This window comes from Epinephelus fuscoguttatus, linkage group LG15, assembly GCF_011397635.1.
Source record: "Epinephelus fuscoguttatus linkage group LG15, E.fuscoguttatus.final_Chr_v1".
NCBI classification, from domain to species: domain Eukaryota; kingdom Metazoa; phylum Chordata; class Actinopteri; order Perciformes; family Serranidae; genus Epinephelus; species Epinephelus fuscoguttatus.
The window spans coordinates 37,198,330-37,258,605 of record NC_064766.1 but is presented as its reverse complement, the minus strand read 5'-3'; the positions used below and the strand labels follow the sequence as shown (position 1 = coordinate 37,258,605).

The following is a 60,276-nucleotide window of genomic DNA, read 5'->3' as shown; positions in this document are numbered from 1 at the left end:
CCATAAAAATCTGTAATTTTATTCAAGGTAATGTGTTTCATTTGGTCGTCTGTCAAAGGCGTGATGTCCCTGTAACCCTCTCTAGTTGCTTTAACTTCTGAAGAAACAAGTTGAACACCATATGATAAGTTTGAGAGTCAGCATTAGCTACCGTTAGCTTGACTGTTTGATTAGAATGAAATGCCACAACATGAATAAATTCAGTTCAATTCAATTTTATGTATAAAGCCCAATATCATGAATCACAATTTGCCTCAGAGGGCTTTTCAGCATATGAGATCCCTCTGTCGTTGGATCCCTACAGCAGATAAGGAAAAACTCCCCAAAAAACCCCTTTAACAGGGAAAAAAACAGTAGAAACCTCAGGAAGAGCAACTGAGGAGGGATCCCTCTTCCAGGACAGACAGACGTGCAATAGATGTCGTGTGTGCAGGACAAATCAACATAATAAATTTACAGTAATCCATAGAACATAATGATACATAAAGAGAGGGTGAATGTGAGTAAGTGTAAAGTAAAAAAAAAAAACGGTAACACTTTACTTGAAGGTATCTACATAAGGGTGACATGACACTGTCATGAACTTGTCATAAACATTATGTACATGTCATAAACGTTTATGACTGCTGTCATTAAGTGTCATTTTTTGTAATGACAAGTTGACATTGTTTGGGTTGTCTTGATTATGACAACTTGACATTAATCAAAGTGACATTACCAGAAGTTGTCTTTGTCATGACAAGTTGACATTAACATAAAGACATCTTCTGGTAATGTCATCCTGGTTAATGTCATGTTGTCATAATAAGGACATCCCAAACAAATTTAATGTCAACTTGTCATGACAAAGACAACTTCTGGTAATGTCACTTTGATTAATGTCAAGTTGTCATAATCAAGACAACCCAAACAATGTCAACTTGTCATTACAAAAACCGATTGACACGTAATGATAGCAGTCATAAACATTTATGACATGTACATAATGTTCATGACAGGTTCATGACCGTGTCATGTCATAGTTATGACAGTGTCATGTCACTCTTATGTAGATACCTTCAAGTAAAGTGTTACCAAAAACGAATACATTTCCACATCAGTAAACATGATTTCTGCCAGTCATGTCACATAGATTTTCATCGGCAGCAGTGGTTGTTTATCTCACACTACTTCACAACGTCATCAAAGTCCATCTTTTGTTATTTTTTTGATTGATAAAACGATAGAAAGAAGGTGTTTAAGCCCTACACATCAACAGATCAATCTTCATCACTTGTTTGGCACTGATCTCGATCCGTCTGATCTCTTTACACCTAAAGATCCTCAAGAGGCAGCAGAAAGTTCTTAAGTTTTAACAAATTGCTTAGTAATGCTATTCATTAAGTTTTTTTTGTCAGTCATTGATTACAAATATTTCTCTGAATCTCTGTTATGGAGATATTGGACCTCCCTCTGTTACACCACCCTTCATAGTTTAAGCTGATAAGACTTTTGTTTTGCAAAAAAAAATATTACATAATTAATCTGTACTTACTGTAATTTGAAATAACATTTGAGCCCACATAATTATGTTTCATGTTGTTTTTTTTATTTGCCAGGTACAATAAATGGCGAAAAGATCAGACATGGAACAATACAAAAAATCAAATGGATTAATAAAAATCCAAAAAACAATTGTAACTCCCACGGCTGCAGGCTGATCTGCATTATTATTATTATTCAAACTTAGCAAATCATTTGTGCTTTGGTGTAAATTCTCTGTTGTGACCAAAATGGCTGTTAACCTTGTTCAAACTCTTCTCTCATCTCTTCTGTAGACTAATTTCAACACTGTTCTAACCCGAGAGAAGCTGAAGAAGGAGCAGATCATCAATGAGCTCACAGAGAAGCTGCGGAAAGTTACTCAACAGCAGGAGAAGGACAAAGGTTGGTGCTGCATATACTGATGAGGGTTATCAATTTATGTCTAATGAAAGAAGTCATTGCTGCAAACTGTCTTTAAAACATGCTGCTCATGTTATGTTAATGTTAAAGCTAATCATTGGACTCTACTTCTTACTGCCATATTTCAAGAAAGAAAATTCTTTAGGGTTTTATGTGAAAATAAGCATGTTCTGCCTGTCAGTGGCCCTTATTTATATGAACTTACTGCAGCTCTGATAGAGACACTTTCTGAGGACCGAGCCAGTGTCATGCAGGAGAAGAAGCACTTGGAAGAAGAGCTTAACCGCCTGCGCAGCACCGCACTGGTTTCCTCTGCCTTCTTCACTCCTAACCCCTCAGCTCAGGAGATCACAGAAGCTGGAGCAGCAGCGAGAGCTCTGCCTGTTGCTGGGGCTTTTTCCTCTGAGCCCATGGCTGACACCGACAGACTGGCCTCTGTGGCAGCCATTCGAGAAGACGAACAGGTTGATTCAGCAGTGGAAGCCAGCATGGTGACCGTCCAGTAAGCATCTCCTCGCAAATAAACATTGTTTTGTTGATACTTTCAGATATATTGTAGTGATTGTGATATAGTTTACTGTTACATGTTTGCACACAAGAAACCAGGTCACTGGGAAGAAATCAGGTTAGGGCAACGCCTTTATCTGTTTTAAGGCCTGTGCTGACACGCACTTGTCCCGTCTCCACACCTAATTAACCAAGATTGGCACATTATAAGTAAACTAAATTATATATAAGAGACCTGTTTAGTAGTGTAGTGTGTGACGCTAAAACCAAAAAAAGGATTTTCTTTTTAGGTCAGAGCATTTCTACAGTTCACAGAGAGGACAGTCTGTTTATAGAGAAGCACACAGGTTTTCCTTACTATGTGTGTGTGTGTCTGAATTTTATAGATAGCTCACTGTTCAGCTGTAGAAATTGAGTTATTTAGATTTAAGTTTTGGTTTATGTTAGTGTTCTAGCGTTCCCATTCGCGTTCTAGACAGTGCAGCTGTCTCAAAGACAACCAAATTGCTCTGCAACTACCAGTTTCCACAGTTACTTTAGTTGTTCCACCATCCGTCATTTCAGCACGTGGGGATTGTAGTTACAAAGATCTTACATTGACACTCTTTGGTAACTGGGGATAGCTACAGGGGAAAGCGCTATCCTCTTCCTGTTTGGGTTGCACTTGCTTTGTGCTGTAAATCAAGCTTTCACTTTCCTGGGAGATTGCCCTTGCGTTCCAATACCCATACTACCATAGTAAATAGTATGCCAGAAAAAGATTTAGTTCTCCCAATACACAGTATGTCAAATGCAGTATGCCAGAACTACGGGATGTTCTACTGCATCCAGTCACATTTTGCAGTACGCAAGCCAGCATGCTTCTCTGGCCATTCTGACCCACAATCCTCTGCGCAGCAGAAGATACATGGCATCGACCACAGATAGATTATAGCTCAGCTGACAGAGGCCGCGATGGCGGATGACGGCGCATTCAAGTGATGACCAGTGGAATAGATTGTAATAATAAGAAGAGGAGTTGTTTAAGTGAACAAAATAATCACAAAGATAACCAACAGCAAAACGACATCACTATGACAGAGGAATGCAAGTAAAGTTTATCTTTAATGAATAGAACATGTTAGAATCTATAATGTATGCAGATATCCCTGAAAGTTAAAACTACTGGCGAATTCGATGAATGGCGTTAACGTTAAGATCTTGTGCATTCCAGATCGTAAGCTTTTTCTTTCTGCTTCGAATTTCACACTTCGGACTGCAACAGATACATGAGTAAGAGGGTCAAAGTGCAGCGTTATGACGAAGTAGTATGTCCCGTTTGTACACACATTCCACACAACAGTATGTACTTTGTCAGGGCAGCTGCAGTACATACTGACGGTAAAATTAAAATGTATGTAACTAGGAACACAGGGTGTACATGGTGACAGACAGAACTGCATAGTGAAAGTGAGTCTTACAGGGACAGGTTTAAACGCTGATGGTGTCATTAATTTAAAGCTGCTATTTTGTGCAATTAACATTTACTTTATAATGATAACTTGAAACACACTTTTTTGTTTTCACCTAAAATATTTTGATGCAAATACACACCATTTTTGATCTCTCCACTGCTCTCACTGCAAAACTTTTAAGTTTCTTGTGTTCGTCATGTACATGCACATCTCTGTAGAAAACTGTCACATCTGTCAATCTTTATACCTAGTCAAGATATCAGGTCTTCAGCAGAAATGTAGCTCTGCTGAACCAGGTTTCTTTTCCTCCTTACATGACAGAGGATATTGTGTTGTTTACATGATGTTAAAGAGATTTGATAACTGCAGAAAGCTGACAGTCATCAGGTAGCCATAATGACTGATAACTTACTGTATGTGTACAATCAAAGGTGAATGCCACTGAATTACAGCAATCAGTCTTCAGTGCAGGGGAGTTCTCTTGTAATAATATGCTGCCATTATCTAATGTGTCATTTTGCTTGATCTACCAACAGTTAAAACAAATTTGAAAATTGTACTATAGGCGTACTTCGTTCTTTCAGAGGTTAAGAATATGTTGGGTTTTTTTTGCATCCCAACACTTTTGCTTTTACAAGAAACTAATACATATCATTGTGTCACTTTAACGTGCCCAGCTATTATCTGGAACTGTAATAATTGGAATATGAGCTTATTTAGATTGCTGTACTTTAAGAAAAATGTGATATAGTATTCTTTGCACATTTGTTATTTGCAGTATACCATTAACAAACTTACAGCAGACCTAACAGTGGCTGCGTTTATACACAGTATCAGTTATGACGACATGATACTGGTTGCCAGTCGCTGACAGAAAGCTGCCTTTACATTTTTGAAGAAGGAATTAACAGACCATTGTTTAAATTATCCAAAAAATGGATGGAGAGAAAGGACATTTGACAGTGGAAGGAAGGCAGGCTAGGATCAGACAGTGTAAGTTTTCCATTTATAACTAATTAAGATTGAGAACTATTAAGCTGTTTCAACAGTATAACATTTCTACATAATGGCATGTCTTGAAGGTCATTAATCAATAATCTGATGTTCTCTCTTGTAGTGACAACATCTTGATGTCAGAGGAGAAACAGCGGATACTCCTGCTTGAGAGGGTAAATACACAAACGCTATCTATCACATTGAATTTGAGAGCATAAGACGCTGTGTTTCTGGATGTCTGTCCTCTTTTTAATCGATGTGATGTATGTTTCAGACTTTACACATGAAGGAAGAAGAAAACAAGCGCCTCAGTCAAAGACTGGTCAGTTATTATCTCTGTGGGCTATGTAGCACCTGCTCCACTAGGTGGCAGTAGCATCAAAGAGTAAAATCCTGACCCAGGAGGCCAAAGAGCTCAGAGAAGAGAAATGAATTTTCAGGAACAGTGTCATTAGAATGTGCAGAGGGATGAATTTTAGTGAAATGCGCAAAACAAAAACATGTATACAAATATACATATTAAAAAAGTACTTTTGTGTTTTAATATTTTATTCTAATCAGCCCTGACTTTACATAATTCACAAAGGATAGAGTATAATGTCAGGGTAAAAGTGCTCATACTAATTACTACACCTATTTCTAGCAGATGCCCAAAATGTTAGAAGTCTGTAGCCAGTGTTGTTAACCATTCAGTGTAACACGTGTAACGTTGCCCTAATCCCTCTCTTTGTAGATGTCTCAAAGCATGTCGTCTGTGTCGTCACGGCATTCAGACAAAATCGCCATCAGAGAGTAAGTGAATAAAAAACAAAGCGTTGTACTGTTGTGATTTTTGTGTTTTAGCTGTTTTTGTTTTTATCTAAAACTCTGACCATCATTACATGCGGTGTAATTATACACATTATTGTATAATTACTTAATGTGTTGTCTTTTGTGATTATCATTTTGCGGAAGTCGGTGTCATCATCCCTTTGTGTCTTTGTGTGTCTCTTTTTCAGTTTCCAGGTAGGCGATTTGGTTCTAATCATCCTGGATGAAAGGCATGACAACTACGTGCTGTTCACAGTTGGTCCCACCCTCTACTTCCTCCACTCAGAGTCTCTCACTGCACTGGACCTCAAACCAGGTCAGCTATTGCCCAAATGTTTTGTGACCATGATGAGAACTGTAATTAAATAAATACGTAACAGTGGTAATTGGTTATTAGATTTCATAAATCAGGCATGAGTGGATCTATAACAAAGATACTTTATGTACAGGTGTTCTCAAAAAACTGGTTTATGGTTTATTTTGACTGCAGCTTTCATTTTGGGTTTTATGTTACGCACAAGCATTCATGTGTGGTGAACTGAGTGTTGGGTGAGTTTTTGTTTTTAATGAGTCGAATTGTTTTTATTGTTCAGCATCAGGGACCTCAAGACGGCCGTGGGTACTTGGAAAGGTGATGGAGAAGGAATATTGCCAAGCAAAAAAGGTACAGCATTTGCCAAAAGTTTTAATCTGTTTTTTGTTTTTTTGTGCCTTTAATTAATATTCAAGAACCAGTGTACAGTGGACATAAATTAAATATGGTGCTGTGATTATTATTTTTTAGTTAAAATTTCCACACTGGGTTTAGATGTATTTATTTGTGATGTGTTAAACTGATCCATGTCAGTGATGCTGTAATGTTCATGTATGCACAGTGTGAACCTTCTGTCTGTCTAACGAAGCTTTATTTTCTTGTCTCTTTTCTTCCTCCAGGCCCAGAACAGGTTCAAGGTTCCTTTAGGAACCAAGTTCTACAGAGTGAAAGCTGTTCCATGGAACAGAAAAGTATAATAGCCAAGTAATGAGCTAAAATGTATATTTATATTGCTTAATTTTTGAACAGAAACTTCACATCATAATTCATAACTTGAAAATTGAAAGACCTTAAAAACAGAGAGAATTAAGATAGTCATCATGCTATTTTCAGTTTGAGTTCAATATCCCACCTGCTACCACATTTTTTTGTTTTCTTTTAAACCCAGATTTGTTATTGTGGACCAAATGCTATTAACTTTATTAGGGCATCGCCCTATACACTGTGGCATTATGCCATTTGACCTGTGTGTAAAATTGAACAAAATTTGGATGTTAAATATTAGTTCTCATTATCAGCATTTGTCCTTTTGTGGAAAATACTGTGTCATTATCAACATAATTAAATAAAAAATATACATTTATTATAAATGTTTATGGAGGAATGTTCATGGCATGCATATTGATATATTTTCTTTGATTTACTTATCCAGATAAATGTTGTAGTTGGAAATGTAGTTAATGCTGTTTGTTACTCACAAAGCAGTGTGGCCCTCTGTCAATACTGAAATGTACATTATGGCTGACTGATGGAAACAGTCGTCTTTGCAATCCTTGAAATGCACTTTCAAAAACAATGCTTTTGTTGATTTGAAAAGGGAAGTTAATTGAGCTGTCAGAACTAAGTAAATATATCAGCACAAACTTCTCACTATCATAGAATATTGATATGTAGAAAGGAATACTTTGTGACTGTGTTTCATTATCGGACGACATTGTACATTATCCATCAGATCACACATGTAACAATAAATGACTGTATTGTAAAAGATAGAGTTTTGAAACAATAAAGGATTGATCCCAAACATATTCTGCTGTTTTTATCATGCCCAGTTATTGTTGTCTGTATTTTGGAATTATGTGTGATGCTAAGAAATGTACATGATGCTTCCGAGCTCACCGTTACAATCATTAGGGGGTGAAAAGTTTTCCTGGTTCACGGATAAAAACTAATTTACTACACCAGCAGATATTTGGTATTTTTCACCAAGACACTCTCGTCTGCTGAGATTTCTGTATTAACTAACGAGAAACCATTTTATTACAGCTTGTTACTATTAAATAAAATACAAATAATAGTGACTTTTAGTGCATATATGATAAATAGCTTTTTAATGATGCTTTTAATATTTTCTGGGGGATTCAGGAGTCAACGTGGAATAGCACAGTATAGTGTATTCATTTGATTTAGCATTTTTGCTTTTGTGGAAACATTAATGTTGGCACGCTGCTGCAGGAAACAGACTTCAAAAAGGCTTCAAATCGGGGCCCAAGAACGATGCGGCCCTCATGGAGAAGGAAGCCCACCAACATCACTTTCCCAGTTCACAGCGGGGAGCATAGCAGCTCTCCGCCGAGCACTCTCTACCATGTGGGTCTAGGGGTGTTTTAACAATGTTTAGCTCTATTTTCTCCATTTAGCATAAGCCTGTTGTCACATTTGGATGGCTCCTTCATAAATTGATGGTGTGATTCCTACAATTTCGGGACAGGCCTGAATGACAAAATATGCAACACAACATTCGATACCGAGGTGGCTGGCAAGCACCAACCATGTGCACTGGACAGGCTCTTAGTGTAAATGTTTACAACCCCCCACTGAGCTCAGTGCTGCTGGGAGTCACTCTCATCAGGCTGAATGGGATTTAACATTGCCATGTGTAGTCTCTAGCTAGTTCCACCATTAAAACTGCCTTTGACTTGCTGTCAAACTTCTTTCTATAACACTTGACTACTTATCTTTAGTATTGTATCATATAATTGGCTGTTGTTAGGCAGTATGCATGGCAACTTACAACGTGGTGTGCATCTCCGTTTTTGTTCTGTGGTATTTATTTCAACAGGAATTTCACATTTAATTTAACAGGAAAAGTAGCAATAGTGTTATTTAAAAAAACAGTATGTTACAGTCCTCTGTTGAGTGTCTTATAATAAATAATAATTAAGTTAATTTCATGTAGAAGATCAAACATAGAGATTATAAAGTGCCCAATAAGGAAATTAAACAAAATTATATGGCAAAAAAAAATCAGATGATCAAAAACAGAAACCTATACATACATATAGTAACGTGTGGATACACAGACACTGAAACATATCGCGCAAATTAAATTTTAAAAAAAGCCTTTAAAAGAAAATACAAATTTTGCAAGTATGTTTACCATAGAAATACTTTTAATGGACAAAACAATAAATTATACACTATTAAACAGACCATCATGCAGACTATTTTCTTTAATTTGTTTTTGTTGTTGTAAATATTAAAAATAATGTTACTGTGTGTTGAATCCTTGGAATGATCTAATTCATGAGGAAAAGCCTCACTAAAATTTTAAATTTAACTTTATACTGATTACTAGCAACATATCTTCATACACGAGTTAATTCAAATTAATCTCTTCTATCAGTATCGTGCAAAAAAAGTTAAAAGGCAACCTGAAGTTTCTTATGTACGCAAGCATAAATGCATCACACACATACTCCAGTAATTGTATAAGGACAGGTATATTAATGCAGCTTTCAAATGCCATCAGCTGAAATCCAAAGACACATCATAATGGCTTTTCTTTGCATGTCAACATATGCTGGAGGCACTAAATTAAGGTTTAGACGAGTAAACGTGAAATATCAAAACGATGTCAGAGACAACTCGCAAAGAATGCCATGCAGTCTCAGATCTCGCCCTTTGTCACTGATATCCCCTGTATTTGAAGATAATACACAAGTTGTATTTGATTTCCCAATATCTCTGACACTATACTAGATAGACGGAGCTGCAAATAAACAAGCATTATTCGCAGAGTAAATATATGCATGAACTTCAAATGATGGATAAATGAAAATAAATAGGGAAGCCTTAACATAACATTTATATTTTCGAAATCTAAATGGAACGAGTGTGTTGAAGAAGAGCCAAGAGGCATTAAGGCTGAAACTGCAAACCAAGGAGTAAATCGACTTAATGCCATCACATTTCCACCCTATTCATGCCTAAGAAAAGGGTTAGGGAAAGAGATTAGGTTATATATCTGCTGTCAGGGACTGAAGAGACCAAGAAGAGAACTTCACCTAAACAGAATGATGATCAAACAGACATGCTTTAACAGACATGCTTCATAATCTCATCCGTTATTGTCCCCTCTCTGCCTTGACTACAGGTTCAGTAGAAAATCTTAGACAGGGGCAGATTAAATGTGTGATGAAATGTCTGAGAAATATGTGAGAATGCGCAATATAAGGATGGTTGATTTTCTACCCACATGACGAACATAATCACTATTAGTAACACATATCCACATAAATATGATAATTCAAATTTTAAACACATTTATTGGGTTCATATTGGAAATCATCACCATCTGATGGCATAGTTTTATGGATAATTACCGCCAAAGAGATAATGCAGCATATGAAAGGAAAGCTTTGAGGCTTCTCCACTCACTGGGAGGAGAGTGCGTAGGTTTAGTTGTGCATCTGAGCTGTACCCAAAAGGCAAATATGTGGAAAGTTTGGTGACAAGCATCCAGGCGTGTGGTTAACAAGATTGCATCTGGTGAGCAGGAAGTGTAGGATATAACTAAACTACATATTTAAAGGGCAAATTATTTTCACATTAAGTTCAATGCCATCAGTAATCCTTCCAAATATAGACAGAACTATTTCATTTTCAGTAGGAAAATAATTATTCAAATACCCTATAGTGCAAATCCCGTTAATTTAGTGCATGACACAGTTTTTGATTTCCTACCACAGAACAAAACGGAAAAAGAATCCAGTAAACATTAAAATCTGTTGTCTTATTTTGGTAATCTGGCTGCTTACTGACAAGTAAATAATCAATACAAATAGTTCTGAAGTGTCTGAAAATAGACAGGCGATTTAAACTGTAACTAACAGCCATGCATTTTCCAGCTGCAGTGCAGTGTTGAGGAAATGACACCAGCTTTGATGGGTTGTATAGCTTTTGAGATGAGCCTCTTTATGCCGCTTGCAGTTCCATTATGGCTTTGTTCGAAAGCTTGTTTACCTGCTGATAACATACACTGGTGGATTCAGGAGCACCGATCCAAAATCTGCTGCCAAAGTCACTCAAGTCTCATTGTACTGCAGGAGGGGAAGAATGAAATGTTTATGCGGAGGGGAATGCAAATGCTAAATGTGAAATCAAACTATGGGACCAATAAGGGATCAGAATAACTTTGCCAGGTTTTATTTTTAGCCCAGTTGCAATGCTAGCTTTGTGGAACACTCTTCAGTTTAGCCTCTGTGCATCTGTGTGCTTAGGTTTTACTCTGTGGAGAAATGCTGTTCCAATTTTACCAAAATGTTCAAACTGCAGATTATTATTTTTTCAAATAGGTCGAGTCGAACATCATCTAATTCAATCAAGCCGCTTATTACTTTAATTAAACCGGAATAACCTACCTGGTTGAGGAAAATGCCTGATTGTGCCACTGTTTGCCTCTGATAATATTCAATATCAAATAACCAGCAGATCAAAAACTGCTCATCAAATCTCATCGTTGTACATCACTTGAATATTTTTGGATTTCACTGTTAGAAAAGCTATGGTCTCAGGTCAAAGGAATAGCCCCTTGGTTTGCATATTAAAGAGGATTTGCTAGACCTCTGTTAGCCATGCATCCCCATGCAGGCAGGTCTCCAGGGGGCCAGCAGGGCCCCACAGACGGGCAACTAGGGGGCCAGGTGACCCTGTCTCTGAGGTTAGCAGGAAACACTAAAGAGGGATGGGCAGGGAGCTGAGGAGCCACTGAGTGCGAGTGTGCAAGGCTGGTGATGGCAGCTGTCAATGGTTTGGAAGGAGAAGCAGACAGATTGTGCGTTCTGTTGGTGCAGCCAGTTCGCCACCTGGCAGGCTTTTCCTTGTTAGAACTTCTTGCTGTTTCTGTTCTCATCAGAGAAATGTTTTTCCTCTTATCCTCTGTGTTCAGGGGAAGTTAAATTTGTCAAAATGTTTAAAGATGTTTAGTGAAATGCAATTGTTTAAAGTACGCTCTGTGTATTCTACAGAGCTGCCGCTGCTTTTGTTTTTTAACCAACACGGTAAAGAAGATATATTTATGAATGTAAACGTTGCTTTAAATTACGCACTACTTAATTAAAAAAAAAAGTAGCCACATATAAAATTAAAAAAATACAGAGGGTACGCCTTGTGAGTGTTGACCCCGTGCTACATTATTTAACTGTGCTTGTAAGAAAAGGGTATGTTTTAAGGGGTAGGATTTACTTATAATAAATAATCTGGAACTTTCAAATCCCATCATAGCCGTAAATACTGCTCCATGTTGTTCACTTGTTAAGAAGAAATGCAAACGTAAACCATGAAAAGCTTAAAAGTACATTTAAAAATCAAATTTGGCAGTCAGTCCTTGTTCCAACAGGATTAAAAAAAGTCTTTCATTTGATATAAATATATGCAAAGAGAGTGGTGTGGTGATCTGGGTGCCAGAGGTGGCGCTTTACTCTGGATATTCTGGCTTGGGCCTGTAAGGGACATAAATTAACATGAATTAACACATGCATGCAATAAGAAAATAATTAATTCAAGTTATCAGTCACCTCTTCCATTCCAGGAATCTGATTGACAAGATAAAGTAATGTGCAAACTGCTTTTCAAAGCTAACAGCCTGGAGCACCCCTCCTATTAGTTAGTCATTCCCTCAGTATCACACCCGGAATCTGTCATTTCACAATTTTCTCCTATAATGCATATGTGCCGCTCTCACCACTCCACTACAGCAACTGCCATCTAACAAGTTGACACAGAGAATGATACAATTCACGTCCAGTATTCAGTTCCATATACAGCAAGCATCTGAGGCAGACGGGTCAAGAATATGGTACATTCTGTTCTCTCTCAAAATCGCTTTTCCAGGACTCTAGAGAAGCTAGATGAAGCTCCCATGATATCCTTCAGACACCTTCGGCAGTTTTTAGGATTTAAAACACTCAACCAGGTGTAAAAATAGTCTGTGTTCATGAAATTATGCAACATCTCACACCTGTCTACTTTACAGAAATCTTACTGTGATTCCTGGTCGTCATGCTAGTTTTTTTTTTATTTTTTTTATTACCATTATTAAACAAACAAATGCGTTGTCTATTTTACAGGCCAAAACTAGCTGTCACATAACACTCACAACAAATGCAAATTCATATATAGCATATACGTAGCATCCACAGTAAGACAGGTCCTCAAAGACAACGAGAAAGCTTGACCGTTTAAAACAATTAAATTCCTCATGAAACGTGTTTTGAATGTGACCTTTGAGCGCTCGATGCAGAGGTTGTGTTTGCCTATAAAACGTAGCCTATTTTGCAAATTATTACAAACCCAAACTGGGTCGTACGAACATTCAGTTTTGTGGAGTTGCTATGCTACGGCAAATAGCTAACGTTAGGCTAGGCTACATTATTGTCTCCGTGCTTTTGAATCAATATAATGACATTTTTTTATAGCTTTAGCATGTTGTGTGCTGCGTTAGCTAATTTAGCCTGCTAGCATTAAAAAAGAAGCTGGGGATGTTTTTCTTTTTTTTCTTTTTTTATTTTAACATAATGGCATTTTCTTATCAATTGTATAAAAATGTTGTAGGGGAGACTGGGTTTGGTTGGCACACAGCGATTTTCTGGTACTTAAAAGGTCACAGAAACAGAAATGTAACATTAAAATGTTTGCTTTGAGGGTAACATTTATTTTTCATAGTATCAAAAGTAAAAAAGTGGTCTGTAAACCAAAGTTATTACAAAACGGCGTTAGACAGAGATATTAGAAATGTGTTGCTTCTAGTTAATAGACGAAGGAATCAGCTATATTTTGAAATAGTATTTCAAAGTCTGTGGTGAGTGATGGTTAACATGGCTAACATAATTTCATCAAAAAAATTGGGTCAAATTTTAGCGGGGTTTGGGGGTTGGCTGGCAAATGTGCCAAACAATTGTAAAATTAAGAGTTGTAACTATAGCCTAACAGAATTTTTGAGAGGTTAAAGTAATTTTAAAAGAATAAAAATATTGCTTATATGGTTAGCTAATTACTATTGTTTTGAATGGTCATTAGCAAAAGTAACCAGACATTTCTACCAATAGGCTACATTGCTTAAAAATGTTTGCATTTAAAAATGAACAGCTACTGTATTAAATATTCATGTTTTCTGGTTGTGTTTGAACTAAATGTTCAAATTCTTTCTACTGTCTGCTTCATTTTTGTGACTATAGCATTTTAACATTGTGCCAGCCAACCCCAAAACGTGTTGCAACCAACTCTGGGATGGGGCTGGTTCGCACAAATGCACAATATGACTTTAATTACAAATTTGCAGCTAAGACTGTACCCTTTAATCTGCTGCTTGTTAGAATATTATAAAATAAATTATACCAGAGAAATATGTAAAAGAGTTAACAAGAGTTAGCAAAGCATTTCAATTATTTCTAACATTGTCTGCTATGCTAGCTAATTTAGCCTGGTGCTTGAGTCGACCCTCGCTAATTGTTCTATTTCTAATACCTGCATTTTTTTAAGAAGTTGGATACGTTAAAACAGCCTTTTTCTGACTTGTTAGGCTTTATTTAACCGATCTGGTTACAACGATTCTTGAGTTGACTAGTTTAGTTCAAGTTAAATTAAGCTAGTTAGCAGCATAGCGTTGTTAAGCTAGCTGGAACGTCATTTAGCTAATTTTTAAGCCTGTGTAAGCTAGTTAGCATCAGAATTTCTGTCAGTGAGCACAGTAGCAAATTAAAAAAGCTATACATTTTGCCAGAGTTATAATTGTGCTTAATTTGTATTGTCTGGGTGTTTGCTTGTGTGCATATGTTTTGTTAGCTATGTGCAATGTTTTATCATTATGATAATTATAATGCCATTTAAAGAGTATAATGTAGCTATGAAATTAGTTTGCAAAAAGGATTAGTTTGTCAATATGTTTATGAAGTAAGAGCAAAGTGGCTGAGGTAAAGCAAGCTGCAAACCAAACAGCACACTTGTCCAATTTGGGTAGAGAGGAAAAAAAAAAACTCCAGAGGATGATAGTGTGCACAAAAGTTGTTCTGTTGCCCGTGAGTGTGGTGTCAGCCAGTCCCAGTCCCTGCGGCCCTCACCGTGCACTGTGCAGGCCTGACGGGAAACTGACTGCAGCTCAGGACATGGCCTCGTTTGTTCACGGTCCCCCCTCTCTGAAAAGAGTTATGCTGTCTGTTTTGAATGGACAGCGTTTTTCTTTGTGTGCTCGATCAAAACAGAGGGCAAAGTTAGTCAGCAAGTTGCATAGCTTCTGCATTCTGATTCTTCAAGCCTCTTTTGTATGAAGTTTAGCACAATGTTTTACACTGTGTTTGACCTGAATGGCATGCTGGAGGTAGGAACCTTTTTCCACACTACAAAATAGAAAAGGGTAGAATGTAATTTTGCTATCAGATATTACTCATTCATGCTTTTTTGCTGTAGAACTAAAGTAAAAATGATCACATGGGTTAAAAAACTCAGCTATGATACAGAAAATGACAGAGTGCAGTGTTGCTGAAATATTTATATGCTTTTATCTGATCTATTTCCTAACCACAAGGTATTTGCCTGCGAATCCCTGGCACTTTTGATATTACCTGAAGGCAAATGGTATATAGATTTATACAAGTTATTTACAACAACAGCCAAGCCATTCCTCTGGAAACTAGGCTGCAGATCAAAGGATTGTTTTGATCTCTACTTAGCATATTTGTTTAACCTAGCCAGTGATTCTGAAAAGTGCACAAGCTTTTCGGTGATATGCAGAGCACCCTTTATCCGTCTTTTTCTTCTGTTAGCTCTGGATTTAAGTACTTTCTGTATTTAGGAGACAACTGGATTTGCCAGCTTTTGAAATTTAGTTGCCCACTGCTAGCAGTCTTGGCACTCAGAAATAGATAACTAGGTATGTTCCACTGCTAATCCTGATCGGCCTTGTAATAGTATTTGCGGACTGTACAGCACTCAATTAGGGCATAATGTGCTATTTTTATTTCCTTTAAGTTGGATTAAATGTGAAAACATGTTTGTTTTTTTCTCAGTTTCCATCCACTGTTTACCGTGTGGGTACTTTGCAAAGTATTGTTTTATACTGTTTCAATCAGTACCACTCTCTCCACACAGGATTGCAAAATGTCAGGAGGAAAACAATGTCCAAACGCTCTCTAAAAAAGGTGCCAGGGCAATCAGGAAAATTTCTGGAATGCTTAAGAGAATGCATATGCACACAATGCCCTAATTCTCTCTTACTTTGGGTTTGGGAAAGATGAGCCCAGGTTTATTGAGAGCCAAAAAAGGGGGCAGATGGCTCACAAGAGGGATAAACCTGGGAAGTCATGCTGTAAATGTGTTTTACAGAAAACAATGAAAGGAGCGGACAAAGCGATTGTGGCAAAGTCCTTTGGAAAATGGAAAAGCAGCTCTCTAAGGTCCAGGACCATGGAGAAGCCGGATGAGCCGTCCGAGGAGAGTAAGGAGGAGAGCCTTTCCAACTGCACCTGTGAAGCCCCCCAACTCGGCAAGAAACCAGTTGGTAAAAGTACCTTATTTTCTTATTTCAAATCCATTCACACTGCTGTGTCTCTCAGCTTATTTTTTTCTTGTGGCAATTTTAATTATTACTGTGGTGACTTTTTTTTTTCATTTGACTCTCTGGCCTGCCATATCCGGTGAACAAACAAACCACATTGTTGGGCAGGAGAATTCCTTTTGAGGCAAAGTGTGTCTCCGATGATACAGTGTTGCCAGAAAAAGACAAAGCAAAAAATAGCAAACACAAAAACAGTCACAGGTGCATGGGAAAAAGAGAGAACCGAGTGAATGGTCACTGCGGTCCCCAGGAGGTCTTTCAGTGTTAGCCAGTGCGGTGGGTGGACTTCTGACAAGGACGTTGGTTAGCAGCCAGGTGGAGTGTGTAACTGAGAATGCCTCTGTTTATTCTTTTCACATGCTAATGTGGCTCCTATGTGACTTTAATGCGGCAAAACTTTTTCTTGGAGTTAACATTTTTGTTGTTTCAATACCTGCTCTTGTATCACAGTGGTGGGCTGATTCAAAGGCTCCACGCTCTTTCATATAGGCTTGGGACAGTGCCAGGGATAGAGATATATTAACTGTGCTGTATGTAAAGAAAGATTTCACACCGGTGGAATATTTTCAGTACAAACGGGTACAAATTTGGCTTTTAGAAACATGAACGGGACATTGTCATTTGGGTTAAAATCATGATTATGGGACATTTTTTTTTAAAGCATTAGCATCACTATGGATTCCTGGAGGAGGCAGTTCTGGTGGTTCAGCGTTTATGTGGTGATAGGTATATAACAAAGCAATATGGTCGGACAAAAATGGCTTTCATCTGCTCTTTATGATAAATATTAAACCACGCAAGATTTGGCTCTTATCTTATTTGCAGCCTATTATGCTCCATATAGTATAAAATGTGTACTACAGTATCTTACAGACTCGCATCTGTCCAAATAAGAGAAATGAGGCTTCTGACACTGCAATGAAAGACTACATGAGGGCCCAAGTCCTGAGCAAATGCACCCCTATGTGGACAAAGTAAGAACAGGGGGGTATTTAGATGAAACACACCATGCAGTCCTTATAGTGCAATTGTATCTCTTTCCTACATTGCTATCTAACTTGTTAGTATAATGGGCTATCAATATTGCAGTAAACATGCTCTAAAATATATCTTTCATTAGTTCGTGAGCCAGCCTAATGTCTAATCCAGGAGCACAAAAGAGCAATATGGCCTCACACTATGGGTCTTTCCATACCTTGTAGTGTACGATCTGTAAATAGCTTAAAAGGCATTGCATCTGCCATCTGCACTTCTAGGAACTCTTCTGCATAACCATTAAAACAAGCTGTCTCAGAGGACATCATTCGTATTTCAGCCTCAACCCTGAATTACTGTGTGTTCATTATAATTATAAGGGAGGAGTGTTGCCAGGCTAGCCTGCAGAATGCCAGGTGCACACTTCCATAATCTACCATTTTAAACAACTCAGAGCATTAACAACAGTATCTACATGCTATTCAGCCATTAGTTCACTTTGGCTTTCATGCTCAAACTCACATCAGTCATCCGAGCATTTTGTTTGCCGCAACAGACATACAGGAAGAAAGTGCAATACTTTGTAGTGTTCCATTTTCCTAAGCCTGCTTAGGTTATGTGACTGAGCCATGCCGCTGTGTGAAATTTTATCCCGATACTGGCACTGTATCCTTGTGAGGGAGTCTTGTAAAATAGGTTTACTTAGCGCCTTTGCTGGCATTTTCCGAAGATAGCAAATGCACAAACACTGTCCATGATCGGATTAACTGTTCAACAAAATGATGTAACTCTTTGTCTTTCTTGTGTGGCATAGGTTTCTCTGCTTAAGTTTAGTGGTCATCCGGAAGAGAATGGAAACATTTGAAATCCAGTCACATCATTATAATCCATATATTATAAATGTAATAGATGACAACCCTGGTTAGTCATCCTTTGTCACATAAATGTGCCATGTGACTATACCCCAGAGTGAATCACTCATCCACTAAATTCACTAGATTTTCCAGATACTGTCTCAAACTGCACAACAACGATCCTTAATTAACACAAGTCCTAATTTGTAAGCCATTTAATTCTGAACTTAGCCTGATGTTCCTCTCCAGTGTTGAGGCACAGGATTTAAATTGCATGTGATAAGTGTGAAAGATTTTTTTAAGCATCCATATACAGTATAAAGTACGCTATGCCAAGTACACAGAGAACAGGAATTTGCACCTGAGGACATATAGCTATACATCCAGAGTCACAAGGTGTGTCAAGACAAAATGTTAATTACACAATTTATGACAGAAATCAGTTGAAATATCTCCACGGATCTCGCTTATTTACATTTTAATTACTACTATTACTTATTCTTATTTTTTGGATGTGACCATAGCAAGCCCAATTCCTCCCCTACACTAGAAAGGAGCAAAATGACTGTTTTCCACTGGAGGTTTAGATGCTTGTTTATCACTTTTAAATACCATCATCTTTGCTGAAATCCCCTCTCAAAAGAACCTTTCACTTGCTGGAATAAATTCAAATTAAAATTTAAATCCCTCTTTGCATTTCTTCAGCCTTTTTTAAAATAGCTGCCTCCTTTTAGAAAGCTGTTTATGTAGTGATCTGTTCATAATCCAGTTTGTTTCTCAACAGCGAAAAACACAGAAATCGTATTATCACTATCTTGGAGAGATGATGCGAGAAATCAGGAAGTATAAATGTCTGGATCTGTGGAAGTTTTCAAAGTTGTAAAGCTGAAGAATGTGGCAAAAGCCTTTTCAATAAAGTAGTCTGTAACACTGCGATTTGACTTGCAAATATGCAGAAATATAAAGTACATTGTGCCGATAACTCAAAAAACATTTCACCAACCTTTAGCAGAGCTAGTGTACAGATAGACAATGTGTGCTCATTCAACAAATCCACAGTATTTTGGCATGTTTCAGACAATGTAGACAGTATTCCTCACATGCTGCAGATAGATGGCTCATCAGAAATGTTGATGTGTATGGCATACAGCTATTTGACTGAGAACTGAGAGATTAACCCTTGGCACTGAGGCTGACAGGTCACGCAGATCTCTGTAAAGAGCTCTTTTTAACCTCTTCTTATTCTTAGGAGGTGCTCACCTTCAAATACACAGAGAAAAACAATATCTAATCAGAAATGTAACAAATATAAACAAAATAAGCAGACATTTACATGCAATGCCTTTTGATAACAATCCGTTTCAGATGTAAAATGACGCAGAAGAGGCCATAGGGAAATTTAATTTGCTCAAGCTAGATTGGATTTATTGTTTGGAAACAAATTATAATTGTGTCTCCAGAAAGTTAACCAAGATCTAAACAAAAGGAAATCAATGACCCACCCCCATTAATCACTCAAAGCCAGCTACTTGTGCTGAAGAAACTAACTTCATAATCAATTTCTTTGTTTTGCTCAAAGGACATTTGCATTTTAGTTCATGTCAGCAAGCTTCCTGTGTCTGGTGCAATCAAAAATTGCAAGCCATCCACATTAATGGAGTTTTTTTCTATTTATTCAAGTGCATATCTCTGAATACTCAAGATGATTTTAGCTTATTATGCAAACTACTCTACAAATATTTTAAAGACGGAGGAAAAAAATATCCCTTTGAGTGGCAGACTTAACTTTTCTGATGCTTCTCATGCTGCCAGTGTCACGGTAAAACATGCTTTCTGTATGCTACATCCTCTGACATGTTTTCTTTTGGTTTTAATGACTAACCAACCAATATCTGCGCCTTAGGATCTTGCAATTGAGCACCCACGGGACTTCTGAGACCAGACAGAAATGCCTCCTGTTAGTTGTGTCTAGACATACTATTACGGCCACCAAGGTCATTATCAAAGCACGCATTATACACACCTGTTACCATTGTTTAGATGCTCGTTTTTGGCTGAACATCCAAGCTCTTATCTGGCCATTTGTAGGCGTGTCTGCTTCATTGTCTGCCCGCCGGAATAGAAAAGATGGGCAGGGACCCCTAGAGACGCCCAGATTTGGACCTAACCTCTCAATGACACAACACAATAAGTCCACGGCCTATGAACTACAAAAGCCAGACATCGACTGACCGGTCATGCATTGATTCCTGAGATGTAAGCAATCAGATGCTCTCATGTGAGGGCAGTAAATGTAAGGAGCCAGCAGTGACCACTAATGACTGATGCTTTTAGTTGTTACTGGATCATTTGAACATGCAGTAATATGTATAATTATGACATTTAACCATGTTGATTAACATTTTTCTGGATCAGCGTGGTTTAGGGAATTAACAGTGAACGCTTATCTTCCATGCACCGTCACATACAACTTTTCATGTGATTTTTACACCACAAACATTGAAGCTTCGTAGCTTGTCACTGATCTGTGGCCAGTTAGTCTCAATCAGATGCTCTCATTTCAGGGCTGTTAATGTAAACAAGTAGCGACCACAGATAAGTTATGCTTTTAGTTGTTACTGGATCATTTAAACATGCAGTAGTATAGATTATTATTAGTTTTAGGGATTACCAGTGGAAGTTTGAGGGCGGTAAATGTAGAGAAATAGTGCTGACCACTAATGACTGATGCTTTTTATTGGTACTGATAAATAATTGAGATAATTACGAACAACCACCATTTTACTCAACTGTTTTTCTGAAACCATGCAGATTTAGCAACTGCAAGTAGACGTTTATTACCATGAACAAAACAAACAGTCTTAATTGTAATTTTTACATAACTAAAGTTGAAGTTTGGTCATTTGTCACTGATCTTTGGCCAGTTAGTTGCATCAGATGCTCTCGTTTATGATAGTAAATGTAAAGAAGAAGTAATAACCACTTGTGATTTATACTCTTCATTGGTATGATAAATAATTTATACCTGCAATTATACAGATACTTGTGAAAGATGACCATTTAAATTAGCCATTTTTCACACAATGTACAACTTTAATTGTGATTTTTACACCAAAAAAGTAAAAGTTTGGTCATTTGACCACTAATAATTTAGGCTTTTACTTCTTACTTGATCATTCAAACATGCAGTAGTGTAGCTATAGAGTGCTGTAGACATAGTAGTATAGATTATTGTGAAATTTAACCATGTTCATCATCGTTTTCCTGTATCTGCATGGTTGTAGGAATTACCAGTGAACGTTATTTACCATGCACACAATGTACGGCTTTAGTTGTGATTCTTACACCACGAAATTTTGCCATTTGTGACTGATCCTTGGCCAGTTAGTCACAATCAAATGCTCTCATGTGAGGGCAGTAAATGTAAGGAACCAGCTGTGACCACTAATGATTAATGCTTTAAGTTGTTACTGCAGTAGTATAGATTATTATGAATTTCAACCATGTTTATCGACTATTTTTCTGGATTCGTTTGGTTGTAGGAATTACCAGTGAGCATTTACTGCAGCTTTTAATGTGATTTTTAGTCCACTGAAGTTGAAGTTTGGTCGTTTGTCACTGATCTTTGGCCAGTTAGTTGCAATGAGATGCTCTTATGTAAAGGCAGTAAATGTAGAGAACAAATAGTGACCACTACTAATTTATGCGTTTTAGTTGTTGGTGGATCATTTAAAAATGCAGTAGTATAGATTATAGATTATAGATTATTGTGAAATTTAACCATGTTCATCAACATTTTCCAGGATCTACATGGTTATAGGATTTACCAGTGAATGTGTATTACCATGCACACAATGTACGGCTTTAGTTGTGATTCTTACCCACTAACTTCTTCACCACTAATGTTGAAGTTTGGTTGTTTGTCAGTGATATTTGGCCAGTTAGTTGCAATCAAATGCCCTTATGTGAATACAGTAAATGTAAACTACACGTACTGACCCTCAGTGACTGGCGGTTTCCATTGGTACTGATGAGGTAAATAATTTAGACCTGTGATTATTAAAGATAATCAGTGATTGTTCTAGCACCACAAGGATTTACCAACTTCAACTAGACTTTCATTACCATGCAAGCAACAAACAGCCTTAACTGTGTTTTTTTTTTTTTTTTTAACACCACAAACGTGCGTGTTTGGTCACTTTTCACTTCTAGTGAAACTGTGTCCTTGGCTACCTATTTATTATATCGGTTTTTGAGGACTACCCAAGTATGTTATACCCCATGAGATGACGATTTCATGAGTTTGGACAACAAACTCCAACATAACAGAGACCTAGTTCCAAAAGGCATCAGTTGAAGGCAGAGATAGAAGACATCCTATATTTGTCCATAAAACATTTGAAATGTTATTGAAGTGTCTTCAAAGGACACCGAATAAACATATTGTAAGGTTGCCCACGGTCACACACACAAATCGCCCCAAAGGGGATTGCTGGGAAGTAATCTAATCATTTCTTTTAACTGAGACACAGTGACATGCAGTGTAGATAATGATCCCCATGAAAAATGTACTGTATTTTCAAAAGAATATTCCCTGTCTGCTGACATTAACATAAAGATAGTTCTACATCCTGGAGCCATATCAACACCATGTACTTATGTTTGGTTCCTCGTATTTGCATATGCAAATAATTTTTTAAAATTTTAATTCAGTCCTTTTATGTGACTTTGTGTGATGAACAAGCGGCATCAAGTGGTTGCACAATGAGGGTTCAGCACCACCAAGAAGAAGCATTTGTGTCATTTTAGACCAAGCTTATAGCATTATAGCTGAAATTAACCACAGTTTAATATAGATTTTTACACATCTATCATATTCAATGGCACAGTGTGAATATGCATTGTTGTTTGGGTGTATGGGCTGCCATGCGAAATTAGTCGCTTTGCTTTGTTGGAATAACGGGGCGGGGTGTTGAGTGAGGGGGTTTGTTGAAGTTATACCGCTGACATTTTGATCCCTGCAGTGCATTAGAAGAATTCAGTTAAACATATTTGTGTAGGTTTCACGGGAGGAAGGTATAGTGCTCGAAACAACAGGGTGCTGTGACCCTTCACTTTGCTTACATAATTTGCAGCAGAATGCAAAAAGCTTTTAGACACAGATGTGACCCATTGTAATACCTTTCTAAATGCAATCAAACACTTTCTACAAATATGAGCAGGACTTTTTAAATGTGAACCCTTGTTTGACATGTAATTTTGTCCAACCCACTCCTCTTTCATTTCTCCATCAGCTCTCTCCAGTTATGCCCACATTTTCAGTTGATGAAATAGCTTGACAAAACACTAGTTTGTGTTCTATGCCTGCTTTGAATGAGGTCTTTTTTTTTAGAGATTTAAACAGATGTTGGGGCCAAAAGAAAATGTAACATTTTGTAATGGCGGTGCAGTGTGGTTCTCAATATGTTCCTCTCTCACAATTTATCAAGATTGCTTTACATGAGTTTTTTTTGTGTGTGTGTTTTCTTCCTGATTTCTAGTTCAGGACATAAAATAATCATCCCCAGAACAAGCTGTTTGTAACCTCGCATGGAGATTGTCTGCATCAGCAAACAAAGAACATGTTATTTGATAAGATGCTTAGATAGATGATTCTTTACTTTCATATGTCTGCACGATTACAAGGCACAAATGGTGAAAAGAGGGGGAAACCGAGCAGGTCGACTCTCTTTGTATGTCTCTTTCACAGTGTACCATGAATTGCCTCTTGAAGACAGTTAGAAATTAGACTTTCAAATGAGGCATTAAACAAGGTGATGATCAACTGCCAAACCTTAAGTAATGATATTCTCCGTCCTCAAGTCCCCAGCCTTGCATAACCAAATGCACAAATCACAGAAAAAAGAACTGAAAATACATTATTATTACATATTGTGTTCACACGTCAGTCCCCGGGGACCGGGGGGGACATCACCGACAGATAAGCATGTTTGGGTGGCCCCTACCATCAGCTGGGGAAGGGCTGCGCTTGGATCTTGAGGGGGGCCCCCTCATGGGTATCACTTATTTTAAATCCTGAGCCACACCATCTCACCCCCCCTCTCTTTTGCCCCCCTCGCCCCAGGCTCCACCCAGAAGTGTGGTTGCCTTTGTCATTGTAATCTGGCCCTGTTTGCTAAACGCTTCCACTGTTTACTCTCTGCTATGGGGGCTTGTATGAACAGGAGTCAGCAGGACGCAGGGTGACATCACTTTGGCTGGGGGGGTGTTTGAAAAGCTGCATTTGTGATTTCTCGGGGCCCCTTTCTTCTTTTATTCTTCCCTGTCTCTATCCAGGCCTGTCGAACGCATGAGCTAACTCAGGAGGCTAACATGGCCTACAGGGAGGAATTACACCTAATTACTTGAATAACTGCTAGGCAGCAGCCTTCCGTAGTCACCGAAAATCATTTCCAGGTCCCTGCCTTTTACTGATAGCCAGACTTCTTGTCACAGAAAAGCCCGGACAAAGCTTTTACATTCAAATGGTCCAGGAGAAATGAAACAGACTGACAGGTACAAACATTAAAAAGGGGGGAAATCAAATTAACAGACAAGGATTTCATATCATCTATTTTTGTTGTTGCCGTAGCGATAAAGTCGCAGACATTGAAACTGGTCTGTTGAGCCATTGTTATCATCCCTGGCCATCTGCTGCTGAGGAGTGACATTCCCTCTCATTTGCATGATGAGTGATGTATGAGGAGCTTGGGAGGGCATATGCCCTGGTCTTATGACAAAGCAAGAGAAAGTTTTTTTTAAACACATAGAATAAGGATTGATATATATGAATAAGGCTGGAAGAAGGAGCAGCTAAAAAAAGGGAATAAATCACCTGTGAGTGTATGTGTGTGTGCACACGTGTGTGTTTGCCTGCATTTATGTTGCATCTTCGCTAAGCGCACACAAATCTGTGGTGTCTGTGCATGTGTCTGTGCGAGTGTACGCGCGCATGAGTAGAGGCTAGTGCGCGCATCTGCCTTCTTGTGTGCCTGTTTGTGTGTTTTGCGGATGTGGGAGTAGAGCGAGGAGGGGGGTTGGTGGCTGTTGATGTGCAAATGTGCATCATGTTGAAGGGCTGTGAATGGGGAGGTGTGACGTAAAAAGGGACCCGAACGCAGGTGCTTATCTCGAGGCTGTCAAAGGCACAGTATGTCATATTCCTGGGGACTACCTTTCAAAGCCACAGCACCAGCTCAGCTATCAAGAGACTGGGAGAAAATCAAACTTTTTGGATCACAGCACTAGGTTGGTGTCAAAGTTCTTTTTATTTAATATACTGTCAGTTTGGTCAGCATTTATCATCACTGATACTCTGTGTCGCATACGTGAAGCCTTTTAGCTCATGCTGTTAGATGCTGTCATGTGAAAACAGGAGTGTTAGAAACTTAGATTTGCACTGAGATTTACTCAGCTGCTAAACTTGTGTTCTGCGGATTTCACGAGCTTATGTGAAATAGCATTGTGCTGGCAATTGTTTTCAACTGTGTCAGGCAGTATTTAGAAAATATTGCACTGCTGATGAACATTGTTTGCTTGATACAAATCAGTGTTCTTAAAATCTTTGCTGGAAAGCGAGCGCAGCTTCAGTGCAGGTTTCAGACAGTTTGAGAAGAGATTAAATGGCTCAAACTGTTTTTTGAGAGGCATGACCTATTTTTGATCATCCAGATAGCATGAGATACTGTCTATCTAGATTAAATTCACAGCATTTGTGTGGAGTATAAGCTTGTCTTAGAAGAGCACATGTTCGTATTGTGTGCAGAGACAAAGCATTGTCAGGTTGCCTGTGGCTTTGACAGTGACAGCTGTACATACAAGACCACTGAGCCTAATGCACTTAAACATTGACTCTGTGTTCCAGTAACATATTTGAACAGTCAGTGAAGTATTTTATTGCGTCCTGTTCTGGCTTTGTGTAATTTGCATTGTAAGTCCGGTAAAGTTAGAAAACTACATGCTAATGTTGACTGTAGTGTGGCAGTAATATTGTCTACAAATCAGATCTTGTGTTAGAATTTGCCTTAGATTTGTCTTAACTCATCAAAGCATTACATCCTGATCTGAATATCTGTAATTATCTGCACTGTGACTGTGGTAAAGTTTAAAAAAAGATATGCTAATGCTACATGTAGTGTGATCACAGTCTACCAGTGAACTTTTGTCTTATATGTTGGCAAGTTTGAACAAATTCAGAGGGGCAAAAGCACTCGACAGTCTCCAGAGCAACTATTGATTTAGGAGGACGGATGTTGGTTGGAAAAGTTCATCATTTACTAGTAACGTGCGGCACACTAATGGCTCAGGAGCTGCTTTATTATCCAACTTTAAGTTGTTAAACAGAAGTAGGGTATTTTTAAATGAGAGCAGATTTAGGCCTGAGTCTTTTTAGATTCAGATTATTCTTATGAGCAGCAGAAAATTAACAATCTAGAGTCTATAGGTGAGAATATGTACGTAAACTAACATCTGCCAGTCATATCTATTGCCATGTCTTTCAGAGACTTTATACTCTGCGACTGAGGTGTTAAATCATTTTTAGGTTTGGAGAATTTCACCGGAAAATTTGGAAATTTTTCAGTGCTAAAATAAATTGAAATGCCGGTTGTCATTCTGCCTGTTAGCCTCCATTTAATCACAACTCTGATCAGCTTATTCCAGTCAGCTCGCATCTCTCAACAAACAAGAAAAGAGCAACAAAAGACATTAGATAACGCAGCATTGTGTAACAGTGTCACATCTCGGTAATCCTTTGAAAAAGTTTGGCGAGTTATTCAGAGGCGATAAGAAGACAGGACCTGTGAGCGAGGTTATAAAGTTACACCTCGACTCTTTGTTTTAATTAAAAGCAGCACAGGCTGCAGCAGGGCTGTGTGGTACAGCAGTGATAAGTGAGAGGCATTATTCCTCTCTGCTCCCCGCCCTCTGCTTCAAAGCACAGGGATGTTAGTTGCTACACAACATATAAATGTAACCTCTGCTCGCCTCCAGGAACTGTCCATGGTACCTGCTGCAAAACAAAACTGGAGCCACTAACTTATTCACACAGCTGCAATGCACACGAAACTTCTGTAGTGGAAAATAAATATTTTCACCTGTTTCTATCAATCTTCAAAAAAATAAATAGAATATAAAGTTATTCAGATTTCTAATACCTTCTTTTAATTTTAAGTCAACAGCCGTCGGGTGCACGCAATGTACACGACAAAATCACGCGAAAATGCTCAGCATATATGTCAGCCTCTTATATATTGTGTTACCTGCTTTTTTTCACCCTACTCAAACTTCAGTTAGTTAATCCAGGAAAATGAATTATGTGGATTTAATTCAACAAGGTCTCAGAAATGATCCATCTGCTGTTGAGCAGCTGGTGAAAGGATAAATGTAATTAATTACTTAACTTTTGAACAGTATTCCAGACAAAAACACTGCTGTTTGTGTGTCCTGCTGGGAAAAAATGTAAAGCAACACTGTGATATATATATATATATATACACACCTTTCAAATTATTATTTTCTCTCTGTAGTTCTTAGAAACATATTTTATTTAAATAGTCTGTTCAGGTAGCCTCCTATATCGTTTAAAATTAGTATTGTGTAAATGTATAATCTATGTATGTTTAAATATTTGTTATAATATATGACTTTAAAATGTTATTAGCAAGATTGCATAAATTAAATTTCAGCCATAATAAAAAAATAAATTAAATATTAAAATATATAATTAAGTGTGTAGAATTGTAAATAAAAGCAATCCTCATTATATAAACGATACAGATTTACACTGTAATTTTTTTTTATTTTTTTCTAGTTGTTCCTGTAGAAGTGGACTGATCCTGTGCAGACACTAATTATTATCACAAAAATCATTTTAAAATCTTAGTTAAATGTTAGTGTTGTATGATGGCAGTCATATTTCATAGCTTGGTTCTTCTTTACAGCAAAAATGATGTTAAAATGTTAACAAGGTTAAAACAGGTGGGATTTTCCTAAAAAAGATAATTAAAAAAAAAAAAAAATAACACACACATTAAAAAAAAACCTTTTTAGTAAATACTTATATTTGCTTGACAGGGCAAGACTATGAAATGTTCCCAGTTAATATTACATGGGATTTTATTCCGCCTTTCTTGTTTTAAAAATATATTTCAGAATTTACCTTGATTGTAATGTACCTCATTGGCTGTGGTTTTGTTTGTTGGCCTAACTATAAAGGATCTGCTTATACCCTTGTGGGTTGGGAAGAATTAGGATTTATGAATTTATTTCCTCTGTTGTATTGTTTAAACAGCTTTGGTTTAGTTTTGATCCCTTCCTCTTGCCTTTGAGGCTGTTCCACGGTGTCAGCTGTTGACTGATAGTAAGAGAACTGCCTCACAGTGTGAATGAAAGAAAACTAGCGGTTGGTAAACACTGATAAGGGATAAATAGAAAGCGGTCAGGCAGAGATAGTTCTGTGGGAGCCCAGATTGTGTGCGGTCTGTTAAAATGAGATTCTGAGCCTGTCCTTTTTATTCTTCCTCCCCTCCCCTCCCCTGTGCGGCGTTTGTCTGGAAAATCTCCAGTGACCCGGCTCGGCAGTCCCAGGCTGCAGTATTCTCTTTTTGTATTTGTTTTGTTTTCTAACAAGGGTCAAGTTGGCCAATAGACACGTCCCTGATGCTTATAGACAGCTGTCATGACTTCAAGTACTTACAGTAGTTACATTTTACACAGATACATGGTTCTGCACCAACAAGCACTGCAGCAAGAGATTTGGTGAAAAGCTAAATATGCACATGATTTTGAAACCAGGTTTTCACGTGTTTATTACATATCGTCTCATAATTTACCTCCAAAATCCTGCAAGATTTTTTTTTTTAAAAGCTGAGTAGCAGCTGAACATCCATCTTTTCTTATATCACCTATTACATATGTGCTCAGAGTATCATTTTCAAGTCAAAGCTACGTGTATATATATCACCATGCTATATTAATTACAGTCACATAATTAGACATTTACACTCTCTTCACTACAGACCCCAAGGAATATAAATCTCATTTCTCAATTAGAATCACTCTAAATGACTGTTTTATTCAATTCTTTTTTTAGGAGCAGTCTGTCCTATCCAGTAGTCATTGATTTTTTTTTTTTTTTTGCTGGGGTGAATCTATCTTTTATGTGATTAAAAAGACCTTCAGAGGTCTTACCTTGAGGATCACCATGTGGTGTATTTACACAGAAAATAATTCAGCCCATTGTAGCCCAGCAGCTAATGAGATTGGTTGTTAAGTGAATGACACAAAGGCTAAAAAAAAAAAAAAAAAAAAAAAAAAAAAAAAAAAGCTTAGCGTTTCGGGTGAATATCACTGTGTCCCTGTACACACACACACACACACACATACACACACAAACCAAACACACTCTCTCAGCAGCGAGACTCTGGACTACCCTGTACCCCACCTCGATATCCTTCTGCTCCGTCTCCTCCCCGATGTCACTATGAGATGCAAAACAAAGGCTAAAAAGGGCATGGTAAGTCGAGCTCGCGCATTCTGCCCTGTCGGACATGTTAACATGGGTGCATTTTAGATGCAGGAGACAAGTGATGCTGTTTGTCTGTGTGAGGATGTGCTGTGTTGTGTAAGCCTCAGGCTCAGATAAGTAGATTCATTGAAGGGTCAATGACAGTGATGCTGTTTTATGTGACTCAGAATAAGATCACCACGTTTTTTCTTGACCGTTCTTAACTTCTGAATTGCTGCTGAAACTTTTCTCTCTGTTTCTCTCTGTGAGCCACTTGGACTTGAACTCCATGTTTTAAAAGTAAAAAGGTTAATTTTTGGTGCCTGTATTTTTGTTAATGGTGCAGGCTACTCACGTGTAGTTTATTGTTGTTGATCCTTGAGTAAAGCTTGACTCAGTGTCGTCCAAGGATTTATCTAAAAAGCACTGAGAGGCAATAATAGAGGAAGGCATGACAGCACGAGAGAGGGTCTTGTTAAGCACCCAGACTCAGTTTGTATCGATTGCTGAGCTGTTTAGATACTCACTCAAAAGTGAATTGATGTTGTTTCGACACAACGCTGTGCAGATATCTTGCACCTTCCCTCGGACTCCTCGTTTTGATCTCTGAATAGCAGCGTCAGTGGTGATTGCTGTAACACAAACATTTAAGTGCATTAGCTTATCATGCTCCACTGTCAGGCTGGAAACTGGGTTAAAGTCCATCGCGTATATTAAACCCTGGACTTAAGTCAAATTTACATTTTGTTAAAGATTACTCCTTTTATTGATGCATATAATCATATTCATGGACCATCTGCTGATTTGGCAAGCATGGATCAAACTCACAAAACAGCCCTGCTAACCTTTTAAGTACAAAATAGTCTGGCTTAACTCTGCTAGCCCAGAAGTGTGTGTGTGTGTCGTGTGTGTCGTGTGTGTGTGTGTGTGTGTGTGTGTGTGTGTGTGTTGGAGAGAGAGTGTGAGAGATTGTATGGATATTGGATAATACTTAATTTAGATCCTCCAGGCTGCTCATGCCATATTTTATTTTATCATGATCGCTTTTGGTGGCAGACCAGCGCTTGTGTTTGAACAACTGAGCAAATAATGTTTGTCTGACAATAAGCAAAGCGAAATCTTTGTATGGCACGAGGAATCTGATTAAACTCTTGACCACAGCGTACAGCTCTGAGTTTATATCCGTCGCCATGGTTACGCGGATTTCACAGTGCAGCATTGCACACTTCCACCTGGTTGTGAACAGCCATACGGGCCTCACCTCTTGTGGTGTAATAAAACACCGCTTAAGGCTTTTTTTTTTTCTCTCCTTCTTCTTGTTATTTTGATAACTGATTTAGTCCTGAACTATCTGCCAGTGTGTGTTTCACAGAAATAGGAATTCACCATTGGGCATCCTTACTGCATGAAATACTTATGTTCGACTCATTCCAAACAAAGCTTACGCAGATTGAGAATTCATATGCCAGAGGTAAATCCGAGTTAACACGGATTTATACTGGCATGAGTTAAAGGACTAGAGTTTGTAATCCAGGTGGCCAAGGGATTTTACCATACAGTGGCAAAAATCACTTAAAACTCCCCCAACATCCTAAGCCACTGAGCTCAGTAAGCAGACAGATTGTTCAGAATTGATGACAGCACAACTATATCAGAGCTGGACTCTGTGTTTGTGTGTGTGCATGTATGTGTACCCGCGTGTTTGTGTGTATGCCGGGTGTGTTTGTGTGTGTGTGCGCATATGTGAACATGTTTGCTTCCTATATATAGTCAATTAGTACTAAATGGGCTCTTTAGAATAAGACCTTGACAGATTGGTATTATTTTGCTTCAACAGGGTAGGGGAGGTGTATTGGGAATACTGCCTTCTATCTGCATAAACATCAGTAGCCTGAATAAAAAGGCAGCAACCTCTGACTGATTAGCAAAGTGATCAAAGTCGCTATAATATTCAAGTAATCAATGTCTACAAAGTCTTTTGCTTGATCGCCATATCCAACACATTAAAGATACTGGAAGAAAAACAAAAGTGCGCCTCTATATATGTATGGGTTAGTGTGTGCATGTGTGTGTGTGTGTGTGTGTGTGTGTGTGAACGCACGCACCCGTGTGCACATGTGTGTGGAGGACAGAGGAGCAGAGATAGAGTGGAGTTGTTTAATGACAGGAACAGCTGACTCATTTAGAGAGAGCAGTGAAAGGTAATTAACCCTGGGAAAACTACAGCTGCCATGCGAGCTGTTCACTTCAGCGCAATCTGATTAGGAATCACTGCTCGAGTCCCTGACTCCTTTCAGACACTGTGTGTTCGAGGTAAACTTTTCCCTTTGCCCCGGAGAGCCCCGGAGCACTGGAGACCTGCCTTTTGTGACGGGGGGATTAGCTGGAACGGTTACTACGTTTCTCCAAATTGCAGACCACCTGGTAGCATTCATGCAACCTCCTCCATGAAAGGGCCTCCTTGGGCAGGAACAATGAGCAGGATTACTCTGCTCATTGTTACACCAGGGCTGGAACTTCTTTTTCCCCAAACACCTGTCCCCAAATTAGACAGGTTTGAAAAAACATGTTCATGACAGAATTCAAAGATTCAAACTAACATGAGAGTGGTTTGGCAGACTGGAGACTTGCCAATGGACGGATTGTCTGCCACTCCATTTATTATGCTATTGATGCATAGTGTAGTGCAAGAAGATACTAATTTTATTTGTCTCAATATTTTTGGTGTTCTTAATTGGATTGAAATTCACAAATAAAATAGCATATCATCTAGGCCCCTTTCATACGATAAGGGAACTCAAAGCACCAGAAATTTGGTCAAAAACAGAAATTGGCTCTTTGATGTCAGAAGAAACAATCTGGACTTGGTGCCTTTGTGTGGTCCGGCTCCAGATGAACTCAATTTAGAGGGAAGGCTTTGGGATGACTTTGGAAAGCGATTACAAGATTCATAAATCACCTCGGCAAAGGTGTCACCATCTGACTCTTTTATGGGACTCTTGCTAACTCCGTCCAATAACAAGTTTCCCCTGTAGTTATGCCATCATAACAAATCATTGAAGCGATAGCGGCTAGCCAGGCTCCTAATTGTCTGTTAAGAATTCTCTGAGCTGTGTTCTTTTATTGAAGCATCTCTGTCTTGGAGAAGTGATAAGATGCCAATACGCTCCTCTATAAAAGTACTCTTTGGCAAAAGGCACAAACACTTTGCTTGGCCGTCAGGGTAGCTGTGAGGCTGTTATATCTGAAATCGCAGTTGACTTCAAGATTTTTGACTGTGTCTGCATGAATCCAGAAACCTCCATCAGAAGGAGGAATGCTCATAAATTGCCGGCAGAATAATTTTCTTTTACAGCATTTTTTTTCTCTTTTATTTGAAAGGGCATATAAGCACAAGTAAAAGTCTGATATTTTTCTTTGGTTAAAATTTTCACAACACTCATCTTAATATTTAAATCATTCAAGGTATAAAGGACTATAAATGAAGCACATTTTCCAGTGTTGATTAGCTGTGAATTTTACTATGTAGGTGACTGATAATTTAACATTGTAATATAAAAAATAAAGATTTTATGCCAAGTTTTAGACATAAATTAGACATACTAAACCCCCTTTGTTCCCTCCCCCCCACTCCTAAAATATATCTCAGCCATTATTCTAATGTCCAGCTGGTATTTAGGCACACAGGGCGTCTGATGGCTCCCTGGCCACCTCACAAAAAAGACAAAAAAAGAAAAGTTGTTTATCTAAATACTCTCTGAACAGAAGTTGATTTTAATCTCTGAGCAGAGCTTAATTTACTCACCACGAATTCCATTTGCATCTCAATGAAAAATGGCAAAAGCAATCGCCTGCTTTCTGCACACAATTCTACCTGCTTTCCACAGAATAGGTGTGAGCACAAGCAGGTACGCTCCTGCCAGCTCACCTTTTGCTTCATCTACAGTTTATGTTTGGCATGCTTCTCTGCACACCTCAAACGTCCCATAGGGTAAATATAAATTATGATCAGTTCGCTCTATCCTCAGACATTCATTACAAGGAAATATGAAAGTAAAAAGGTGCTATCTCCTTGCCGTTTGCTCTTTATTATACATAAACAGAAAACACTTAGCATGTAAAATTAATGTGAAAATTATTCCCGGGGTAAACTATAAACACAGAAGTTACCCCGCACATTTACCCTTTTTTTCTCCTTCCCCTAGATCAGAGTGTAATTGCCAGTAATCAGGTCTGTTTGCTGCTGATAAAACCACTCTGAATGCGAGGAACCCTCTTTGTGTGATGACTCAATTATGCCAGAAGTGGCTCATCAAACCTGGCCCATCAGCTGCTTTAATAAATAAGGAGGAAAACTTGCTGCAGGCGCATTATAATTCCATTCATTCCATAATTAAATCCATTCCAGTTTTAACCCTTCACTCAGTGTGCTTCTGGAAGAGGAAACAAAAACAAGGAGAGAGGGAGAGAGAAAGAGAAGGGGGGGTTGATACACACCAGACAGTGACCTTGCACAGAGCACCCATCCGTTCCCTATAATTCAAAATGATACTGTTGAAGAAAGGTTAAGAGAAAAAGGCTCGTGGAGAAAAGGATGGGAATCAGTTAAGACGTGGCTCCTGTTTTTTATGTATGCATTGTTTCCACACACAGCCTTAGACAGTAATTATATTAAAGGAGTAATCTAATCATAACAGTTGGTTGGTTGAGTGTGCAGCACTGACATTTTGAAATCTTATTTTGTGTAATCTCATTTGCCTCTATCATCTCGCCTGTACCCCCCACCCCACCCCCTATCTAAAGGAAATGTAAATAATGTAATTAATTTTATGGTCTCCAGAATCTTACTTTGCGACTCCGGGCCTGCTTTATTGGTTTCAAGATGAGGTATCAGCACAGTACCACTGAGTTTTTTTTAAACTCACATCACAATAATGTCTGTGTTAATTACATGAGAGCGTCCCAAGTGCGCGGATAAGCTGGGAACAAGGGGACACAAAGACTCAAGGTCAGTGATGAATATCCACAGCAGCTGCACGGCATTAATAAGGCATTATATGAAAATAATAATAATAGCATCACTTACAACAAAATGTGAGAGTGTGGTTAGAGTAATGTCAGGAGCGCCGGGGTGTTTTACAGATATTTCCTCACCACCATCTCAGCTTGGATCCAGCCTTTCTGATAATGGTGCGAGGCAATGGTTATTCATGATTGCTGGACTGGGAAGGTCCCTCTCTTTTTCTACCCCCAGTCGCAGCCCATTCTCTCCTCTGTGGTGGGAATGCTAGCAGATGGGGTTAGGGGGGAATGGGCTGGGCTCAAGGACAGCTAGCAGCCAGATTAACACATAGAAAATCTCATAGACCCTCAGCATCAGGCTGCCTCCTTTCCCCCTGAGAAATCTGCCCTAGACGCAGAGAAACAGTCCTCTGAGAAGCATTATTTGTGTTGGACTTGAGGAGGGGTGGGGGGTGCATAAATATGATTCAGCAGATGACGAACCAGCTCAAATAGTAGTGAGTCTTTTTTCATATGCTAATGAAACTGAGTGAATAACCCTCCCTCGCTCCCCCCACCTCCTCTTTTTTCCCCCAGTTTTGTTTTTCCGGGGAAGCGCTCTGTGAGCTATAATTAAGAAGATGTTTTTTTTTTTTTCAAAGCTAACAGAAATAAATAATTCCATAATAAGATCTGTGAAGTGAAGAGGCTTAATGTACTCATTGTGTTCATCCTTGTTTTCCCTCTTGGATGTTTTGTATTAATTAGAAGCAAGCAATTTGATCTCTGTCAAGCAATCAATTTGCATCGTGTTTCTTATTCCATGTGAGGTATTAATGTGCTCTTTCCACCTTTTTTCCTGACTGCATGTTCACATCCATGTCTCCAGATTAGGAAAATGCAACGATAGAAACCCCCAAAAAGACAAACCAATGATTTTAAGATACACTAAAAAAAAAAAAGTTGTAGATTTTTAAACACATGTATCTGGTGTTTTTTTTGTCTGTTATAGATAATGAATTACACGATCACCTCCTGAGAGATAACAAGTGTGAAAGCATTAACCGGGGTGGACAGTGCGGATCCGGCATCTTTTCCTACAGAGCGCTCGGAAAACTACAATCAAAGGTAAACAATCGGACACAGACGGAGCTTAAACGCTGCACACAAAGTGAGAATGACTTCTGTTAGGGACACAAAGTCTCTAAATGGTTGTGTAACAGTGTTTTGGATAAGTAGCATGCTAAGTGGTGGAGTGTCACTGCACCTTTGACCACAGTGATCACAAACTGAGCTTGTTTTTTTTTTTTTTTGTTTTTTTTTATACTTATGCAGAGCTGTGGGTGGCAGCCACATAATATACTCTTTTAGAAGGCATTGCTGAGTCTGCGTTTTCTAGCATGTTGGTTGATACTCAGGTCGTCTCGGCTGGATCTGTAGCTCATGGAACTTTCTTTGAAATCATAATAAAGAGTTTGGAGAGATTTGCTACGAGGTTTTGAGGTTTAGACTGTAGCTTTGTTTTAACTATGAATACCAATGAGTGGAAACCATTGGAAAATACATTAAACACACAGTAAAATAGAATATACGCAGGTTTCTGGGGGGCACAGGAGACATGTACCCTTCAATATTCACGAAACTAAACACATCGTACACCATAAACTGATGCAGAAAGACACAAATATGTAGATAAAAAGTGTTTGATGCGCAATTTTTTTTTGGCGGAGGACCCCAACATCCACCATTTCACACGTGCCCCCCTCCAGAGTTGAAACCTACGCCCTTGAGATACAAGATCTTGTGTTTTGGAGGCAGTGATGTAGAGTGAAAATGTTCTGTACTGCTATCAACCCATGAACAACAGCCCCAGTTGTGTCTTTACAACATTTTACAAGAGTTGTTGGCAACTACGCAGAATTTAGTGCCAGAGAAGACGTACAGAAGTCACAGGAAATCTAGATGGGAACACGCATTGTTTGAACACTTAAATAATTTCAGGTGAGAGAATTACTTAAAGAAAAGAAAAAGAAAAAAGTATTGTTGTATGTATGTTGAATGTATTTTTAATTTCCACTAGCAACACTGTACTATGACTTCCCTATTTAGCATTTCCTGGTGGTACATGCATATTTGATATATTACCATTATCATGTAGCTGTATGCAGACAGAAGGACGTTATAAGTGTTTATTAATGTGTGTGGTATAACTTCTATAAATTATTATTACACCTGAATATTGTCACTGTTATCTGTTGGTCGACCAGTTTCCGCTTCTGGGTGTCCACAGAAGGAGCTATATTTGTTGGCAAAAGGCATTAACACACACTTTTCCCACTGTTCCCTTTCATATATCCAGGATCTTTATTTCATAATACCGCACTCTGTATAGAAAAAGAATGATACATTGACCAAAAGAAGTGCCGCACAATAATAATGAAAAGGTAAATTATTTAAAGCCCTCGGCCAGATTGTGTAGGGAATGTCAAATAAAAGCTCTCATTTGACCCTGAATGCATCTATTTGTTCTGCTTTTGTAAACACTCTGCGTCACATGTTTGTCCATGTTGTTGCCATGCCAGGACTACCTGTTAGTACACCAGAGCATCTACGGAGGCCTTCCTTGTTCTCTTGTTACTTGTCACTTCCTGTTATGTGAATTAGAAATACAGTAGCCTCTGCTTTGTCCGAATCTGCTTGTAGCTTTTTTCATAATTATGTCAGAAAGGCACAAGTGACGCACTTTAAAGGCAGCGTGAACAAAGGAAAGGTCACAGTCTGCTCGTCAGTCTTATATAATATGTGAAACTGGATATGCAGCTTGCGGTGAAATAATATGTTGAGGTATAGTTGGACGTATAGCGCAACATAATTGTGTTTCATTGGTTGGACAGGCACCATAAACCACTCATTATTTGGTGTTTTTTTATGGCATTATTCTTAATGAATTCAGAGAAATAAAAAGACACATAAAAGAAAAAACAGTCTGTGTTGTAAATGTAACAAGTTTAATGATAAAATACTGTTTTTAAAACATTTGCATGAGAAGGGCACTTCTAAAATGTCAAATAAAAAAACCACCGTGGTAATAAACGCGTGTGAGTCAGTGGTGATATTTCGGTACACTGATAACATCATTTGAACTTTGATTAATGTCCATGTTACAATCTCAGGTTGCAGCATGTAAGAGCAGCATTTTGCCTCCAAAACAACAAATTTACACAAAATGTTGAAGCATGTCTGTGTGGAAAAGTGTTACAAACTAATGAGGTACATTCGTTTTTACAGAATGTAATCTATAGTGTTTGGGAGTTGTTTGTCTCAATAGGCTGTAGTAATCAAAAGTAATGAACCTATTATGAGCAGGACCTCTGAGGGCCCGGCGTGGCATTAAGAGTGTGGCACATAAAAGGTTTATTAAAGGAAATTAAGGTCCATCACTGCCACACCTGCTCCCCTATTATAAATGTATGACAGGTCAGTGCCTTCAATCACAACAGCAAACGAGAGAGAGGAGTCATGTTTCCCATTACCAGGGAAAAGTAACAGCATATCCTATGACTCACAGATTTCACTGGCCTGTGACCACTATACGCCACCATCAGCCTGGAATAATTATGTTTAATAGGTTTTATTTGGGACCCACAAGCAACAGCCAGCGAGAGTGGATGGATTTTAGCAACTATTTTTGTCTAAACACACACAGCGAGGTGCTGTCCGTACTTTAATGTCATTATTTAGTGTCATTACATTTTTACTCACCTTTGAAACTTTCCCCCCCCCTGAACATTATACTTTATGTGTTTGCATATTACTGATGTTTTAGGAGCTCTTTGTGATGTTGCACGCAAATTGATTTTAAGGCTCTCTGGCTGACAAAAAAAATCTCCAATGATCTACGAAGCCTTTTCCCATTTCTAATAAAAACGATAAATACATTTAAATCTGTGCGTTCACCGGCTCATGTGTACATTGCGTGTTGTGTTTGCAGATGGATTCTGAAGGTGAGGAGCAAACCCTGAAAACATGTAACAGTAGCACAGGTGAGTGCAGCTCTCAGTTCTAGTTTGCTTTTAACTAAACACACATGCATGCACGCTCACACACACATACTCCACTTATCGCCATGGGTTAGGGGTATCAGTTCAACAATCCAACTTTATAACTGTCAATTTTATGTATTATCTTACCGGTCTGAAGAGCACTGCACTGCCATTTCATTATTCAGAGGGGAATAACTTCATTAAATTGTGAACACTGGCTCAAATTAGTTAAGGAGTGTGTATATATTGTGTGATTGAAAACCTCTAGACTGGATATGTCATTATGCAAGTGTTCAGGGCCTCTGAGGCCCGCCTGCTCACGCTGGAGCTATTACTACATCTGGGGAAATTCATGAAAAGTGTTATTATTGGTTGTGCTTCATGGGAGTAGGGGTAGAACTTGTGAATGAGATTTACGCCGGGCCCCTGGGAAAATTGATTTACCCTTTTAGATCATGTTGTCAACGTTGTCAAAGGATGAGCTACCGTTGGTCTCCCGGAGAATGAGCAGACTGAATGAAAAGCTTTTCAGATCAATGACGAGACCACTTCTCCATCCTTGTGCTGATTATACCCCATGGCATTATAAAAGAGAATAAAATCTATGGCTAAAGGCTGCGTAACGCAGTATTAGCCCAGGTGGTATCATCCCTAAATCATTATCCACAAAACAAATATTTGCAGAACATTGTAAAATATTTCATTAGCAATAGCCCAAAAGTCGTGAGTCGGCTTGAACCTTTGATGGAGAATATGTCGACAGATGCTGTGCTACTGTAGTGGAAATGTAAACACCACGTTTTATCTGTTCTTTTTTGGCCTTTATTCCACAGGGCTGGCCGACTGCATCACCGAGACTCACAGGTGAAATTTTATCATGTGAATTTACTAATTTACTTAAAAAAAAAAAAAAAAAAAGGAAACATTTCAGATTATTGATGTTATTCATTAGAGGGGTTTTAACTCCATAAAAGAAAACCTCCAATTTTAATAGCTGGACCCTTGAAATGAGCCAACTGAGGCCTCTGTTGACCCTGCTGTGCCTTTTGTCCGTTCCCCTCTTCCCTCCAGCCCATATGGGTCCATGGCGAGGAAGAGGAGTGCTCAGGAAGGGGTGCAGGGCGCCCCCGTCAACAAGAGAAAGTCCCTGCTGATGAAGCCCCGCCACTACAGCCCCAGCGAGGCATGTGAAGAGGAGAGCGAGGACCTGGCACCGCCACAGGACAAAGAAGAGCTGAGGAACATTGACACTCCAGCAGGTAAACAGATGTCCTGTTGTTTTGTCTGTTTTGATGAACAATTGACGCTGAATTTTAAAATCCCATCTGTTGCATTCATATTTCCCTCCCTCTGCCATCAGCCAGCAGCCGCAGTCATTGTGCAGTGGAAGTGAAAGACTACACTGCTGGGTCCACATTAGTTGTGTCTCACGTCCACAAATTGAAGTTTTGACAGCTGATCTGCCATGATATTTTTGGCGTGGCTTTACCCTCTTTTGATGAGGCCAGATTTCAGACCCCTCATCTGTCCTTTTTCAATAGCCAGTCCAAAACCCATTGAATCCATAGAATGAAACACTGAATGGGGGAGTGCACCAGTTCACTTTGATTTAAATTAAACTTCCTCCATTCTTTTGAACTGAATTAATATTGAAGTCGCCTATTGTGAGAGACAAATGAGGCGTCAACACTGCCTGGCGTATGTTCTGATGTTTCACTGTTTTTATTTCCTACCAAACCATAAAAACATTTTCATCAACAACAGTTAAAAATTGTTTACTTTCACTTATGCCACTGTCCTTTTCAGGAGCGAAAATGTTTTCTTTTTTCCTAATGAATTGAATTTTGTGCATTTTGGCAACAATGCTCGTGGTGTACATGTGCATTCTCGCCCACTATAATCTGCACTGATTTGGTATATTTTTAACGATGTAACTAAGCAACAAACGTAATTGTCCCTTTCAAAAGCTTTTGTTAGGCCCTCTAACACAGTCTAATACATAATTAGGCATAATGTCTACAGCTCATTATAGTACACATGTGTGTAGTTAAATGGACCAGGAGAGTAGCTCACTGAATTGTGTGGATTCATTGGAAATGGAATTTATTTGTTTCCTGTGTTCATATTACATTACAATTATCTAAGTAATTCACTGTGCATCGTCAGTTTTTCCTTTTGTTGTTGTGTATTCCTTTTCTTTTTATCATCCAGTGTTGATTGACTGCCGTATATTTTCCTTAGTTGAACCTGATATTCAGTGGACGAGCTTTAAAACAAAACAAAATGCTGCCAGAATGAATAAAAAAAAAAAGTCTGAAGAGTGTCAAATGAACATGGATATTGATAAACAATTTCAGAACATATTTTGCTGTTATTGTCAGATTCGGGGGCTATTTTCTGTGGGAAAAAAAAAAACAAAAATTGGAAAAGTGGACTGGAGGCAGTAAGAATTTTTTGCTGTGGGAAGCTGGTCATATCTGCATTTTAACAAAAAGGGAGAAAAATAAGCCTCTCGTTTGGTCGAGCCACACTGCGTTCAACTCCAGCCAACTGCAGCCCTGCTGCAGAGTGCTGGTAATGGCTATTCTGGAGTACAAACTGTTCACCTGTTCCAACACACAAACCACCGGAGGGATCCAAGTTTTTTTCCTCCATCTCTTTCCTTTTTTCACTGCACTTCTGTGTCCCTGTGTTTGTATGTGTGTGTGAGTGTGTATACGTCTTTGTGCTTGTCTGACTGTATGCGGCTGTGTCAGGCCGTGGAGTCCATCTGGATGAAAAACAAAACCCTTGTTGCTCGCCTCATAAATGTAAATACGTGTAACTGGCTTTAATTTCTCATTCAACAGGGTTTGTCTTTAGACACCTCTTTTATATTTCACAGCAGGGAACTAACTGATAGTGAAACACTGTAATGTTGCAAAAACGTGACTGCACTTGTACAAAATCACATATTCACAAAAAACAGTTTGTCTCTTTATTAGCGCCACATGTTTTATGTTAAAGCTCTTTTGGTGAGGATTAAGTTTTTGTGCCGCTCCCATTAATAGTAATGCCTGTATCTGTATCATCCTCAACACTGTGTGATCTGATTCTCACAATCCATCTCTATCTATCTATCTTCTATCAAATATCTGATGTCTGGCCACTTAAGAGGATCTGGGCCCACAGTCCAGCCTACTCAAAGTAAAAACCCTCGCAGCCCAAAGAGCCTTAATGGAGCATAAGTTTGAATGGTTTTGGAGGATCAAGAGAGATTTTGTTGAATCAATCCAGATGATAGCTTTCCATTGTTAATCACTGACCATGACTTAATATAATCAGTGGTGTTAATAAAATGTTGTTTCAGATGCACTTAGGATAACCCTCTTTGTCCGTTCCACTGATCAGACTCTCACTGCGTTTAAGGCTTCCCACAATCTTGTGGCTTTCTGTGCATGTGACCGGGACTCCTGGATTTATGCTAAAAGATAGACGCCAAAAGGTCACTGCAAATTAAATTATAGAGAGCACTTGGCAAAATAAGCGAGAGAAAAGGGATAGCATGAAATGAGTGAAATGCATGTTATTAATCGACACTAATGATGCTACATGTGTCGTGTACATGTATGTATGATATCTTATTACATCTGTGAGGATTTTAAAAATCAAAAGCTGGGAATTAGAGTCATCAAAAGAGTCATCTTCCTAAATAAATCCATGACAGTATTAGAGAAGCTCTTCTAACTTTGATGAGCCATTAAAATCCATGATCGAACAATCCTTTCCTGCAGCATCTTGCATTTTAAAAGTCTATTACGAGTTATATACTCTATGTTTACACTAAGCAAGACTAGTTACTGTTTAAAAACACAGAGCTTATAATAGAAAGAAAACTGTTTGAAACATTGCAAAGCACTGTTTTATGCACACTGATAAAGTTAAATTAATTCTTAATACCTTGACATTTCTGATTTTTATTTAATCTCTAAGCTGTTTTTCAACCACTGTTTTTTCATAACCATTTTTTTTAAAGAAACTGCAGGTGAACTAAAGATACAAGCTCTTATCAAATTTAATCCAAACACTTGTATTTTTCAGTAATTTTTTTGGTTCATGTTCACTGAACAAGCCATTCATTTCTGTGGGCACTGTTAGCTGTTGTGCTTTTATCACTTTTTTGTAACCAAAAATTGTCAGTTTTTTGACTGAGGTGTATGGTTGGCTTCTCCTAAACCATGTCCTGCCACACAGACAGCAGCAGCTAACAGAGATTTCTCTCTTTTATCTGCATGTTTGTGGTTTCCTCCATCTGTGTTTTCAGGAATCCTCTTCACTTTTCCTCGTTCACATCTCAATTATGTGTTTTTAAATCAGTTTTGTGTGTGTGTGTGTGTGTGTGTGTGCAGATGACAACATGCTGCTGCTTAGTTTGCACTTAAAAATACACATAATTAATTAATGATGTTCACTGTCCACCGCACAGTAAATCCCTCCGTAATCTTGTCCTAAATCTTTGTTGGGTTGTTGCTCCAATTGGAGACAGAGAGGAAGAAGAAAACAATTTTGTTTCTCATCTCCAGGTTTCATGTTCAACTAGCAGACAGCAGGGTCGTGTATATGTTGTCTAAAACATACTTGAGGAATTGCTTGGAAATCTTGCAACCTTATGATTATTATTTCTATTGCAGCATGTGTTCTTCTAAATCCTCTAAAAAACATGTTTTTCTCAAGATATTATTTGTAGAAAAGTAACACAAAATCCAAAACCTTTAAAAGGATTTGGAGAAGATTATCGAGGACATAACAATTCTTATCCCGCATGTGACTGAGGGGTCATAAAAGAACATGTTTGGTCTGTTAAGTCTTGAAAACACATAAAATAATAAGTGTTTTCTTGTTGTTTTAGATGGAAACTTAAGTGCAATCAATGGAGTTGCCTACAAAAATGGCTGCCACGATGCAGCAGCAAAGTCTAGTGATTCTCTCGGATGGTCAGAAGTGACATCCGATGGCTCTCCGCAGTGTGAGCCGGACACATCCGAACCTCTCATGGATGAAGATGAAGAGGAGCTCCTTAACAATGAAAGAGAAGACCAAAGTCAAGACAGGATGAGTGGTACGTCATCGCCACAGAGTCCATATGAAGACATGAGGGAGGCCGAGTGGGAGCCTCTGTCTCTGTCCGCCAAGGTGAACGGCTCCAACTGCAGCCCCTCCGGAGCCTCTGAAGACCTTTCAGGCAGGAACGGCATTGTGAAAGAAGAGCCTCAGTCAGAGTTAGGTGGTCCGATGGGTAGGGCGAGTATTTTTCAAGCTGAGGCTCTGAGATACAGGCCGCTCCCCACGGAGGAGGACAGTGAAGGGGAAGCAGAGGCGGAGAGGCCACCTCAGCTGGACGGCTGGGCTCTGGGCCTCCACGAAAGAGGCCTGGACATGGGCCGAGGGAGGGTGAACTTCAGCCTGTTGGAGCAGGCCATAGCTCTGCAGACAGAGCAAAGACAGGTCCTGCACCATGCCTACAGGGAGATGGACCGGTTCCTCATGGAGCAGATGACCAACGACAGAAGGCACCATAGGATGATGGAGATGGACAGTAGACTAAACTATCACGGAGGAAAAGGTAACAAAATGGAGGGAAAAGACCTGTGATGTAAAATGATTTAAAGACTAGAGGAAGTGAAAACCTTAATAAATATCATCCAATCTAGTCTTACTCCCAACTTGTCAAATACTGACGCTGGTCAGTGACCCTCAGCGTCAGATACCGATGCACAGAGGCAACCTTTTAGCGCCTGTATGAGACGCATGGGGCAGCAACATTTTTTGATGCTCTCAGCAACTGCCATAGTACAAAGAGCGAGACAGTCGGCATAGGATGGAAGGGAGGGGAGGTGGACTCCAGACCAAAAGCCAAATGACTTATTTTAAGTACAGCTTGTGTACTAGTATATACTCATTGTCAAACCATGCTGTTTTTTTCCTAAACCTAATTACGTGCTTTTAATGCTTAACCCAAGGAAGTAAATGTAAAACCACAGTTATGTACCTACGTTCTAAATTTATTTTCAAAAGACACTGTATGCATTTAATAAGGAAAAACTGCATTTCCTGTGAAAATGGGAGTTTATTTTGAAAAGACACAATGCATGTATGGAGCGTAAATTGACACGCCAACACTGGAGGTGTGTCTAGAGTGTCATAGTTTGACTTTAAGGGCCACTGATCAAGCGCCCTCATTTGACGAGAATGTGTTGTATCGTCATCTTTAAGATGCGTTTTTATGCATCTTTGGCACGTCTGTGTCACTATTTCCGTCCAAGCACACCTCCGTCTTAAACGCTTCAACAATGCTTGCGGCATATCGCCAGGCAGACAATGGCGAGCAGCCAAGAAAAAGACAATGAGGATACTTACTGATGTCGTCTCATATCAATCGCAGGTTCCTGAACTGCATCAAAATCATATCGTCGCACACTTTATGATATCACTAAATATCACATTGCTGTCCAAAGCATCACCATAATATCGTATCGTGATGAAACTTGTGATGTACACCCCCAGTACAGACAAGCAGTCTTAAGAATCAAAAGTGATCTTTTTTGGGAACGATCACTTTTCACGTATGTACCTTCATCCAGCGCAAATCAGATAGACCACTTGTGATTTGGATGATTGGGCGCTTTGAAAAACATTAAAAGGAATAAAAGAAGCATACGCACGGGAGGGGGGAAATCAGAGGGAGGAAATCCTCTTAAGTATTAAAAACATTTTGGCAACAAGTGAAGTAATAAATAAACAGACTAAAATAAAGAAGAACAAAATTTTCTGATGGAATTGCTACTACTCAGAATATTGGATTTTGATAGGAATCAACTGGATATTTAACCATGACCATAAGTCTTAAATCCTCCTAAAGTACCTCTCATGTTTCCCTCTGATTCTTCAAATGACTGCAGCTAAATGTGTAATCCTAGATGTAATCTTTCGATGGATGGGCATTAAGAAGTGAATGTTGAACTGCAGCCTTAACTAAAATGACAGATTAAAAGATGCATTTTGTGAAAAAAAAAAAGTATTTAGCTTTGCATGATATTTCAATCTGTTGACCTATGTACAATATATTCTCACGAAAGTGCATTATGTGTGTTTCACTTCTCCATTTCTTGACAGAGCACAAAGACAGAAAGGCTTCAGTACGTTAGGGGAGTGGTTGTATTATTTTGATTTATTGTGATATCTTGTTTTACTGTGTCCGCAGATTCTCCACGCACAGATAAAAAGGACATAAAGTGTCCAACTCCTGGCTGCGATGGCACTGGTCATGTGACCGGCCTGTACCCACATCACAGGAGTTTGTCTGGGTGTCCTCATAAAGTCCGAGTTCCTCCAGAGAGTAAGTCACACAGGCAGTTCTGTGTATACATGCTGTATAATGGATGATTTATACTTATAAAAACTGCCATTTGTAGGATTTATAATCAGTCGGCGTAATTGAAATCCTCTTAAACCCAAAGACAAGAAAGACCTGCTTATACATTTAGTTCAATTCAAAGATGTGCATGAAACTTTTCAAATAAATTTAAAGGATTTTTTCTCTCTCTCTTTCTCTTAATGTGCTGTAATGTGTGAATATTGAATCCCCCTCCCCCCCCACATTGGCGATTGTTAAGTCATTTCAATATAACTCAACAAACATTCGACATTAAACAGTAATGTTACAAAAGGAACAGAAAAAGTAATTAACTTTTTCAAAAAAGCGCGTGCTCTTAGACTGGAGGCAGTATTTGCAAATCAAAGGGCTAGCTAACGCAGCATTCAAAAATAAATAGACAACTCCAACAAACTAATTGGAGAATATGTACAGAAAAGAAGTTTCTAAGGATACAGAGCGGACCTTTAACGACGCGTTTGTTTTGAAGAATATAATCAGCTGTCTTGTTACGCTCCTCTTTGCACTAAGCTATTTACATTTCAGGCACATTACAGCATTCCTCACAATGAGAGAGCCTTTTGCTTCTTTTTCTCCAGCGTCTGTCTCTGTAGGATCTTTGCTCTATAGGCACTAATGTACCAACCAGTTACATAAATCCCCATTTAATGTATTTTTTTATTTCCAGAAGGCTCAGTAGATATATATATATATATATATATATATATGTAGCATCTTATAATCTTTCAGCTTGATTATGTCTTAAATTATTTTGGACTCTGTCTGAGCTTATCTCCTCTCTGTGTCCTCGTCCCCTCAGTCCTGGCCATGCATGAGAACGTCCTCAAGTGCCCTACACCCGGGTGCACAGGAAGAGGCCATGTCAACAGCAACCGTAGCACCCACCGGAGGTACGACCACAGCAAAAAGCCATTAGAAATCTGCACCCTGTTCATAGATGGGTTACAGTATTAGACTAATGTATTTGTTTTCCTCCCTTTCCAGCCTCTCAGGCTGCCCCATCGCTGCTGCAGTGAAAGTCTCCAAACCTCAGGACGAGAGCCTGAAATGCAGACAAACACCTGACCGCTCACCGAGGTACAGCACACTGCCAGATAACGCTGTGGATTTTCACTGCTATCAATGTGGTCACATGTGCAGGACAATAATTACAACAAGCACCCAGAAATCATAATCAGCTCTGGAGTGGACTGAAGTTGTAAAAGCGTAACTGAGGTTATGCAAAAAAGTGATAAACACTATTATTGTTGAGGGAGGTGTGGGATATTTTTATTCACTGATCCCAGCAGAACGCACAGTCTATTTCGAGCTTTCCAAGCAGACATAAGCAATGGTTGCTGGTCCTGTGAGTTCCTCTCTATTAGAGATGATAAAAGAGCAGAACTCTTTGTTCCCTGTGGATATATCATGGGCAGGATGCCCACTCCTACTATATTAATTAGTCTGGCAACCTGGCTGTGGATCTACAACACACATCAGATCCCAGACTCTATGTGTACAAAAGCACTGGCATCCCTGAATGGTTCAAAACAACGTCTATACTTAACCGCTTAATATGAGCTTGTTGGGCACTTGTTATTTCACGAGGTTTGCACAATAAAATGAAGCCTTTTTCCCAATTTGTTCTCCTTGCAGAGCCATCGGCTTGATAAAGAAGTTCGAGATGAACCAGCTGAACTACAGGCTCTCTCATCCAGTAGCAGCCTTGCAAACGAGCCTCACAAAAGACATGGACAAGTACAGCAGAATCCGCTTTGATTACGCCAGCTTTGATGCACAGGTCTTCGGCAAACAGCCTCTGATGGGGACCAACCAGGACCAGGAAATGTCACATTTCCCCGATTGTAAGTTTCGTTCATTTTACAAATACGTTCTTTGTGTGTTAACATGGTATTAAAGGTGAATACATTTTTTTTTGTGTCACGTTTTAGGTGTAGAGCCTTTGTTTTGGCCACAAATAAATATTATTCCACAAATCTACATGCAAACATTTTAACATTTTTAGGACTGCATGAATCTTTTTGTGTCAGTGCCTGTTATTAAACCAACAAATATCAACCTCCACCTTGCTTTCTATGTTCTATCAAGTTTGGATAGTAACACCTGGTGTCTCAGTAACTATATTATCCGCTAATTATTTGTCTTTTAGCACCTCAGCAGTATCCTGGCTTCCTTGGTGCTCCAGGTGGCCGCTTGCCCACCTCTGGTCAACACAGCCCGCCGAGTCAATTCAGAAAAGAAGACGGTCTCCAAGCGGCAGCAGCGACAGCCGCCATCCTTAACCTCTCCACTCGCTACCGGAAGAACATGGAGGCTGTCGCCGGCCGGCCCTTGGCAACCTCCACAAAGGTAATCAAATTAGACCACTTGGAAAGGTATTTAATGTGGTCATTTTAAAGGAACTCTGATTTGTGTATAAAAAGGGAAGACATCAAAAGACAGAATTTGGCAAAGGGAGCTTGGCGCTCTGGTGGCAGAAAAACAAGGAGGTTTCCTCTCCATAAAGCTTTAATGTACACAAATGAAAATTTGTGTAATCACATCAAAAGAAGAAATACAATCAGCCTTCTTTCCCAATTACAACTACTCGTCTATTTTTTTAATAAAACATGTGGTACTGTATTTTGTTTCGACATCAGCTGGCATGTAAAAACCCTGAACTGTTGTCTGAAACTGCATCTTGCCCGCTGCAGATGGCAGAGGATATTTTGCTTAGTTATATGATCCAGGATAGGCTGTGTGTCTACACCAGACAGCATTTAAAAGCATTTTAATGGATTAAGCCAATCAGCTAAAGGAGTTAACATCTGAAAAGTTTAATTCACACAAAATCCAAACTCTTCTTGGAAATGTGTGCAGATCCAAAATCTCTTCTGCTGTCGTTTTATCTCCAACGTGCCATTGTGTTCGGCTTTTTCCAAACTTCATGATTAATATTGATCACATTCTGTGGGTTACATACGTGCACACTGTACTGTAGATGATTCAAGGTTTCCACACCTACACAGCACAGATCCTTGTCTCCCAGCTTGTTGAGCTGAGAATGTGGCCCCGTACCAGGTACCAGCCCACTGAATGAATAAAACAGTGTTAGCAAGTTAATCATCTGTTCTCATTTACAGCTTAGTTGTCTTGGAGAGACGTACAAAATAAAGAACAGCTTTCAAGTCTGAAAAAAAGGGGCCATATTTAGAGTGTTATATGTCGTCGGATGCTTTAACTTATCTGCATATGTATATTATGTGTCGAGATATCGCACACAAAAAGCACCACATAGCTGGCCTTTGAAGTGTGAATACAAGCCGATTCTACTTATTTAAAAATGTGAGACGCTTAAATGACATCATTGGGAAAAAGCAGAAAAATAAATAAATAAATCCTGACTTTTACTTTTTAGTTGCAGCTAAAAACAACATTAAAATCTGAATAAAATCATGAAAGTCTTGCTCATGCTTTACACTGGTGTTATTTTGAATAGGTGCACACGTCGACGAATGGCTGGATAATTTAAGTGGACAGCCACGTCCAGTGCTCATGTAAATTATCCCCTTTAATTAATTTTAAAAGCTCCCTTTTGTTTAAAAAAAAAATAATGATGTATAGGGTTTAATGAAACATATGCGTTGAATAATTGGTTTCGTTTATGGAAAAAGGATTTCAGCATTTAATGAGGTAAAACTTTTAATACCATAAAACAGCCATAAGTCATCATGCTATTGCGTTTCAGCACAAAAACGACAAACACATCTGTCAGTGGGGAAACTTATGCCACATTAAGCTTTTTAATTTTTGCTATAATAATGATGACCTAAAACCAGCAACCCCCCCTCCCCTCCCCCCAGCTGCCATCATGGTTGTGTGTCCTAGAAAACAGATGACACAGCTGTCACTGAAAAACCACACACCAGTGATTATTTTTTTGTGTTCAGCAGAATTAACGCTGGCTTAGTTTGGTACTTTGTCTGGTGTGAGATAACCACTGTATGTATTATTTAAATATGTTTGTTTGCTCTGCGTTTCAAGTCATTTTTTTCATGTTTACAGAGAAATGTTGTTGGGTTCAAGTTTACCATATCGCTGCTGTCATATTAATAAGACATCATACTGTTTTATTTACACTGTAATTAGAAAATAAGGTCTATTTATATCCCCTGATTCATTTATTTTCATATGTTAGCATGCCCTGCACTGATACGTGAGGCATACTTTGTTTATTGTACCCATCGACGACATGCTGTAACGTCTGAATCCATTAAATGTTGCCTCTAGGACATGCTCATAGAGGTGGATGAAAATGGCACCTTGGACTTGAGTATGAAGAAGTGCAAGGAAAATGTAAAAGCCCTGACAAAGACACCTTTGGACGACCCGCTGTCCCCTTCTGAGTCCAGCGCGGCCAAAGGCGGGAGCGTGCTCATCAGCCCCGCCTTCTACCAGCCGCTGTGTGAGAGAGACAGCTGGGAGAGCCCCGTCCCTGTCAACTTCAGCAAAGCACACGCTTTACAGGACGCAGAGGTAAAAAAACAAACAAAAAGAAACACACAACAACTGACACTTTGATTGTAATCTAAAAATGTAAGATATGTATAACGTGCAGATACAGCAGTGAGACTGAGCAGCACAGTAACAGACTGTCAGCAACAGACTGACAGTTAAAAACTAAAGATGGAGATTATTATAGTTTCCCTGGTAAGCTGGAGTTTATAAACACTGAGCCTACAACTGATTTCTCATTTTCTATTTACTCAGTTGAGCTGTGCAAATACATCTTCTCTAAGTATCCTCTAAAACAAACGTTCATTCATTCATTGATTCATTATCCGTAACCGCTTATCCTATTCAGGGTCGCGGGGTGGCTGGAGCCTATCCCAGCTGACAATGGGCGAGAGGCGTGGCACACCCTGTACAGGTCGCCAGACTATCACAGGGCTGACACAAAGAGACAGACAACCATTCACGCTCACATTCACACCTACGTGCAATTTAGAGTCACCAATTAACCTAACCTGCATGTCTCTGGACTGTGGGAGGAAGCCGAGGGACCCGAAGAAAACCCACGCTGACACGGGGAGAACATGCGCGCTCAACACAGAAGGGCCCTGGCCAGAAACTACTTATTAAAATAACTATTTTAGAGCTCTCTCTCTCTATTGTCCCTATCATTGTTACCACATTAGGATTTTATTTGAATTTATAAGCACAACAACTCAAAGGAGCAACATAGCACAAAACACTTGAAAGCATTATTAAAAGCAGTCAATTCAAAGGTGGCCCTATATGAATATAACAACCACAATACATGGAAACATACAAATCGACAGAAACAAACAAGTTACAAATAAACCTGCTACTCCGCCCTGCATCTCCACGTCCATTCCTCCCTCAAAAGCAAACCGACAAACTCACAAAGCTGCCTTAACTTTTGTTTTTAAAATGGCCTTTGTTTAATATGAAGATTACATACCTGTTTTACTGTGCATTACTGTTGACAAGGACAAAGGTTTTATGTCAGTACTGGGGGGACATATATGAAACGGGAGATCTGGGGATCCTCCGCCAGTAAATTTTGAGAATCAGACATTTAATTTTCCTGTATTTTGGTGAATTTTCCACATCGTTTCTGCATCAATTTATCGTGTAAACGTCTTTAATTTGGTCAAAATAGATAAATAAATAAATGGTCTTTCAAGTTTTTAGGGAGGGGACAAATAAACATGTTTCTAAATATTGAGAGGCCCATGTCCCTTGCATCCCCCCCCACACCACCACCAAAGAAAATCTACAGCTTTGACTTACTTTTACCATTTCATTTCCAAACATGAATGTCTTCATGCTGTTTCAAAGCTTAAATACTTAGTTCTCTATTTATTTCTTTACTTTATTGCCCAAAAAGTTGTCAACTTTTGTCCAGAAACAGTCCAAGTGGTCAAATTCAGCCCCAGAATTACTTCAAGTAAAAAAAATGTAGTCTAAAAAAATGGCTAGTGCAAAATATTAAATCAGCTTATGTTGCCAGAATCCCCTAATTTTAAATTTTGTGACATTTTCCAAGTAGGGCTGGACGATATGGAGAAAATCAAATATCATGATAATTTTTGACGAAATACCTTGATGCCAATATTGCGACGATACTGTAGGGTTATTGGTGCTTTCACAAAATATATGCATAATAAGAACACAACCATTATTTTGTAGATATAATAACCAGTCTCATAAGTTCAGAAAATGACATCACCTTACTGTGACGCAGCCTTTAACACCAGAAGACAAATGAATGATGCACGATATCCAAATCTACGACTATATCCAGGCTCAATATCAATATATTGTGCAACTAAATTTCCAAGGCACAGCAGCTTCTCCAGTCAGATCTTTAAATCTATAAAACATATTAATATCACACTGAGTTCTGGTCTCTATGTGTCATTCAAGTACCTGGATGGATCTTTCCTTTATTACACATGTGGCATTCATTTGTAGTTGAGGGGTAACCACATTTGACCTGCTTTTAGAAACCATACACAACATCTGGTGACTGCACAATCTTGTCTGTATAAAAAAAAAAAAGGAGATCCATACGTCATGGCTTTCCCTCATAAATACTACGTGGATTAAGTATGACTTTAAATGGATGTATGGTTTACTACAGTATAAGTATCCTTAAGCATAATCGCACTTTAACCCCTCAGGGCTTGTGTTTTAAGAGTATTATATAGTGCTTTTCATTAATTATTCACTTTTAGGTCATAGCAGCTCAGGTCAGGTTTGATGTTTCGGACAGTAAAGGCCACGTTTTCACTTTTTTTTTGTCTTCGCCAGGAGGATTACGATCACGCCTCCTTGGAGGACCAACACTACCAAGGAGACGGCAGCATGATGAGCCCCAAAGCCAAGCTGCTATTACGAGACGCAAAGAAAGAGCTTCTGAGGTGCGTTATGTTAAAGAATGAGGTGACTGTGTGTGATGTGAGCATCGCTGTTAGCTGGCAGATGATCGGTATTAACGACAAAGCATACCTTTGTTTGAACAGGATGGTTTGATGTAAGTGAGTCAAAACTAGGGATGGGACGATATACGATTTTATCGCATATCGCAATAAAAAAAACACAGTAAGCTGATTGTGTATCAAAAAAATCATTTTGTGATTATTTGACTGACATTGTGACTGTAGTATGAGTCAAAGTTTTAATGCAATGGAAAATTTGCATTTCATTTTCACTAAAAAAAAAAAAAAAAAAAGGTGATGTGATTTTTGCTGGGGTCTGAACCAAGCATTTAGATTATGACTTGTAGGCCGGAGCATCTCTGTAGCACCACAATGCTTCATTTTACCTTTATATAAAAAACCGTAGCAATTATTGCGATTTCGATAATGTCTCGATTTATTGTGCAGCCCTTTTGAGATAATCGTAAATATCATGTCCAGCAGCACTCACATAAACTGCTGGGTAACAAACATTTAAAAAGAGACTCTACAAAAACAGGCTGCATATGCACTAAGCTCAAAAAACACAATCAAGATGCTATGTTGTTATATTTCATATCAAATAATATGATCCCATTTTAAATAGTAAGATTGTTTTCTACTATAAAAAGATGTCCCGTGTGTGATGCAATAAAAATATGTTTTTCTTAATAAAATGTAAGGTAAAGTGACTCCTGTATGTTTTAGTGCCATTTTTAGTGTAAAGCATATTTCGATGATTATCGCGATAATACTGTGAATCGCGATTCTCTAGACCTGAATAATCGTGACATTAAATTTTCATATTGTCCCATGCCTAGTCAAAACGCACTGAAACTCCCTGTGTTACACATCATTGTAACTGGTATGTCTGCAGGTTCATGTGGAGCAGAAATGTATCTATTTGAAAGTGAGTTTCCTCCCTGTACATCCTGTACAAGCTTTGACTCTTGTAGTTAGCGTGCATGCTCTGCTGGGTCTCCTCTTGAGAATCACGCCGCGACAAAAAGTAGGATCCTCTATAGTTCCGCAGCACAGCAACCCCCCCTCCTCAGTGACATTCAGAGACATTATTAAAAACTGAATGTTGAGCAGTATATTAATAATAATTCTTCTACTAAACTTCCCGCTGTACTAACTCCATTTTTTCTAGTTAATGCCCGTGAAAAGGTGCAAAAGAAAGATTCAGTTCAAGCTGTGGGAACCAGAGTAATCTGTGTATTAAACACTTTGTGTTCTCCTGCAGCTGTCCGACCCCAGGCTGTGACGGCAGTGGCCATGTGACGGGGAATTATGCATCACATCGGAGGTACTGTAAATAATTACGCTCTCATTAACACCGGCTAACAGATATAAAGACAAGAGAAACAGTGCTGATTGTTTAATCGCGTTGAAACAGTTGAATCGTAGCTCGTAGAGTTTGATTTTAAATGTCATTTTTTTAAAACACGGTGACACGTAAAAAGCTTTCTCATGAAGAGGAGGTGGAATTGTGTTTTCAAATGATTTTGTATAAATATGCTTTGAGACATTGTATTAAGATTATTTAATTCAGCTGTGATCAAAGAGTGCATTAAAGTGACTGTTAGCTCTTTATCCTCTCCAGTGTGTCTGGATGTCCCCTGGCTGACAAGACACTCAAATCACTGATGGCAGCCAACTCTCAGGAACTAAAGTATGTGTTTTCAGAACTGTTATTGTTACTAAAGGATTTTGCACATTAAACTAGGCAGCTTGTTTTTCTGCCTCAGTTTAGGTCAATGCTTCTCCTTTTCTTTCCCTTCTACTACACATTATGCATGATTTCTATGTACTCCACATGAAGTTGTTTGGTATTTGTACTACCTTTCTGCATATTAGCATGAATGCAGCGCTCTGCTCGCAGTCTTTGCTGTAAAAAGCACCTGGTCTCTGTGTCTCTCAACCTGCAGGTGCCCAACACCTGGTTGTGATGGATCTGGACATGTGACTGGGAACTATGCTTCGCACAGAAGGTAGCAGAGAAAAATCATCGCAACTGAGCATGAAATACATTTGTCAGATGCATGACATTCAAACAGATGGTGAAAGTCTCACTTTATGCTGCAAACATGCTGCACTTTTTGAATTCTTGTTTTTATTGATTTATTTGGCTGCCAACTTCTCCAGTGATTAAACATTTATTTATGTAGATTTATAGATTTGCTTGTGCAAATTCAAACTCAGCAGACCCTCCTTGCTGCCTGTAACAATTGAGCTTTTATTTTTACTCTTAAATAGATTTCCTCCATGTTAACCCATACTGTCGCCAATCATTTTTAGCTTGTCAGGATGTCCACGTGCCAGAAAGGGAGGTTTGAAGCTCACACCAAACAAGGATGACAAAGATGAGCAAGAGCTTAAGTAAGAGATTTTTTTTTTCTCATCCCATGCTGTCATGTTTTTTTTTGTTTCAAAAATAAAACAAGAAAACATTGTGATAATGCGTCATGCTTTTGTGCCCGGGGCATTATACCTGGAGGCCATTAAGTTAAACAAAGAAAATAATACTTCTCTTGTCGTAACATTAGTGAATTATTTTCTGAGGATTAGCAGCGTGTTTTTGTGGGATTTTTTTTTTATCTTTTCCTATTTTCTGAATGGGATATCTGGCTTATTATTCTTCACTGAGTGCTTTCTTTATAATTATAGTATATTAAGAAAATGTCCGCTCTGATGGCATTGCACTCATTTGCAGCTTAATCATTGTCTGTGAAAGTGTTATTGGAAAAAAGAATAATGTAATTGATTTGCAGTTTAAATCCAAAGTCAGATATATGAGCCCTTGTTTACTTATACATCTGGACACAGATTTTTTCTTTTTAATTACTAATGCAAGGGCATGAGCTTAGGAATTAGACTGGAATAGATCTCATACACATTAAGAGAGAAAGGGAGAGAAAGGGGGAGGGTAGCAAATGTCCCTAGATTATTGTAAATAGTGGGCCATATGGCATGCCTCCATTGTCCTGGTGCCTTGCATCAAGCTACCTACCTGTAGTAGATGTAAGTAATGGGGCTGGTGTTGTTTTGTCCTCTAAGTGCTGCTGCTGCTGCTGTCGAGTAACAAAATGCTGAAACAGGCTTTTTGCAGCAGCACTCTACAGCATGTGTGCCATTTGTATCATCTCAGGTGACCTTTCACCTTTATCAATAAGGGAAGGGGTGAGCCACCTCCAAATTACATTCTTTCGCATGAGGGGATACATGACAATTATCTGTAATTCATGTCACTCCATTACTGACCTGCAGAAAACAGGCCCTGAAAATGCAACTCTTAATGATATTCAGCGTGACTTGTGCTTATGTTTTCAAGCACAAACATCAGCAACCTCCAAACGTATGCGGCGAACACACAGAGCGCTCGCTCAAACTCAAGTTTCACTGGATTAGTAACTTGTAGTTAATGCGATTATTTTTAGTTTTGGCGACTTCAATTTTAATCAGCATTTGGCTGGATTAATCAACTTAATGGTTAACAAATCTTCCGGTCTAGTTATTGAAAGAGAGGTTTTTTTTTTGTTGTTGTTTTTTAATGATGTTGTTATTTTATGTCTTTCTCTGTGGCACAGAAATGTTATTAAACGCAAGTTAGTTCCATTTTTCCTTGTGTGAGTCAGCTGTGTTTACAACATGTACGACTGTCTGTGTGTTTCTCTGGTAGGTGTCCAGTAATGGGATGTGACGGACAGGGCCATATATCGGGAAAATACACATCCCATCGCAGCGCAGGCAGTTGTCCGCTCGCTGCCAAAAGACAGAAGGAGTCGTCCATCAATGGGCTGCCCTTTGCCTGGAAGACCAATAAACAGGAACTGCCCCATTGTCCCTTGCCTGGCTGCAATGGCCTTGGACATGCCAATAATGTGTTTGCCACTCACAGAAGGTGAGGTCGCCTGTCCTCCATTTTATCTCTAAACAATACTGCTGGTCGACATGTTGCATTCTTTACTCGTGTCCACAAACTCTACTGATGCTAAAGTTCTGTCCCAAAAATTGTCATTCACGACCTGCTGAACTAGCTTGTCGGGTTGCCCACTGAACGCACAGAGCATCAAGAAAAAGCACTCGGAAGACGAGATGATGACCATCAAACTGAAAGCCAGCAGTGGTAAGCTACTCTGACATGCTGTGTGGTATGAAATCAGCATTTTGCAGTCATATGCATCTTGGCATGGACAGCATCAGTATTTTCAGCTTGAACATGATAAATTAGATTATATGCTTCAACTCAGGTGTTGAAAACAAAGAAGATATTCAACATTTGGATCATGAAATTAAGGAACTGAATGAATCCAACATGAAAATAGAAGCAGATATGATGCAACTTCAAACCCAGGTAAATATCTACTCCGACAAGTTTATCTTTTAGAGGACAAAAAGGTCTGAGATCTCTGCTCGCTCAATTTGACGAAATTCCTTTCCTTGTACACGAAAGCAGATCTCGTCTATGGAATGTAACCTGAGGACAATTGAAGAGGAGAACAAGATGATCGAACAGCACAACGACAGCCTTCTGAAGGAGCTCGCTCGCCTTAGCCAAGCTCTCATTAACAGTCTAACAGACATTCAGCTGCCTCAAATGGTACAGTAAGCCTTGACCACAGACTGCACTACAACTCATTATATCTAACCTGTCCTGGAAGAAATCTCATTTTCTATGAATTGTCATTTTCTGCTGTGCTGTTTTCACTAATAGTCAAACATGTTTTTGTTGCAGGGACCCATCAGTGAGCATAATTTTGAAGCCTATGTGAACACATTAACTGATATGTACAACAACTCGGAGCATGAATACTCTCCAGAGTGCAAGGCCCTCTTGGATAATATCAAACAGGCTATTAAGGGCATCCATGTTTAAGCTGTAGAGCTACCAAGAGGTTTCTTTGACTTGGGATAATGGCACTAGATAGCTCTATTTTACTGAAGAGTGCTGGCTTGGCTGCATGTGTAAGACAAGGCTTTTGGAAATGTGTTTGGCATTTCCCGGTAAATACACTGCACTGAGAAAATTACCAGCCAGATTTGTAATGCTTTTACTGTTTCTGCATTCACTTGATATGTTTATCCTGGTGAGATTTTTACCCCTCTTGCACTTAATTATTTTGTATGGTTTGCTTGATTTTAATCTGTATGTGTTCATGTCATTCTTATATTATCGCTATTTATTATTCTATTTGTTCATCAGTGTATTTATTTCCTCGATTTTTATTTATTTCTTGAATTGTAAATGCTTAATATTTGAGAAAATCTGTTTGACTTTCTGCACATTGTAAATTTACATAGAAGCACATTCCAGTTTCATGGCATACTTTCGCCATCTAGTGTTGAAAAACTTATATTATTATTATTATTATTATTATTATGATTATTAAACCATGAGTTGGATCTCTCTTCAAAGTAAAAACCTACCAAAACGACTAAGCATCGATATTTTTAAGCATTGCTTTTGCTTTCTTTATTGGAAACTGAATGTATGGCAAGACAAAGTGAACACTGAGATCAAAAAAAAAAAAAAAAAAAGATGCAATGCACCTGTACTGTACCTTTTCCTTCTTAACCAATAACAGCTGAATGCAACCGGGAGGTGACACTGAGCAAAAAAATGCAACATCATTCAGTGAACTGAATGTCACATTCTGCTTTGCATAGCGTGCCACAAGAAGAGTGCAACACAAATCAAAAATCCACTTTGTCAAGATGTCTTTTTTTTAAATATAGATATTAAACTGCCTTCTGTGCACACACTCTGGAGTGTGCATATAGTATGTGCCTAAATGTATATGAATCCATAAAAGTATACGAGTACTATGTTTTGTGGTAGGACAGTATTATGTGGATGGTGTCTAATTTATTATACAGTACAATTATTTTCATAGGAGGTTCCTGATGACTGTTTCAATACCGTTGTCTCAGTAGCTGTGATCTCAGAGTCAGGTTTTGAAATATCACGACTGAGATTGAAAAGTCTGGTGATTATTTTAACTTTTGCTAGCATGGAGAGGAGGAAAAAGGAAGAAGGGAATTTAAAAAAAAACACACACACACAACAGCATCTATTCCTGTTTTATCTTAAACTGCTTTCAAGCCTTAACATTTCAACCAGTCTTACAGTTTGAATATTCTTGTAACGCTTGGGGCAGATTTGAATAGTAGCTATTTCAAAACCGAGCTGACTACCACGACAACTCGCATTTCGGTTTCAATCATTAAATGCAACAGGAAAAAAAAGAAGACAAAAAAAAAAGAAAAGAAAACATAGACAAATGGTAGTTGTTGGCTAATCAGTTGTTTGTTTGCATCAATTGCACTTTTGTATTATTAATTATTTTGTATTTTTAGTTCACCACACTGCCCTTGACTTCAATGAAAAGCGGGGAATGGGATGCAGTAGTCGCATCACCGTGCTACACAGCACATGTCTCAATTTTAAGTTAAGCCCACAAGAAAAATAATTCATTTGAGCAATACATTTTTCATTTCTGCAAAAATAAAGTCAAAGACATGTAGCCTAGGACATTTCCAAGAAGAAAAAATATAAAAGCAAAAGAGCCAAATTAAAGAAAAATGAGACCCTATTTTATCCAAATACTCAATATGTTTTAAAGAATTTTAATCTTTCAGAAAATTTGAATCAAATTCTTTAAACCTAACAATCCTTTATTTATAATTTCTTATATTTAATTCCTATACCACACATTGTTTGCTCAGGAAGTTTTGTGAATAATATTTATTTTTTCCCTGTTAGTATTTGATGTTTTGTAATGTGAAATGCTTTTTTGTGGAACGATATTAGTATGATATGAAATTGTATTGTATTTTCTTTTCTTTTACATTAAAATGTAATGCTTTTTTTCAGTTGGAGTAGTTTGTAAATTGAAACTTCCTATTACTTTTACTATTTCATAATAAACAGATATGCGCTGTGTTGTACAGTTTGTGTATGGTAGAAATAAACTTTTCAAATGGTGGTGTGGTTTCTCAAAGCTTCTCAAGTCCACCGTCAGTCAGACGTAGGTAGACCCAGTTACCTCTGAGGCACCAGGGAGGCATCCTGTTTCCTTAGGCATTAGCATCACCTTGTGG

General features: G+C 38.7%; 2 protein-coding genes across 7 annotated transcripts in view; both read left to right on the top strand.

Moving 5' to 3' along the window:
- rb1cc1 (RB1-inducible coiled-coil 1) overlaps window positions 1-7,553 on the top strand; it is an 18,156-nt gene extending 10,603 nt beyond the window's left edge. The window contains exons 16-23 of the mRNA XM_049598917.1: window positions 1,818-1,926; window positions 2,155-2,446; window positions 5,023-5,074; window positions 5,176-5,223; window positions 5,635-5,693; window positions 5,900-6,027; window positions 6,305-6,375; window positions 6,645-7,553. Coding sequence (XP_049454874.1) covers window positions 1,818-1,926; window positions 2,155-2,446; window positions 5,023-5,074; window positions 5,176-5,223; window positions 5,635-5,693; window positions 5,900-6,027; window positions 6,305-6,375; window positions 6,645-6,722 — 837 coding nt within the window. The 3' untranslated portion in view covers window positions 6,723-7,553. The remainder of the gene's footprint in view (window positions 1-1,817; window positions 1,927-2,154; window positions 2,447-5,022; window positions 5,075-5,175; window positions 5,224-5,634; window positions 5,694-5,899; window positions 6,028-6,304; window positions 6,376-6,644) is intronic.
- Window positions 7,554-14,985: 7,432 nt separating this feature from the next.
- Window positions 14,986-60,049, top strand: st18 (ST18 C2H2C-type zinc finger transcription factor). 6 transcript variants are annotated; one of them, XM_049598924.1, is made up of 23 exons: window positions 14,986-15,121; window positions 16,126-16,300; window positions 35,745-35,860; window positions 38,724-38,775; window positions 39,609-39,639; window positions 39,847-40,034; window positions 43,664-44,377; window positions 46,016-46,150; window positions 47,007-47,097; window positions 47,192-47,284; window positions 47,843-48,051; window positions 48,357-48,556; window positions 50,477-50,722; window positions 53,030-53,136; window positions 54,419-54,481; window positions 54,779-54,847; window positions 55,104-55,166; window positions 55,474-55,554; window positions 56,855-57,076; window positions 57,213-57,301; window positions 57,426-57,529; window positions 57,629-57,775; window positions 57,911-60,049. In XM_049598924.1, exons 1-23 carry the CDS (start codon window positions 15,068-15,070, stop codon window positions 58,049-58,051), a joined length of 3,390 nt encoding a protein of 1,129 aa, XP_049454881.1. In that variant the 5' UTR covers window positions 14,986-15,067; the 3' UTR covers window positions 58,052-60,049. The 6 variants fall into 6 exon arrangements, with proteins under 6 accessions (XP_049454881.1, XP_049454880.1, XP_049454879.1 ...); XM_049598923.1 differs by having other exon boundaries at window positions 53,027-53,136; window positions 57,632-57,775; XM_049598922.1 differs by having other exon boundaries at window positions 14,987-15,121; window positions 53,027-53,136.
- The last annotated feature ends 227 nt before the right edge of the window (window positions 60,050-60,276 follow it).

Excerpts from the sequence above, each read along its gene's own strand:
- st18 (XM_049598922.1), top strand. The coding sequence starts at position 15,068 with ATGAAGTTTAGCACAATGTTTTACACTGTGTTTGACCTGAATGGCATG. Across the intron at positions 39,640-39,846 it reads TGCATCACCGAGACTCACAG|CCCATATGGGTCCATGGCGA; the intron begins GTGAAATTTTAT and ends TCTTCCCTCCAG. Across the intron at positions 48,052-48,356 it reads AATGTCACATTTCCCCGATT|CACCTCAGCAGTATCCTGGC; the intron begins GTAAGTTTCGTT and ends TTTGTCTTTTAG.